This window comes from Onychomys torridus, chromosome 18 (genome assembly GCF_903995425.1).
Source record: "Onychomys torridus chromosome 18, mOncTor1.1, whole genome shotgun sequence".
In the NCBI taxonomy this organism is placed as follows: Eukaryota; Metazoa; Chordata; class Mammalia; order Rodentia; family Cricetidae; genus Onychomys; species Onychomys torridus.
The window spans coordinates 37755498-37816445 of NC_050460.1; the positions used below are offsets into that span (position 1 = coordinate 37755498).

At 42.7% G+C, this 60948-nt stretch overlaps 1 long non-coding RNA gene across 1 annotated transcript; it reads left to right on the forward strand.

Annotated features, from left to right (window-relative positions):
- Nucleotides 1-30043: 30043 nt before the first annotated feature.
- Nucleotides 30044-60359, forward strand: LOC118569342. The gene is made up of 3 exons (XR_004943067.1): nt 30044-30151; nt 57914-58074; nt 60060-60359. It is a non-coding gene; the product is annotated as an uncharacterized LOC118569342 (long non-coding RNA).
- Nucleotides 60360-60948: the final 589 nt, after the last annotated feature.

Below are 60948 nucleotides of genomic sequence, written 5' to 3' on the forward strand. Positions count from 1 at the left end.
AACCGCAGAAGCAGTGAAGGGTAAGGTTTTCCACTTTTGCTCTGACCTCATGGTTTTTAACTCTGCAATTGGTTCTGTGTTTCTTATTTAACAAGCAGGATACATCTACAAGGAGAGGGGAGGAGGGGAGACAAGGAACCTCCAAAAGTGCCATTGAGTTAGTCTTGGTTACCTACTGCTAGGCATGGGGTCTGGCCTTAAAAATGGTTTGTATACCCAGTAAGACTGTTGGAGAAAACTTTTTCCTTTGTGAATGGTCATCAATTGGAGATAGCTTCTGGGTTAGGGTTGGGGGCTTGTGTCCACTTTCCTGTTGTTTTTTATTGCTCTTTTGGGGGTCTGCCACCAAGCTCCCAAATAAGTCACACATGGAGGCTTATTCATAATTATAAATGCTTGGTCTTAGCTTGGCTTATTTCTTGCCAGCTTCCCTCAACTTAAATTATCCTGCCTACCTACCTTTTATCTTTGGTCCTTCCATGTTTTCTTACTTCTGTAAATCATACTTTTATTCCATGGCTGACTGTGTAGCTGGGTGGCTATCCCCTGAAGTCTTCCTCCTTCTCTCACTCCTCCTTTTCAATTCCCTCTTCCCAGATTTCTCCTTCTATTTATACTTGCTGCCTGCCAGCCCCACCTATCTTTTCTCCTGCTTCACTATTGGCCATTCAGCTTTTTATTAGACCATCGGGTGTGTTAGACAGGCACAGTTACACAGCTTCACAGAGTTAAACAAATGCAACATAAACAAAAGTAACACACCTTAAAACAACATTCTACTGCACTTCCCCTCTCAGCTCTAGGACTCCATCTGGCTTAGACCTGTGCATGGACTGTGCATACTGCCAGTCTCTGTGAGTTCATATGTGTGTTGATCCTGTTGTGTTTGGAAGGCTTTGTTTCCTTGGTGTCTTTTAACCGCATTGGCTCTTACAAGCTTTCCATCTCCTCTTCCACAAGCTCCTTGAACTCAGAGGGAGGAATTTTATGGAGACATCCAATTTAGGACTGACCTTTTCAAGATATCTCATTCTTTCCACTTTGTTCCATTGTGGGTCTCTGTATCTGTTCCCCGGTCACGGAAGGAGAAAGCTTCTCTGATGATGGCTAAGTGAGACAATGACTTACAAGTATAGTGGAGTATCATTAGGAATCATTTTCTGGCTACATTCTTTTAGCAGAACAGTACTATTTGGTTTTCCTCTAGATCCCTGAGCTGTTTAGTCTCAGGTTCTTGGCCACTCGAGCAGCATTGGGTGTGGGCTTCATCTCATGGAATGGGCCTTAAATCCAATCAAATATTGTTGGTTACTCCCACAGGCTTTGTACCACTACTGCACCAGCATATTTTGCAGGCAGGCCATTCTTGTAGATCAAAGAGTTTGTAGTTGGGTTGATTTTTACCTTTCTCCTCCAATAGTCTGCAGAGTACCTTCTAGTAGCATGAATACTAGTCAGTAGAGGTGACGGCTCTAGGTAGGTACCAGCTGGACATCTCCATGTTGAGTGACATGTATAGATGTTGTCTTTAGCAACAGGACCTTACCATTAGGTTTTGGAGAGCAACCAATAGCTTTGACAATAGCCTGGGTCATTTGGGGATGCCCATGGGACCCCTATGGCCAACAATCAATTAAATGTAATCCATTCCTCAAACTAGAGGTTTCATTTGGTAATGAGCGATGTTTGGTTGGGGCTTTGTCTCCATTACTCTTTGGTTATTCCATTTAGATTTCTTTCATATATGTATATGTTTTAAGAAGTTTCTAGTGTATTGAGTTTCCATACAACCCTTCAGATGGCCCTGAGTTTTAATTATCCCTCCTAATATTCCCTCTCTTACCTCCTCCATCCATAAGTATCTACTCTATTTCCCTTTCCTAGGGAGATGAACATTTTTATTTTTAATTTTTTGCAGGATAAGGGAATCAGAGGGAGAAGAGCTAGGATTTACTGGTTTTCACACATACACACACTCATACACGCCCCCCACACACAGACACACACACACACACACACACACACACACACACACACACACACACGGCGACAGCTTCTTATAATGAAGAGTATGCTATGATCTTCCTTTTAAAGAAAATATCCAATGCTGAAAGTACTGCATAGGGAGACTGGGTAACTTCCTCATGGTTCAGAGATCACTGCATCTAGATGGGTGCCCAGCATCACTGTGGTGGTATTGTGTTCCCCAAAATATTGTGCATCCTAATAAACTTATCTGGGGTCAGAGACAGAACAGCCACAATATTAAACATGAGGATAGGCAGTGGTAGCACATGCCTTTAATCCTAACATTCCAGAGGCAGAAACCCATCTGTTCAAGGATATAGCGAAGCATGGTGACTCACACCTTTAATCCCAGGAAGTGATATAAGAAAACAGAAAACCAGAAACTAGAAGCTTTTGGCTAGTTAAGCTCTTAGGCCTTTGAGCAACAGTTCAGCTGAGATCCATTCTGAATGAGGACTCAGAGGTTTCCAGTCTGAGGAAACAGGATCAGCTGAGGAATTGGCAAGGTGAGGTAGCTGTGGCTTGTTTTGCTTCTCTGATCTTCCAGTGTTCACCCCAATACCTGGCTTCAGTTTGTTTTTTTTTTTTATTACGACCATTTAAGATTCATGCTACACATCACTTCTCACTGAGCCAAGATCTATGCATCATAATCTCTTCTTTAGGGTGCTCTGTGCTCAGAGCTGGCATGGGACCCAGGACCACTTCCACACCCAGTGTGTCTTCATGACTCTCTTCATTGGGTTGGAGGCTCCTTCATGCTCCCAACATGGCTCTTCCATTTCTCTCTCCTCATCTCTTGGAACCTAGTGATCTGCTGAGTCATTTTAGGAGTTCATTTCTACTTACATGTTAATGTGTAGTATTGTAGTGCATGCATAGCAAGAATTCAAATGTTACAGAAAAACGCAAATGTAAATTTACCTTCTTGCTCCTGACACATCCCTTTACACAGACAAACACTGGTTAAGAGTTCTGTGTATGTATTTGTAGAAGAGAATGTCCTGTGCATGTTGTATTTAATGAGGACCTTCTGTCATAATGTCTCAAACTAAAGGAGTGATTGCTGGTATAAGCAAAAAATTGGAGGTTTAAAATTCATGATGAGGGCACGCCTGTAATCCCAACACTTGGGTGGCAGAGGCAGGTGGATCTCTGTGAGTTTGAGACCAGCCTGGGCTACAGAGCTAGTCCAGGACAGGCTCCAAAGCTACAGAGAAACCTTGTCTCAAAAAACCAAAAAAAAAAAAAAAAAAAAAAAAAAAAAAAAAAACAAAACCATGATGAAAAGCTTATTTGTATGTTTTAATTACTTAAAATACAACTAATGGCAATATCTAAGGCATATTAGAATTCTTTTTGAACCAACACTATAAAGTTTCTTTTTAAAAATACTTTTGCATTTACTTAATTAGTGTGTGTGTGTGTGTGTGTGTGTGTGTGTGTGTGTGTGTATGCCATTGTGTGGTGGTGGAGGTCAGAAGACAACTTGCAAGAATTACTTTTCTCCTTCCACTATGTGGGTTTTGGGGATCAAGGTCAGGTTGTATGGGTTGGAAGCAAGTTCCTTTACTTGCCATCTCGCTGACCCTAAAATATCTTCACCCATGTTACTTAACCACTGAACCATCTCTCCAGCTCATATCCATGTTACCTTAATCTCCATAATTGCCTTGTAGGTTTGCAGATAGGATCCATGGAGACCCAGGTGTAGAGAAATCGTTTACCATCCTAGCGCTCAGAATGAAGCCAGGAACTGAGGCGGGGCCTGGGACCTCACCCCTTGCAGCCACAGAGATAAGAAGAAAAGAACACTCCGTGGTCACCTTCATTTTGCTTTACCTTTACAATAGCGTTCTCTCCTAGGTTCCGGATGCCAAAGTGATCACCGTCGTGGCTTCAGTTACCCAACCGGTGAATGCATAGATTCACATAGAGACCTCCGCATCAGGAGAGGCCTTCAGCTGTCGTTGGTTGTAAGGTAAATAATGGACTCACCTGGATGCAAGAACCTCCAGAACTTGCTTAGCAGTCAGGAGGAGGAAGGAACAAGAGTTGTGATTGGATGTGGCCTTTCTACACTACCAATCCTCAATGGCGAAAGAAGGCAAGTAAGGGCGTGGCCACACCCATAGTATCTGGGAGGACAGCTGGATGGGATAACAGTTACCCTCACTTTTCCCCTGCCTTGCTTCCAAAAGGAATAGCACTTGGTGGCACAAAAGTCAGCTACCACAGCCGTCTCCTGTAGGTGTTTTGGACTTACCGGCTGTTGTGAAGCTAAGCAAATACAGATATTTTCTGGAATTTATAAGGAAACGGAAACCGGCTATTCCTAAGCAACATTTGCTGTATTTACAATTCAATCACTGTTCTGTTTGGGATGATAGCTAGAGAAATTGATTTACAACTGTGTAGCCGGGCCTTGTCATTTATTTTTATTAATTATAAGGAAGCAGGAATCCTAACACCCTTCTTATAATAGAATCTTCTGGATGTTATTACTTTTTTTTTTTTTTTTTTAAGATGGGTTTAAGGAAAAACAACAGCAAAGTGCAAGTTGCAGATAGAAATCCTGAGAAGGCTGCTAAGCAATGTACCTCCTATCACTCCTGAATGTGACCAGATATAAATAGCTGCACAGCATTTAAGAACTATTCACCATGGGGAAAAAAAGTAATTAATTGGTGTTATACACAAAGGACTTCTCCCTCTCTTTTATTTTATTTATTTATTTTTTTGGTAACCAGCACAGCTTTAATTACAAGCAATTGTCTCAAAATCAGCTGCTGGTAAGTTCTGCATTCTCCACAGTGATTATGCATCAATACACTAATCTATCACTTTCATTATTTTGGTCATTTGGGTGTGTAAATTTGTATTTAATTCAGACAACAAACTAGGCAATTCCTACCGTTACTTTCTAGCAAAGTATGCCTCCTTAAAGGCACAAGTTAGATGCATTAATTTGATTTCACTTAGGAAAATAGTAACGATGCATATTTTTTATTTAGCTTATTGGTGTGTTTCTTTTTTTTTTTTTCTTCCCATGACTCCTAGATAAATATAACAGCATCAGATGTACACACGCTGGGATCTGTTCTGAGTAAGAAATTTTACTATGTGTCTATGAACTCCATTGGCTATTCCCTTCCAACGGGTGGAAGTTTGCAGAACTTTGCTGTGGGAGACCCTTGGTGCACTAATAGTGCCCCATCCCACACCTCTTTCAAACTCCTGTGATATTTTCCTCTGCAGTTACACACTCCAGCTGTAGCCTGGATGACTGACTCGGCACACAGTTTACTCTCTTTTAAGCTTTCCTAGAACTGCACGGATTTCAAAAATCAAATCCCTGAGGTGTTGCTGAAGTTCCGTGTGCACGAGGGATGGATTTTATTGTAAAGGAGCATACTAACCTCCTTAATTCGAAACGCACTTACAAAGCACCCAGTGTGTGCCACACACACACACACAGCAAAACACACAAAAAAAGTTTCTCTAGGATGCTGGGTAAGAATGGGTTACCTCCATCGCATCTTTCTGGGTGACACTGTTACTTTTTTTTTTCTTCCCATCTCTTCTGCCTTCATGCAGAGATGATTATTTCCTGAATTTATGTCCTTGATTGTAAAACAAATGGTGATGCATCCTGCTTCTTCTCTAGCTTGTGTTTTGGTATGAAGGCCCTATTGCCAGGCCAGGAAATTTTACCTACAACAACTGAATTAAAAGTAGATACAATTATCAACAAATAAAATGGCCAGCTGATATATTTGTTAATCACATAATGTGATTGAATAACCTTCATAAGACACACACAACACACACATACAACTTTTTCAACTAAACTGGGGATTACATTATCTGAAGATAAGTTATGCAGCTTTCCATTTCCAAACCGAGTTAAAAATTGGGACACTGAAAAAATTTACATTTCAAACCACTCATTGGGAGTGAATGTGACCAGTGTACATGTATGTATGGAAACATAACAAATGCTAACAACAGCAACAAAGTACTGATTTTCTTCTCACTGTTTTAGGTTTCTTCTGTTGTTGTTTTTTAATTAAATGTGCACACCCAGAGTTGAACCAGCCTGGTGCTAGACTATTTTAGGCACTTTTGCCCATCTTCCCTTTCCAGTTAAAAGTTTTACTGATCTCATAATAAGTTGGCTTAAAAATCTGCCAGGAAATTGACATTTATTAAGGCTCCCGTATGATCATAGCTTCAGTGAGAATAAGACTCCCAACGAAACAGGAGGAAGAGACAGACAGGAAGAGGGGACAGATATACTCCCATCCTCCTAAACCCTCACCATTCACACAGTAACACATGTATGTGTGTTCACACACACACACCACAAGCTCTTGCTTCCCGTAAGAATATAAACATAACAAACACAGGGAAACAGGACGTTTAAAACCTAAGCGACTGTGTGAAAGTGGACAGACCAGATTTACTCTGGGGTTAATCAAGAGCATCTACAGACACAGCAAAATGAGGACTAGCATTGTGTGCTTAGCTAAAGTAGTACCAAGTTGGATTAAATTACTTTGTTTTGTTTCTTTGTTTTTGTTTTTTTAGACAGGGTTTCTCTGTATAGCCTTGGCTGGTCTGGAACTCACTCTGTAGACCAGGCTGGCCTTGAACTCACAGAGATCCATTGGCCTCTGCCCGCTGAGTGCTGGGATCAAAGGCTTCTGATACCACACTCGGCTTTGATTAAATAATTATTTCACAAGATTTTTTGTTCTGTTTTGTTTTCAAGGCAGTGCCTCAGCTATCCCAGACTGGCCTTGAACTCCCTCAGTAACTAATAATGACCTTGAACTTGTGACTTTGCTACCGAGTACTGGGCTCACAGCCAAGTATCGCTATGCTGGGGATAGGACCCAGGGCTTTGTGCATGCTTAGACAATAGTATCTCAAAGCAAGTGATGGCAGAGAAGTAGCTTTCAAACATGAAATCATGTGGATCATGAAGAAAAATGACTCCGTGGGTGTAAGTGGGGCATGCTGCCTCTGTTTCCAATTAGTGACATGAACAAGAAAAGCTGAGCCAACCACATTCCCAGCTGACACACTTGTGTGAGCAGGGTTTTGCTGTGTGTGTGTGTGTGTGGCACACACTGGGTGCTTTGTAAGTGCGTTTCGAATTAAGGAGGTTAGTATGCTCCTTTACAATAAAATCCATCCCTCGTGCACACGGAACTTCAGCAACACCTCAGGGAGTGGAAGGAATAAATGGGTGAGGATGCATCCTTTGTATCACCTGAGAAGACACAGAGGTGCCAGCTGCTCAGTGGCTCCCACATTCAGTCCTTCAGGAGCAAAAACACACCTCTGTGTGGGGTTGGATTCTATCCATGTAAAGAAGTCATTCTCCAGTGGCTACACAAGCTATAGGCAATGAGAGGTGCCTACCGTCACTAAAGAAATAATCAAGATTGGAAAAGCCAAAAGATAAATGGACATCGTTAGAGTTTTGCAAATCTAATAAAGAAGTGACAACTTAAAAATTTTCAGAGCGAAACCACAGACATCCATGTCATGGTTGTGTAAAATTTGGCACAGGAAGAGATATCTATGAAGCCGGAAAAATGTCATTGTGGGTGAAATTTACCTGCTGTTGCAAAGTAGGGTCTAGGGAGAGAGTAGTGAAGCAGACTCTTGTCATTTAGGCAAAGAAGAGACAGCAGAAGCAACTGTCAGACCAAAGCTTGATTACTTGAGGTGCCCTGCCCACTCAACTCCACGCCTTTTTGAGTACTGGATGGTGATGTCCTAGTGGAAATAGAGGGGATGGAAGGGGGGCACAGCAGGTGGAAGCTGTGATGTCATCCAAAGCCTCTTCACTCTTACAAAGAGGTTCTTCTTCCCTCATTCCACACCACACAAGGCTTCTAAGAGCAACACTTGCTAAGGGGTGTTGAGACCCAGCTTGGAGTCCCTGAGTACATCTGCACTGTTACCATGCAAGCAAGCTCCCCATGCAAGCTTGTCTGATCATTACGTTCACCTTTTAAGATTACCACCCAACAATACTCGATGCTCCATGGTTTATTGAGTGATTTGAAGATCACATCTCTCTCTGTCTCTCTGTCTCTCTCTTTCTGTCTCTGTCTCTGTCTGTCTCTCTGTCTCTCTCTCTCTCTCTCTCTCTCTCTCTCACACACACACACACACACACACACACACACACACACATACACACTATAAACCCACTTTCTAAGTAGTCAGTTATTTGTCCAGGAAGGAAAAAGGAAAAACAAAAAACAAAACAAAACAAAAAAAAAAAAAAAAAAAAAGAAAGAAAACCATGCTCATTTCTCTAGGATACCCAGGAAAAGCTTTCTTCAAACTAGGTGGCTGGGCACTTTGCACTTCGTGCAGAACAAGTCATGTTACGGAGGACATTATGGGAGGCAGTGCATGGGGAAGGGCAGATCAGTGACTACCTGTTGGGATGAGAGGAATCCCCATCCTCCACTCCCGCTGGTGGGTGACAGAGACTATGGACCGTCACTAGTCGAGGCTTCTGCACAGCTTGGCAAGATGCGCGGGCCCTTCCCTCTGCTGTTCTACTGGCTGAAATCACGATCTGTCCCGGTAACTCCTGGAGACAAGCAGCGCAAACCAAGATCAAATTTTTCTAAAAGTTTTCATTTTTCTTTCAACCTTCCCTTAAGAAAAAGAAAAAACAAAAACAAAACAAACTACTGACTTCAAAGATCTCCTTGGTCTGCCTTGATTGTTTATTGGGACAGAGAACCATGTGTGGTATTATTATTATTATTATTACTTTAATCTTCCGCCTCTATCTTCCCAATAGCATCTGGTCCATCTTTCAGTTCTTGTCTGGTGATAATGAAATCATTAAAAACCCACACCAGAACGCTTTTTGCTTATCTCTGTTCCTTTCGGAGCATCTGCGAATAAACGGAACACCATTCACTCAATTGGTGTGCTCCCTTTCTCGTTTTAAAAGCCCCGTTTGAAGTCAGTCACTGAATTCAAGAGTCTCAGAGTGAAGGAGGAGGCTGGGAACTTGGCTTCACCGTCCCCCACTCGGTCCCCACCTAAACAACAAGTCACACTCATAACAGCGCATTTTGTTGTTGTTGTTTCAACAAACTGAAGGCGGGGGCTTTTCTTTAGGCTCCAAGCTGAGTTTCCTGTGAGCAGAGTGTAAGCTGCTGTCTCTCACCCACCATTCACTGAGCTGCGCCTGAGATGTCTGAGAGCACTCAGCACAGATCAAGGGTACCTTTCTCCCTTCCTTTGGAAGCCACATCATCAGCCTTTTCCAGCCAAAACACAAGGCCGCGCTCAGCGAAAGAAGGAAGAGAAACGGGGGCAGCTCTTCCCGGAACCGCTCCCTCCCGGGAGGAAGGGGAAAGATTTTTCCAGAAGGGGGCTTGCTCCAAAGCATGAAAGCTCAGCCTTTAGCCCATTATTCAAAAAAAGTTTTCTAAGGCTTTTATAAGGCAACAATTTAAACCCCGCTGCACTTATCGATCAGCAGTTTGATTTTGCTTTGTTAGGAGGGATTTGTAATCTGCTTTTAAAATGCTGTTTTGTTCCTGGCCTTCCTTGATAGCAAGTTCTGCCTGAGGCTGCCTCTTAAAAAAAAAAAAAAAAAAAGGAAAAGAAAGGAAAAAAAAAACTGTCACTGGAGGTTTTGAGTCTATGTGAATGACTAATTCTAACCCAAGCCAATCCCTTTCTAACTTTCTGTACACAGAAGGAAGCATTAAGGGTTTACACAATTTCTCCATCAAATTCTGCTAAACTTGAAATCTATGATAAGGAATCATTTCTCTTTAAGAGAGAAAAAAAAGGATACTGCGTGCCTCTGTGTGTGTGTGTGTGTGTGTGTGTGTGTGTGTGTGTAAATGAATACATGTAAATGAATACATACACACATACACACACACACACACATTCGTGCATAAAATGAGCAAATTCTACTTACAAAGTCAGAGGGTTGGTCGGACCTCAACTTCCCCAGTGCCTTCCCTGGGTTTCCAAGTGTCCTGCTTCTGAGGTGATGGCTCTCCCGGAATCTGCCACTGCAGCTATCAACTAAGCATCCCCAAACTGTGGGCCCCACAATGCTGCCAACAGGTTTTAAGGACATTGTTTTTATTTATGGCCTTTGAGTGTCAGAGCTGTGCCTTTCCTGGCTTTAGGAACAATTAACCTTTTGTCTTCCTAAAGTTCAGCACCACAAAAGCTGAAGAACAAAAACTGTACTCCTCGCTGGCTGAGCTAACAACTCCTGCTGATGCTCCTTGAGCAGAAACCTAAGGCCCTCGCGAGATAACAGTTGATTTCCTTAATGAAACGCACCGGTGTTTCTTTTTCTAATGTAAGTAGAGGCCTACACATGTATGATCTTTATGAGTTTATTTAGCAAGAAACCAAATATGTGAGGGGAAACCCACTTTCTGAGCGGAGCTTTAATGGTCTGTCATGCGTGTTCCGCAGATCGTTACAAGGTCTTGCGAGGAATGGCTTCCCACCCCAGAAGAGGATAACATATCTTCATTGTTTATAAAAATGACAGCTCCTAATGGACCACATTAGCTTTAACACAAACTATTAAATCCCCTTCATTAAGGCTCTCTGGGTCCTGCTCCAGCATCTCCCAAGCCCTAGAAAGTAGGTGCAAAGTCCTAAAGAAAGCCGGGCACACACTGAGGCGATTAGAGATCACGCTTATTAGATAAGGCTCAGGAGGATGTTTTTCTTGGGCTGCTCACAAACATTTTGCAAGAGTCGTGTTCCAGGTTTGAGGTCCGATGTTTCTTCCTCCCAAACTATGAGCAGCTGTAGCACATGACCTACTTCTGTAGGGCCCTGTAATGATTTCCTTCCTTTTGGAGGCATCAGGAGCCCTCCTCCTGCCCTGTGAAAAAAAAGGGACAAATATTTTAATCCAAGCAAAATGCTGAAGCAGGTTTTGTTGGTTTCAGGGAAGAAACTCAATACAGCTCCAGCGTAGAGTGTAGGGCTCAAATTGGAACCATCTGGACCTCAGAAGGGCTTGGAGACCTTAGGGGAAGGCAGAGGCAGCCCTGCCTAGGGCAGCAGCTCATACACCTGCAGAATCAGCCAGCCTCTTGGCAAGTGGCTGGACTCACCCAGGATCTTGGTAGGGAAGCCTGAATGCTTCTGCAGCTGGGAACATCACTCTGGGAAGGGTGACTTCAGCCCAGCCAGTGGCCGATCTTCCCATGGAAAGGTAGGCCTTCTGAGGCTTCCAGGACACAGTTGACACCATCAGACAGAAACACATTTCTTAACTTCGTTTCTCCCTAGCAGTCAGCCAAGAAAGTCCTCAGGAAAGCACACATTGGTATATGTGTGGGCTTTTTTTTTTGTTTTTTTTTTTTTAATTATCCTTAAAGCTAAAGGGAAGAAAATGCATTTAAAAAGCAACGCATGAATGATTGAAATTTTTTTTGTGTGTGAAGATGGTTGTCATTCTTGTCGGCTAGTTATGTTCCCAGCTGAGTGAAGCTGCTTTTTCCTCTTTCCGTGGGTGCTGTGGTAAGCCAAGAGCCCCTCTCCTGGAAGGACACCTCAAAGAACATATTCCTAAATGAACACTCTCATTATCCAACAATGGATGGTGGCACACTTGCCTTAGGAAAATGTATAAAGATTCTAACTCCCAGAGCTATGCAATAGAAAAGCCACAGGAAAAAACAAATGCTGTTATGATGTGTTAGGACTGTACATATTCTTTTATTTTGCATTGGAAATCTCAAATGGGCGAGGGATAAGAGCGGGAGCCATTTTTACATAAGAGGGACCAGGACCTTTGCTCACTCAAGGATTGGGAACGTAATTCTTTAATTTGTAAAGCCAGGTCTGAATACATTTTTTTTTTTTTTAAGGAAATGAGACTGAAAACAGACTGAAATTGTGCATGTGGCCATCCCTGTCCCTTTAAGACATGAGTCTTCCAAATACTAGTTGATGCAGAAGATACTGTTTTCAATCTGGATTTTAAATTACTTACTATGGCGAGGAGCACAATGAGACCAGTGTGTCCAGCACAGAACCCTAGATATCATGAACAACTGAACAGTCAAGGACAGGAGCCCACAGTCACAGCCCTGAGGCAGAAGCAGATCCATAGAATAAGGTGTCGTTAGAGGAAAGTGTAAGAGGTGATTGAAACACTCCGGTTAAAGGCTTAAAGGTGTACACTTCCCTGGTTTCTTGTAATTGACCCCTGAGGCCCCTTGCATGTTAGGTAAGTGCTCCACCATGGATCCCCAGACTCAGCTTTTAGCTAATCTTTTAAAAGAAGCCATTAGACTTCATGTTTTTGTTCACGGTAAGTACATTTATTGGATTATTATAATGAGATGTATTAACTGTTGGAAATTACACGGTCAAGATGTAGATAATACATATGAGGTACAAAATTACATATTTTTAGAAGAAAGAATTGTCAGCTAGAATACTTTTTTTTTTTAATCCAGAAAGGAAAATAAACACTGAAAAGCAATGTTTGGCTAGCAAGGCTCAAAGAACATCTCGAGTGTTCTAAAGCATTCTAAGGTGTGTTTAGTGTAATTTCTCAAGGCCTCTGGTGAGGGGTGACATGGAAATGCTGTTTTATCGAGGGTGGGGGTGGGGTTACAGACTTCACCAATTGGCCCAGAGGGGTGTATATTGCTTTTCCCTCTCTCTCTCTCTCTCTCTCTCTCTCTCTCTCTCTCTCTCTCTCTCTCTCTCTCTCTCTCTCTCCCATGTTCCAAATTTATAAGCATGAATCTAAAATCTAAACCAAATCTTTGTTCTCTTTCCTTGTGAGGCTGTTTCACACCCTGGCCCACGCACCCAGCTGCACACAGATAGCTCTCCCTCCCTCCCTCCCTCCCTCCCTCCCTCTGCACCCAGTGTTCCCTACTACCATGCATCTCCAGGGTGAGACCCAATGGACCTCAGCTTGTCCTGTGAAGCATCCCTGGGAACAAGAGGGCAGGTGAAAATCAAAAGGCAAGCCAACCTGGGCTGACGTCTGAGAGTGTGTCCCTGCCACCAGAGGCTATTATGCCGTCACCTTGAAAACAGGTTTGGGTTTCGTCGTTGGAAACACCAGCCCGGCTCCATTTACACAGCTCTGTCAGTTCCCATCCATACGGTGTCCGGGACAAGCTAGTCCACCAGCTCCAGTGGAATGGGAATTTCTGATAAGTATAAATGCCTACACTCAGGGAATCAAGAAGGACTGTGGCATGTCTTTATTTTTAAAGACAAGATTTGCTCTAGTCCACTTAGCCACCCCCTGACCCCATAAAGATAACAACACTCACAAAGCAAAAGGTCAAACTTCCAATGGCTTAAAAAAACAAAACAAAACACTGTTCTCAACAAGAGAGAACAATAGAGAATATCTATATTTATAATACAATATATATAAGTATGTATTACACGTATTATACACACACACAGATATGAGGGAACGGCCCACCCTGTTCTCAGTAAAATAAACAGTTGGGAGTGGATAATTTCAGATTGATTTATGAACTGGGAAAGTATTTCTGATTTATTTAAGAAGGAAAAAAAGCTGTTTGGGCCAAAATGGTCAGGAGGTGATGGAGACTGGCTTCCCAGTCCTTTGCTTGCCAATTCTTCACTGCCTCAAAACTCACAGAAACACATGATTAAAAAAAAAAAAAAAAAAACTAGAATAAAAATCTCCAGTTGCCTTCAGCAAACCACAGCACAGGCTAGCGGAGTGGTGCCAGCTTGCAGTGTAAGTACAGTTACTTGGCGCCTGCTAAAAGTACTGCCCCCTTCCTGTTTAATAATTAATTCAACTTTAAAGCCCTCAAGGATCTGGACTCAGCACCCGATTCATAAAGCAGTATAGAAACAAAATGCTTCCAGAACTGGAGGGGGAATAGAGGAAGGAAGAATCTAACATTTCAAGAAACATCACCACATGGGGCCGCCAATCTGGGGAGGGGGGCTAGGGGTGGAGGTGGAAAGAACTAGGGTGGAGAAATATTTTTTAAAACACACAAAAGTGAGGTTATTCATGGCCACTGGCACCAGGAGCGGTACAGTGAGCTGGAAGCCATCCATCCAGGGAAGCAGGCCTGGTGCCCTCAGGCTCTTGGGGACCCAAAGGGTAATGGGCTCAGTCTTGAGAAAAGGAGAGCCCCAGCCTCACTCCTCATTAGTGGTCTCTGCTCATTAGTCAGAGCATCATGCTGGAAAGGGAATCAAAGGTAGATAGCTGTCTTTCCCTGGCCTCATCTTTCACCCTACTCTTGGCCTGAGATCCCCAATTCTTTCTCCAGGGCCATGGCCAGAGCAGCCTTGAGGGGAAGTAGGAACACACACACACACACACACACAGACAGAGAGAGAGAGAGAGAGAGAGAGAGAGAGAGAGAGAGAGAGAGAGAAGTGTACAACTGCACTGTGCATTATGGAGAGAACCAGGCAAGTTCCTGGAAGTAAATATCCAACAACAGAAGTTAGCATCCAACAGAGCAGCAGATAACTGCACCCAGAAACCAGGCAGCCAGTGGGGAGCCCTTGCATTATGCTTTGTGATTCTTATAAACCATTTACTTTCTCTCCGTTGAAGAGAAAGTAGTATACTGTGGATGCCAAAACCAGGTAGAGAAGCTATCCAATCTCATATCACACAAAAGTTACAAGGAAATAGACTTCCAGAAGAACTCCCACAAAGACCTACCTCCAAACACATAATCCGGTATCCAGCCCCACAGACCTCCTCTTACACCAGGAAATCTAAACATTGCCAGGCATTGCCCAGAGATTGTTCACAGGAACCAACTAATTAAATGAAATGAAGGCCTGGGTGACCAATGAACAGAGGAAAGCTGTTCAAACGCCAAATTGTATTTACTTTTTGCTTGTTATTCTTATAAAGAAGATAAGACAGAGCTCACACGCATCCTTGGAGATCAGAGCTGGGTATTTTGAAAAAAAAGACACTGACATAATGAAATGGTTGTGGGCCACCACTAATGAGCTGGATTGCTTTGCCTAACCCTTAAAATGGATGCATTTGGGGGTACTTTACAACTGTCAAAACTATATAAATTTTCTTCCTGTTTTGCTTTATATATTAATTAGTGGTAAAGCAGTCACAGGTTATATGTCCTCTTTATCCATTCTGCACTGAGGTGAGCCTCAGACTGTTGTTGGTGCCTTGGAAATGCAGCCATGCTCTTTTTAAAAAATTTCTTTTGATCCCTCCTAAATGGCCCCTTAAAACTCTGCCAAACTGAAGTTTAAAATCCATTTTCAGTATTACACAATTTCTCTATTTTTGAATTAGTGGCTGTGTGGCTGCTATTTTTGTCTTTTTAATTTCAAGCTAATGTCCTAAGTTTTCTTCTTCTTCTTCTTCTTCTTCTTCTTCTTCTTCTTCTTCTTCTTCTTCTTCTTCTTCTTCTTCTTCTTCTCTTCTTCCTCCTCCTGTTTCTCCTCCTCCTCCTCCTCCTCTTCTCTTTCTCTTCCTCCTTCTCCCCTCCTTCTCTCACAGTGGGTTTGATCACTGATGAACTTGGTCTCACAGAAGTTACCCAGCTTCCAAAGACCACGGTTTTTCTCACTCAAGAGAAGCAGATAGTTTTTCTGGGCATTACGTCCACGGCAGAGTAAGCTCCAGTTGAGAGCAGTGAAGGACCGCCCTTCCTTTGGCCATGACTCTCTTGAAGAATTACTTTGGAACAGGTAACCTACCCAAGGAGTCATGAATGCTTCTCAGCCTCCTTTCCCTTTAAAAATCTGTGAACTTTTAAGAGTAGCAATAGAATTCCTATGAATCCACTGTAGTTCCCATCCACACAGTGAGCTGCCTATGTTTTGAAGGAAGCCTAGTAGCAGATTTGTTTCAGAGTAATAAATTCCTTTGTGACTAGAAAAATTACCTATCAGTTTATCTTGAGAGAGAGAGACAGACAGACAGAAACAGAGAGACAGAAAGACAGAGACAGAAATACAGACAAAGAAACAGAAACAGAGAGTTTAGATATTTCTCTGAGGTCATGTGCTATGTGGCAAAGGCATTAGGCATTGAGCTGTGCCAGCTCCAGCCGGATCCTGTACACACAGGAAAGCTTGGCAAGTCACACTCACTGGTCCAAACCTCAGGCATCAGAGTCTGTGGGTCTGGATATGTAAGGAGGACTTACTTCCTGGCTTTCTCCAGGTGCATCTGCCACATGCAGCACGTGGGGGCATTTTAGGGAGCCCATTGTGGAGGAGGAGAAGGAAGACCCTCAGACACAGTCCACTCTAAATCGCCCAGGATACAGTAAATGCTGAACCAAACAGGAATCAAATGGGCTAGAAGTGCACACACCCCAGGCAGCTCAGTGAATTGTGGATGCATCACCAACCAGGCTAGTGCTCAATCACAGACCTCTCCCTGAAGGCTGACTGTCCTCTGCTCGCTTTTGGCTACATGGTCCATTTGGTACAGTCTAGAGAGACATGAAAATACTAGGTAACTTGAAAGGTAAGCATCTGGTTATACACATGTACCTGAAACAGAGAGAAGATGTGACCCCATGGTTAATAGAGGGAGCACCAAGTTTCATGCCATGGTATCTGGTTTATTTGCTCAAACAAGTGTACCCTGTTTAAAATCCACCCATCAAAACACAATGTTTGTTTCCAAAATTTTTGTTTTATGTAGTACACTATGGAGAAAGGACTCCATCTTTTTCCTGCCTTTCTAAACCCCTCCCTGCTGTTCTTTTCCAGGGATGGGGTGTGGGTGCAGGAGTCTTTACCCCAGTTACTCTTGTGAAAATGAGTATTTCAACCAGGATGGTTCCTCCAATACTAAATAAATGAATATCTGTAAACCTCTTGATAGGTAGGATTTGTGGCATTCACTTGAGTCAGCCATTATTACTAAGGCATGAACTGTATTTAACTCAAGAGCCTGCAACAGGTTTATTACATAACTAGTATTACCATTTTGCCTCTGGATTAACTTTTTTAGAACTACCACAATAGTCCCATGAATGCAGAGAGAATCGGGAATGAGATAAGGGTGTTCTCAAGCTTAGTTTCCCCTGAGGTCTTGATCTGGCCTTCCCATGCTGTCTTCTCCCACAACTTCCCAGGGCCTTTCTGTGAATGGTGATGTCTTGATCTCTTCTTATATGGAAACAGGTCATACTGGATGTGGTCCCACCCAGTGGGTCCTAGTTAAACCTAGCCAGTGACTTAGGCTACAGATCGTTTTAAAGGCTCTTCCCCAAATGCAGTCACATGGTGATGTACTCAAGGTTAAAAACTCAGCGTAGGGACTTCAGGTGGGCACAATTAAGACCACAAAGGCTTCCACATCAGGAAAAACATGGCTTCCTCTAGTATTTAGAGATAACAGATACTCAAAGCTGTACATCTGGGTATATAAATGAGTGATAAGAAAGCAGACACCATCTAGACCCTTTGTGTATCTTCCATGGCAAGTCACCATGTTCTCTGGCTGCTCCCCCCTCTCTCTCAGTGGAAAGCAGACTCTCCTAGGCTATAGCTAAGTTAACAAAAAGGAGTTTAATCCTAATATACTTGTGAGTTTAACTCAGGAAGCTTTGATAACAAGCTAGTTGAAATCTGCTTAAATTGGAGTCAGTGAGGAAATTGACAAACTACCTTAGTCCTTTGATGACTGGACCTAGCGCTGAAATCTGTAATCTACCTCTTGAATAAGAGAAATCGTACATTTCATACCCAGCCTCCAAAAGGGCTGATGAATGTGCCATGTGCCCTCTTCCCTGGGAATCTTCTCTTCGATACCTTGCACATGGCAACCTGGAAGCCTTCTTGTGGCATTGCTGTATCACCCCTGCAACTATGCAACAGGGGAATGGATGAACTAGTGTACTTCTATTTTAAGTTTTTTTAAGATTTCAGCCTTTAATCCCAGCACTAGGAAGGCAGAGGCAGGCAGGTCACTGTGAGTTCGAGGCCAGCCTGGTCTCCAAAGTGAGTTCCAGGAAAGGCAGAAAGCTACACAGAGAAACCCTGTCTTGGGGAAAAAAAAAAAAAAGATTTTATTTTAACACAATAATAAGTTTACATTCATGTGCCTTGCCAGTGTTTCTTTGTTAAGTTCTTGTAGACTCTCATTTTGGGATTTAATAAGTGTGTTAGCTAAAGGCACATCTTGAACAGCATATAATTTCATCAGATATTGGTCACCACATAGCTTGAGCATAAAGCTTTTAAAGAAAATTAAAGTGAAAAAAAATAAGATCTGGTATTGGTTATTAACTCTGCCTCAGGGTGACTTCTCTTCAGGGGCGATTAAATATCAGCTCTGGGCTGTTAAGTTTAGTGGCTTTACTTGTAGGTGGCACATTCTACTTCAAGGACAACCTCAGCTCACATGGCTGTGATGTTCCATGGTGGTGCTGAGGCAGCCTCTGCAAAACCAGTTTGGTTTGAAATGGGAGATGTGACCATATTTCTGCGCTCTGACCTTTCTTCCTTAAGGAAAAAAAAAAAAAAAAAAAACTTTTGCATTACCAGGTAAATGCCCTTTCCACGGAATTTCCATGGAACACTGGGGACATCCTGTGGTCAGTATGGCTAAAGGCAACCATTCTTAGCAAGGCTCTCAGGGAATAAAGAAGGCTCCCCCGTCCCACCCCACCCCACCCCTGCCACTTGAAAACCCCAGCTTCCTTTGTAAGACCAAAAAGAAAAAGAGAAAAGGAAATAATGACAGAAAGAAAGGAAGAAAGAGAAAAGTAAAATACCACTTTGTTGTGTCCACCATAGAAACATCACTTTTGTGATCAGTGCGATTATTTTCAGTGAATGTGAGCAGAATGAGCCAAGTGTTTTTGTTTTACTGAGATCAAATACAGCTTCATGGGCACCCAGGAGGGGGACCACAGTGTTGGGCGTCGCTCCAGCCCTACCTATCTTCCTACCATCTATTGTTGCAGGGTATCTGTACTTTGGCTCAACTTCTGGTCCTCACTGGGACCAGGCTTCTGTGAAAGAGCACCCAGCCTGGTTTTAACGGGAAAACAGTGGGTATTTTGGCAGTTTTTACACCACAGATAGTGCCCCAGTGGCACGAAATGGAAGCCATTTAGCTGTAAATGTGATATTGTACTTGACGGTTTCCCTTGGCAATGCTCTGAGCCGCCCACATTGAATAGAGGCAGAGAAATGGAACTTGGGGAGAAAGCCAGCCACCGGCGCAGCAGACCAAAGGGGCTCATAAACGCATTTGTCAGCCATTTACCATCCTAACTCTGCTCAGCACACAGGCTACCAAGAGCAAGCAGCCCTACTTACACGACGGAGAGCCAGGCAGCAGACTTGCTGCTGCTGTTCTTCTGTTTATTAAAAACGGATGGGAGCACTTGACAGAAAAATCAAACTTCTGGTCATGGCTCATTAATCCCTGTTGTATCTGTCAAGGGGATGTGCTCCGAGTTCCAATAAGCCTCTAGAAGTGAGTTCACTTCTAAGCTTGGGCATTTTCTCTAATTTTGAAAGAAGAAAGACATGCCAGTCACCTCCAAGGAGAGACAGACTTTGAACCCATTTTTTTTTCCTTTTTTAACCCACCTAGTGGGATTGAGTACAAGTAAGTTGGTTTAAGAGAAAAGTGACGTGGTTAATCATTTTATGGCTGATATTTGTCATAATGCTCTTTAGGGGAATGTGAAGCTGGAGAGCTGTGTTAGGGTCTGCTCCTGTAGCTTCTGCAGGATGTTTTGTACAGATCTCCATGTTAGTCCATGACTCTTGCAGACAGATCTTAGAGATGGCTTGGATGTGTCTGCAGTCAGTCAGTCAAGTGTAGACCTGTACCAAACATTCTTTATTGTTCTTAGCCAGTTATAGGGATAAGACCCCCTCAACCCAGATGTTTAGAGCAACACAGAAGACGAGACCAGCTTCTTCTAGGCCCTTTCCTTGGAACAGTTACTATCTATAAGGAAACAGAGGTCTTGAAATCTTTGCTTTGAACTTATGGTACATTAACATCAATATTAGGGACAGGGGGAAAGACAGGTTTTCCTGCTCCTTCCGGGGCTGAGAGGCTTCATGTTCTCGAGATTCCCAAAACAGCCCTTCCTTGCTTGTGACAGTATGTATGGCACTTAGCACATTTCCTTACAGGAGTGCATAAGAATTAAATGAAATAATGAATGTGTCCCGTCAGAAGCACACAAGAAGTTACTTTGGCCATTGCTGTTAGTATCATTCTTTACTACCATCCATCTCCCAGGAGAGAGGTGTCTTCTGGAAATTGGCATTCCCCCCACCCCACTGTGTTCCCAAGCTGCATGCCAGGAGAGCTCTGGGAAGGGAAGGCATTTCCAGAAGCTTCTGAACTCATCCTTCTGGACTCCATTCTGGTCCAGTTGCTGTGACTGATGCTGAGAAGTTTGAAAAGTTGGCTCTGCACTCAATAAGCATAAATCTAAGCCATGCTGGTGCTTACGGGAAACCCTCTGTGTAGGCTAGATCTCTGAAGTCAGGGGCTTCAAAGTTCAAATTGGTGAAATCCCCACAGGAAGCCTAAGGCTGAGAGCAACAACTCCAAGGGAAGCAGGGAATCGAACTGAGCACCTGCTACATATTTGGGCTCAGCCTCAGAGCTGCAGATTAGCTGGAGCCGTGCCTTCCAGCACTTCCAGTAGAGGCCAGCACTTCTGTGTGCGTTCCTGGTTCTTGTTTAGAAACACACATGGTGGATCGTTTTTCTTTTCTGTACCTCTAAGGAATTGAAACCACATCCCCTGAGTATGGAGCACAGCTCAGATAGAAGCCAGAAACACACGTGATCTTTTCTTCCTCTACGACCTAAACTCCAATAAATCCACCCCCAGGAAATGCTCACTGAGAACTGTGATGGTAAGAATAAACCTCGACACCAGATCTAGCAGGAGCTAGCTGGGAAGCCTGTCTTCTCCAATGGCGAATGTGCATGCTAGGTGTCGAAGAGTTTGGATGCCTAATGAACCCTAGGTAAAGCAACAGATTCTAAGAGAGTACAGTGGCCTGAATTTCTGTTGAGCGTATGCCTCACAGTTCACGTGCTGGAGGTTGAGTGGCTAGTATGGTAGAATCACAGTGATAAATCTTTGAAGTGGGGCTATAATGAGAGGCACTTAGGACACTCAGCACCACTGTTGGAAGGAGCAACACTCATCTGAGGAGGGAGCTAGCTCTCCAGAAAGCAGGCTGTTACACAACAAGGCCACAAGTGCACTTGGCTCTTTCCCTTTCTCTACTAGGTTCTGATGAATGCCAGGACATTCACCAGCAGCCAAATAGATAAAAGCACTGGACCTTAGACGTCTAGCTTTCAAAGGTGTTAAGGTAAGTAAATCTCCTTTCTCAACGAATTACCCAGTGCCATGGCACACTGCTATAATAACACAAATACACATTAAAAAGCCACCAAAACAAGACAGGGCTCTCTTGAGGACAGTCAGGGGAGCGTTCTGAAGTAAGAGATTTCTCTTAACTGCACCTTGGAGGACTGTTAATGTGATAGAAGAGCCTACCACAGCACATACTGAGTGGAGGGGTTAACAGAGCAGGGGCCGGGGTGGTCAGCACATTATGGCATATATATGGGAAGGAGTATTAGTCAACTCACAAAGAATCCTCTAGAAATCTCAGCTTGGGAAAGTCAAACCAAATGTTCCAAGGAATGCTTTGCATGGGCACTCTTGTCCTTCTAATCATGTCAAAACCAGTTTATTCTCCGTGAAGAGGTGCATCAAGATTTAGGAATCTAATTTACTCTGTGGCTTTATTTATTTATTTATTTATTTATTTATTTATTTATTTGTATTAGAACTCAACCCTGTTTATCCCTCCCTTTTGCACTGGGCCAGACCCTGTGAATCCAGGGACCATGGGCAGCAGCTCCGTAAAGGAGCATCACAGCTGTAAGCCGTATTTTCTATTTTTTATTAGCATTTCTTATTTGCCCACAGCCTGATTTCTTTTGGGCCTGACATAATTTGCATGATTGAGTTAATCCAAGTGTGAAATGCAGCAGAGACCTGATTCAATGGGTGGCCAGAAAGCAGCATGATTAGGACATGAAAGAGACGGAGCAAGGCTCTGCCCCACAATGCCAGGTGCAGACACACCACAGCGAGAGACCCAGATTGATCCGCAGGACTGGACAGTACTCCAAGAGTGAGCTGACTTTTCTCAGCACAGGAATGCATTTTTCAATGCCCTTCTCCAAATATTTCCCAGGGTAGGTTTGATAGTTGAGATGAGCAAAGCAATGGTATCCAGGTGGTACCAAAATTCTATAGCCCAAATCCTATGGTACCCTTTATAAAAGAGTATTTTCACACATTGTGTATCTAGGCCTACATTATCTATTTACACATATACTTTTTACCTGAAAACGCCTTTGGGCTCGTGGAAAAGCAGCACAGAACATTCCCATTGCACCGTCTTCCGCTTTCCCTAATGCTAACATCATCCATCACAAACGCACAAGTTCCGAGACTGAGACATTATAACGAACACAATACTATTGGATGAACTACTGAGCAGAGAAAGATTCTGAGCTACCCTAAATGAGATGACAAGGGCCAAGGGTGTTGGGTGATGAAAAGAGATGAGGAAGATGAACAGCCAGGAGGAGCTGGGTGAGACACCTGTAATCCCAGCATGAGGCGGGAGGATTGTTAATTTGACTCCAGTTTAGGCTGTGTAGAGACCTTGTCTTAAAAACAAAACAAATACCGCTGCATTAGCTATGAGGCAACAACAGCTAATTTTCACGTGCCCAAATGTTATAAAAAGCCTTAACCAAAATCTTATCATGAAGCTCTAGGCACCTCACACCCAGTACAGAAACAGGTACCTTCATTATGTGCTGACTGCCTTCCCATCCCCAAACTTCCCATTATTGGAGATGTCTCACTCTTCTAATCTATAGCCACAGCAGTTTGACACAAGGCACTTTCCTTCCCCTAACTGTTTGTTTGTTTATTTATTTATTTATGGAAACATTCTTCTCTCTGAGCCCAGTGGATCTTTGGTGGTCTGCTGCCTGACCCAGCCAATCACAGTGGAAACTCAGCTCAGGGTATGCCCTTTTCTGATTAGTAAATATAACAACTCAAGGCATCCAACTTAAGACTGATCTGACTGGGTGCTGAGGTGATAGATCAGTGGGTGCTTGCCACGTGTGTTTGCATCGTGACCTGAGTTCAGTCCTCAGAACCCGTGTACAATAGTTGGTCATGGTGGTGCTTGATTCTAATCCCGGCACTGGGATTAGACAGAGACAGGACAATCCCTAGCTTAGAATAATCAGTGACTTCTAGACCAATGACAGACCCTAACTCAAAAAAATGAAAAAGAAAGAAAGAAGGAAGGAAGGAAGGGAAGAAAGAAAGAAAGACAGGGAGGGAGAGAGGGAGGGAGGGAGGGAGGAAGCAAGGAAGAAAGAAAGAAAGAAAGAAAGAAAGAAAGAAAGAAAGAAAGAAAGAAAGAAAGAAAGAAAGAAAGAAAGAAAATAAGGTGTATGGCTCCTGAGCTAAAATTGAGGCTGACCCCTGGACTCTGCACAGATGCATACATATTTGTAAGTATGTCCACCCATGAACAACTGATTTGCTTCATCGATATAGACTTTATTCAGCTTACCTCAGCTTTCCTAATAATGTAACTGCATTCATTTTGAGAGAGAGTTCACTCTTACTCATTGTGATAATTATTTTCAAGCATAAAACATGTCATTTCAAAATTTTAATTTTTAAAAATTTATATGAGTATGCATGCATGCCCATGTATGTTTACTGAAAGGACAAAGCAGAAGCCATAACAGGCTGCTCAGTCTTCTCTCAGAGATCAGGCCTCAATTTCAGTTTCCTGAGACTTGAGCAAGCAGTTTCTAGGAGGGCCATGAGCAAAAGACATAGTTCTTGCAGTAGCTCCCTTTCTGCATGTCCTCTGACTGCTCAAGGTTCAGCCAGTTGTTTACTGTCTGGGACCCCTCACCAACTTAGAGCTACATTCATGGGTCAATGTGAATGTGCAAGGCCAGCCAGCCTCCATGGCAGCTCAAGGACAGAGCCTGGGACTTATCCAGGCTTGCCCAAAAATGATAACTGTAACCCCCAACCAGTAAATTCAAAGGTTACATACCCTCACCCAATTACATAACGCAAAGGTGTGTACCATCCTGCTTGCAGCTTTTCCCTTTAAAACCCCACAATCTGAGAGCTCAGGGCCATTCTCCTCCACTCACTGTGTTGAGTGTTAGACACAGACCAAGCCCAGGCTTGCTTGTTATCAATAAACCCCTATGTGTTTTGCATTGGATATCGGCTCTCTAGTGGTCTTGCTGGGGGGGGGGGTGTAGCTCGAGACACAGGCACAACAATACCACCAGTGTGCAGGTGCCCACAGAAGCCAGAAGAGGAAGTTGGAGTCATAGGCTTGCCTCCTGCTGTGAGTACTGGGAACCAAACTCAGGTCCTCTGGAAGAGCAGTATCCTAGTTTGCTTACTAATTTTTTTTTTTAAAACTGATAAAACACACATGACCAAAGGCAACTTGGAAAGGAAAGGGATTATTTTGCTTACATGGTCCACCATTGAGGGAATTCTGGGCAAACACACAAGGCAAGAACTGGTAGCGGGAACTGAGGCAGTGACCATGGAGGAAGATTGCTTACTGGCTTGCTCCTCAGGCTTATGGTCAGCTGACTTTCTTATCTCTCCCAGGAGTGGCACTGCTCACAGTGGGCTGGGCCCTCTCACACCAATTATTACTTAAGGAAATGCCCCCTGCAGACTTGTCTACATGCCAATCTGATGGGGGACATTTTCTCAATGGAGGTTCCTCCTCCTACATAACCCTGGCTTAAGTCAAGCTGACATAAAACCAACCAGAACAAGCAGCAAGGGCTCTTAACTGATGAGCCATTTCTCCAGCCCCCTCCCCCAGTGACATTTCCCACACAGCCAACTAAGCAGAGCCAGAGAACCCTGCGTTGGCACTGGACCCAGCCTGGGCTGCCCAGTAGTTTCTGGAACATCGAGAAGGCCACAACAACAGATTCATGGAGTACTGGTGAGTCTGTGGGCAGCCAGCTCGGTTAGGCTGTGAGTGAAGCTGCCCTCAGACATCTTCAGACTCCAAAGAAGTTCTTCATAGGCTGACATGAGGACCATCCACAGCATGAGGTCCTGCAAGTCCCCTTTATTGTAATACATACAGTCTGTTAGATCGTCATAATTAGCCCCAATAATAGCATTGTCTTGTTATGAATATCCAAGTTTAAAAAAAAAATCTATGTTGCTGTTATATAAAATCATGTCTTAAATTTCACATCTAACAATCTTTAATCCCAGCACTCAGGAGGCAGAGACAGGCAGATTGTATTGCTGTCTATAAGATATATCTCAGCTGTATCAAGAGATAAATGATAGCATGTTTTGTTTGCTCTGAAGTTAAAATATAGAAAAAATAATATTTTATTAATTAATTTTAAAGGTGATACAACACCTCATCCTTGGAAAGTGAATATATATATAAATTTGGAGGGCTGAAGAAATGGCTGATTTGCTAAAGTCCTTGTGACCACAGCATGGAGACCTGAGTTCTACCCCCAACACTCATCTAAATGCTAGGAATAGCACTGGACACAGATAATCCTAGGAACAGCACTGGACACAGATAATCCTAGGAACAGCACTGGACACAGATAATCCCAGGAATAGCTTTGTACAGGGATAATCCCAGGTCCAAGGAGGCAAACAGGAAGATTCCTGGGCTCCCTGACCAGCCGGTCTAGCTGAATCAGCAGATCTCAACAATAATAATGATGATGATGATGATAATAATAATAATAGTAATAAATAAGGGGGCAGAAAATGGGAGATGGATAGGATCATATTTCATTGTATTACACACATGAAATTCTTTTTGTTTGTTTGTTTTTTTGTTTTTCGAGACAAGGTTTCTCTGTAGTTTTGGATCCTGTCCTGGATCTTGCTCCGTAGACCAGGCTGGCCTCAAACTCACAGAGATCCGCCTGCCTCTGCCTCCTGAGTGCTGGGATTTAAGGTGTCCGCCACTGCCACCTGGCCTGAAATTCTTAAATGATTAAACGCTAAGGTGGGAAAGAGGGACTCAGGGGGCTCTCTCTACACTTCACTGCTGGGCTACTGGCTACTGCTAGATTCAGAGAGCAGAGAGTGATTTCCTCAGTTGTGTGACTACTGGTGACTCCAAGAGTCTCCAGTAGATAGCCTCAACCTAATGCTCACACAGACGGCCCTGTTAAACGAAATGGAACTCAAAACCAAACCAAAAGTCATGAATCTGGGAAAGGGGATTGATAGAGAGGAATGGAGAGACTGGCGAGGAGGAAGAGGCAAGGGGAGGGTGTGGGGGAAAGTTATCAGACTGCATCATATATCTGTTTGAAATTGTCAAAGACCAAATCTAATTAAAAAAAAATAAAAACGGAGTGGAGAGTAATTGAGGAGGACATTTAGTATCAACCTCTGGCCTCTATACACACATGCACACACATCCTCCTACACACAAGCATGAACATGTACACACACACACACACACACACACACACACACACATAAATTGGGTATGTTTTATCTCTTTGACACTGGACCACTAGAACATGGCTGTGTACAGTATGAGACACTCCACAGATCAAAGCAAGCCACTGGAGGGGAATGTGCAAACTCATCACTGTTGTAGCATTCTTGCTAACCAGTTTGCTCATTTCTAGTCAAGAGCCAAATGCAGTTTTTAACTGTGCAGTGTTTATCTAAGAATGGAAGTGTGTTAAGCCTATGGCATGGAGGAGACCCCACAACTGTGAGTGGACAGCAAATCCACCGACCCCTCAACAGTCTGTTTTCTTTTGTAGTAACTGAATACCACAGCTTGGGAGTTTATAAAGGAAAGGCTTTCATTTATTTCATTTGTAGTTCTGCATTGCAATAGTATGGTGCTGTCATCTGCTCCATACCTGGCAAGCACCTTCCTGTTGCATCCCTGTGTGGAGGAAGACATCTAATGGTGGAGAAGAGCAAGTGTGCTAGTTTGGGTTCCTCCCTTCTTACAAAGGCACAGCCATTGAATTAGGGTCCCGCTCTCCTGACCTCAGTTAACTTCAGTTATATCCCAAAGGATGCATCTTCCAACAGCATAGTTTGATTAAAATGCCACCCTTTCAATACTTTACAATGGGGAATGCATTTCAATGTGAGATTTAGTGGGGCCACTGAAGCCAGAGCAATGCCATGCGACCCAGAGTTACTCTCAAGTGCTAGGTGACTTAGCTGAGGAATCAGACTGTTTTAGACCTTTGGACACTGTGATACAATATGACCATCCACAAATTTCATGCTCCAAAACTATGAAATTGAGTTAGAGTGATGATGATGATGATGATGATGGTGATGATGATGGTGGTGGTGGTGGTGGTGGTGAGAAGGAGGATGAGGATGGCAATGATGACCTCACATTTTTTTACCTAAGTGTACAGTTTTGAGTGGGGCTACCCTCAGAGGTATCCTGAGATGCATGTGACCTTCATGATGCATATGGACAGGCCTGGCTGAAAGACATAAGTATCTCAAGAGTTTTTAAAATCTTTAAAAGTTTGAACAATATAGAGTTTCACACTCTAGGTTGGGGAACAGTTCATAAAGAGGAATCACAACATAATTCCCTGTAGCAGGTAAGGGAGCAGAGTTTGGCATTTTCTTTAGGAAAAAAAAAAAAAAACTTCAACCACATAAACGTCTTCTCAGAAGCCATAGGTTATTCAAGGAAAGTCCTCATGCCAGGGCTGAGGTACCTCCCTATAAACTGTTGACTAGGGAGACCCCTGAGGCTCCCCAAACAGTACAGGCTGTTGACTCTGCTCTTGACTGTCCATGGGAACTAGATGGTGAGGTGCTACTGCTAAGGTAGTGCACACTCTAGTTGTGGGAACTGGGCTAGAAGCTTCTTCCTTGCTGGCTGTCCCCATTGTGCCAGAGGATACCATGCAGGCAGCTAGGGAAATTTGTCAACAGCAATCTCATTCAGCTTTGGGCCTTATGTGCTACACTCCTGTGCCAGTAAAATAAAAATGTGCCTGTTGGTGAGATAGTGGCAAGTCTCCTGTTGGGTAACCAACCTATTTCTTTATGGATTTAAGGCCTGATTCCTGGAAGGACTTCATGTCTGACACCATAAACCTGGGGGAAAGCCCACAGCTCGAGAATTCCTGATCAGCTACCGCTGTTGCCTTGCCAAGTAGACAGTCATGTGCTTGTCAAATCGCCTTCTATAATAATTAATATAATATTTACATAATATAATAATCACATCAGTTCTACTCTCAGTGTGGCAATGGACAGTAGTTACTTCAGAGACTTACAACTGGGCCAACAGATGAGAATCAATGATGGCTACTAAATGCTCGACTCCAAATGGGGTATCTGAACCACCTACCTCCTCCAAGCTCAGGGAACTCATAGAAGAAAGGAAGAGAATGTAAAAGCTGGAAGAAGAGGAGGTGTGTCGGGAACACTGTCCTCTCGGGTCGACGTGGTAGTTGTGCTCTTGAACCCACAGTTATGATGACCTGCGCAAGACTGGGCCCATGGGCATCCTACGGGGAAGAGGATGATCTCTCAGCAGTTAGTGATTGCCAAAGGAGGGAGAGAAATTTGTAACATAGCCATTGGTAAGGTGCCTGGGCTCTTGTAAATAACCGCACACTCGTGTTCCCATAAGCAAGCCTGCTAGAATCTGCTGGGTCACAAAAAAGACAGAAGACATAAAGGTGGAAGGGGGGCTAGCTGGGAAGAATAAGGACAGTGGTGGGAACAGAAGAGGGACACGAGAGGTTGATAGGAGTGAATAAGATCAAAATACACTACGCACATGGAAGAAGATATCATAATGGACCCATTATTATATAATAATACATACTATATAATAAGACACACTACATAACAAAAACATTTAAAAATTACTATGTCGAAATCATAAAAGTTTTTTAAAAAAGTCATCTGCAGAGCTTATACCAGTTCTTATTTCCCCCTTCCAAAGATAGACACGAACAGCTGGACTTCTAGATCTTACTGTGAACAGATTCTTAAGTTTTTCTGGCATATGAATTTTAGCAACAGGGTCCCGAGTTCAGTTCCCAGCAACCACATGGTGGCTCACAACCATCTGTAATAGGATCTGATGCCCTCTTCTGGCACGCAGGTATCCATGCAGAGCACTTATCCTAAAATATAGATGATAAAAATTGTAAAGACGTTAGCAAGAGACATAAGTATTTCTTTAATAAGGATTAACCTTCAACTTGTAAGAAAGGGAGATGAAAGGGGAGACAGTGCATTTTAAGAGGAATTTTCTCTATTATGCACTGGCTAATTCTCAGTAGAAATGCGACTTGGCAAGGTTAGGTCTGATGGTCGAGGTCCATCTGGCATGAGCTGTGGATGGACCATGGGCTACAAGACAAGGCCCAGGCCAAGAGGCCCAGGCCATTTCAGGACAGAGGCAGGATCTGAACTTCATTCTGCCTGGACTCTTCTCTGCCCTCTTCACTCATCCATCACCTGTTTGCACCTAGATTTTAAGGCAGAACAGCCCTTGCCTTTTTAATTCAAAGAACTGAAGAGAATGTTGTCTTTCCAAGGATAAGCAAAGAAATTAAAGTCATTTTGCTTCTTATTACAAAATGCAAAATACATACAAAAGTCTAAAACAATGAGCCCCAATATTCATCGACTGACTTCAATAATTGATAATCAACAAAAGGCCAAACACATGAATCCTACTTAGTGGTCATCCACGCCCTAACTCACACTGGGTTTTAAAAAAAAATGTGTCAATTCATCCCAGCATAAAATTCACTCCAGTAAAAGCTGCAAGCATTCACTACCATATTGCCAACCATCTGTATTTTGTTGTGTGGCAGATCCCAGGACCCATCCTGCCTTTCTGCTCGCCAAACAACTTCCCACTTCCTCCTTCCCTCAGGACCTGGCAGACTCCACTTTGTTCTCTATTTCCATGAGTTTGGTGGCTTTAGGTAAGCTCCTGTGAGTGGGATTGTGAAGTAATTTGTCTTTTTGTGTGTGACTGGCTTGTTTTATTTAGCAAAATGTCTTTAAGGTTCTTCATGTAACTTGTGACAGATTTCCTCCTTTTCCAAAGCTGAGTAATATTTCATTTTACATGTAGCCAACACTTCCTCTATCCTTTCATCTGTCAATGGACTGTGTCCCTCTCTTGGACACTGAAAAATTCGGCAGTGAATATGGTTATATAAGTATCCCCCTGAGCCAGAAGCAGGATTTCAGGGTGTGTGCCTTAAATGATAATGGTCCCCATAAGCTCATATATTTGAATGTTTGGTCAGCAGTTGGTGGAACACTTTGGGAAGGATTAGGAGATGTGGTCTTGTTGGAGGAGGTGTGTCACTGAAGGTGGGCTTTGAAGTTTCAGACACCCATACATTCCCAGTTAGTGCTTGTGCTTCTCTCTTCTCTCTTCTCTCTTCTCTCTTCTCTCTCTCTCTCTCTCTCTCTCTCTCTCTCTCTCTCTCTCTCTCTCTCTCTTTCTCTCTCTCTTCCTATATTACAGAGAAAGATGTAATCTCAACAGCTGCTACTATAGCACCACACATGCCTGCCTGCTGCCCTGCTCCCTGTCATAATGGTCATGGATTCTAACCCTCTGGAACTGTATCAAGGCCCCAGAAAACTCTTCTATAAGTTGTCTTTGTCCACATCTTGTCACTATAATTGAAAAGCAACTAAGACACAAGGTCACATGGCAGTTCAGTGTTAATTTTTCTTGAAGAGTCATCACTCTGTTACTTAGAATAAGTGCAATATTAGATTCATAGAAACAGTGCATGACTGTTTCAGCTTCTCCCTTCTCTCTCTCTCTCTCTCTCTCTCTCTCTCTCTCTCTCTCTCTCTCTCTCTCTCTTCTCTCCCCCTTTCTTTTGGCAGTACTGTGGATTCTATCTACCCCTTATATATGCTAGATAAGTGCTCTACCATTTAGTTATCTTCCTAACTTCATAATGTCTTCCTTATTTTTTTTATTTTGAGATAGGGTCTCTGTATATGGCCCAGACTAGTCTTAAACTTGCTCTGTACCTGAGGGAGGTCTTAAACTTATAATCCTCCTGCCGTAGTCTTCCAAATATCTGGAATCACAAGTATGTGCCACTAGGCCCAGCTCTTCAGATCTTTTGCTTTTTTGAGACAGGGTTCCTCTATGTAATGGTTCTGATTGTCCTGGAACTTACTTTGTAGACCAGGCTGGCCTTGAACTTGCAGACATCCACCTGCTGGGATTAAAGGTGTGTGCCCCCAAAACCTAGATTCATTATGGTTTTGATTACTGTAAATAATGATGACATCATTTCATATGCTTATTGCCATTTGTATATCTTCTTTGAAGAAACTTTTATTTGGTTTTAAAAACAGATTTTGGTCTTACTGAGCCCTGGGCATTCTTTATTATGTCCTGGTCACCCTGCTTTGAGACATGGTTTGCAGACATATTCTCCCCTCCTGAAGGTTGTCCCTTAATTCTGCTGATTGTTTCCTGGTTTTATAGACATTTTCAAGTTTGGTTTAGTCCCACACAGTTGGTTTTCTTTACTGCTGTTGCTTGTGCTTTTGGTGTGTCAGACCCATGCAATCATTGCCAAATCCAACATCATGATGTCTCCCTCTAAGGGGTTGTAGAGGTTCAAGTCTTCTCTTTAGGTCTTTGATCCATTTTGAGCTCATCTGTGTGCATGACGTAAGGTGCGTACCTCCCTGTTCTCCCTTTGCATGTGATGTCCAGCTTCCCTAGAAGCATTTGCTGGAAGGACTGTCCTTCCCCACTGTGCAGTCTTGGTGACTTTGCCAGTGATTGGACTATATGTAGGCAGGGAATATTTATGGGATCTCTATGTCATTCCCACTGCTTCACGTGTCCGTCTTTATGCCAACGCTATGCCGTTTAGATGACTGTTACTTTGCAATACTTTGAAAAGTGTGAGGTCTCCATTTTTGCTTTCTGGAGATGACTTGGGCTCTCCTTCATTCCTTGCAGCTTTCCTTGCAGTGGCCTCCGGGGAGCATGGAGCTCTTTAAGAATGCTTAATTTTCAAGCATTTGTGATTTCTCTGGCTTTGCCTTTATTATTGATTTCTAGTTTTATCCCACAGCAGCTGGAAAAGATCGTTAGTATGATTGCAGTCTTCTGACACATGTATAGACCTGTTTTGTGGCCCACAGCAATGATCTAGCTTGGAGAATGGTCTATACACATGAGAAGAGTGTGTATTTCACTGTTGTAGTGTGCAATGCCCACGTACATCTGCTGGATTCCACTGGTGTCTGCTGTCTGTCAAGTCCTCTGTTTCCTTACTGACATTCTACCTGTTTGCCTTACCCACTCTTGAAAATGGCCCATGACCATGTTTTATATCATTCTGTTGTTCTCTCGGCTTCTGTGCAGTTCTGTCAATGTTTGTTTAATATTCTTCAGATGATCTGATGTTAGATGCAAATTTCGTGGTTATTGTCGTATCTTCCTAGAGAAATTACTGCTGTGGGATGTTCAAGTATGTCAAATGTGTTGCTCTGATTGGTTAAAATAAAACACTGGTTGGCCAGTAGCCAGGCAGGAAGATAGGTGGGACAAGCAGAGAAGAGAATTCTGGTAAGTGGAAGGCGAAGGCAGAGGGAGAAGCTGCCAGCCACCAGCCGCGATGACAAGGAAGATGTAAGGCACTGGTAAGCCACGAGCCACGTGTCAATTTATAGATTAATAGAAATGGATTAATTTAAGATAGAAGAAGTAGATAACAAGAAGCCTGCCATGGCCATACAGTTTGCAAGCAATATAAGTTTCTGTGTGTTTACTTGGTTGGGTCTGAGCGTCCATGGGCCTGGCGGGTGAGAGAGATTTGTCCTGACTGTGGGCCAGGCAGGAAAACTCTAGCTACAAATTACTACTTTTTTTTCCATTATATAACATCATTTTTCTCCTTGTGACAGTTTGTAACACAAATTTTTATATCGTATGAGGCCCCTCTTTGTCTTTTTGGTTACTATTTGTGTGGAAATAATGTATTTTTCATCCTTTTATTTCAGCTTATATGTGTCCTGAATTCTTTTTAAAAGGGTTGTTTTAGTTTTCTTTGTGTCTATATATGTGTGTCTACTTACATGTGAGTGCAAGTGCCTGAGAGAAATGTAGAAGAGAGTGGCTGATTTGCTGGAGCTGGAGTTGCAGGTGGGTGCTGGGAACCAAACTCAAGTCCTCCAGAACAACAACTAGGGTTCTTTACCTCTAAACCATCTCTCCAGCTGTGTCCTTAATTTTTAATTCTAAAGCAAATCTCTATAGCAAATGTAGTAACTGGATTTTTTATTTGCTTAGCCTCTCTAATGCTTTTTGATTGAAGAATTCAATTCATTTGCATTTAAAGAAACTTAATCAGAAATTACTATTTCCATTTTGTTCATTACTTTCTGTCTGCCACAATGATTTTGTCTTCTCTTTCCCTTTCTTACTGCTTTTCTTTGTGTTTTGTGGATCCTTTGTGGTTACATGCTTTTATTATTTCTTCATTTCCTTTTGTATATCTACCATAAAGATTTTTTTTTAATGGTTGCTATGGGGCTGTTAGAAAATATCTTGTAACAACCCATTTTAAGATGATAACTTTGGTTAAACACTCAGTTCTTTTACATTCTCCCAATACAGAATTTATATTAGTGAAATGACAAATTAAAATCACAGGTACTTGCATTCATTAGCATAGTTTTATAGTTTTTCATCTTTAGTTTTGGAAATTTTATCTTATCAAGTGATTTATGCACTACCATTACTATATTATAACATCTGGTGTTTGTCTTCATTATATTTACTTTTAGTAATGAAGTTTATTTTTAAAATATTTTTCATTGTTTATTTTTTTATGTGCATTTGTGTTTTGCATACATGTATGTGTGTGCATGGATGCCTGATTCCCTAGAACTGGAGTTGCAGACAGTTGTGTGCTGTGATGTGGGTGCTGGGGATTGAACTCAGGTCCTCTGGAAGAGCAGCCAGTGCTCTTAACTGCTGAGCCATCTCTCCAGATCCGAAGTTTATATTTTTTAAATGTTTTTGTGTTGCTGTTTAATGTCTTTTCATTTCAACTTGAAGAACTTTTAGCATTCTGATCAGACATTCTAGTGTTGATGAACATTTTCAGCTTCTGCTTATCTGGAAGCCTTTATATTTTCATTTTTGACGTGCAATTTGAGAGAATATACTATTTGTCGTTGGCAGCATTTTGAACATAAATATATTGTTCTTCTTCCTTCCAGCCCTTGTAGGTTTGAGCTAAGAAATCTGCTAATCTTGTAGATGCTCCCTTGCCCACACATTGTTTCTCTCATGTTACCAGTTCTCTGTCTCAGCTTTTTGGCTGTTGGATTATACAGAGTTTCAGTGTGAGATTCTTTGGGGTCTTCTTCTTTGAAGAAGTCCTTTGACTTTCTTGCTTTGGAATCCCACCCTTTTTTTTCTTAATTTCAGAATTGGGGTGGTCTCAGCTATCATTTCTTTAATTAGCTCTTTTCTCTCTTTCTAGAACTCATCGGATGCGTGTGTTTGTCTGAGTGTTGATATCCCTGTGTGCCTTAGGCTTCCGTCATCTTTTTTATCCACCTCTGTGATTTTCAGACATCTCGTTCAGTGATTTTGAATGGCCTGTCTTTGGTTTTTCTCATTTCACTTGATCACGGCTAATGTTCATTCCTGTGGTGAATTTTTCCATTCAGTTTTATGGTCTTCAGCTCCAGAATTTCTGTCAGTTGTTGTTTGCCTGAGATCTTAGTTCACAGAGCATCCTAATAACTATTATTTTTAATTGTCTCTGAAATTTGTATGTATTTGGAGTCATCTTCTAGAGGCTCAATGTGTTCCTTTGATAGGACATTACCCACTGATCCTTTCTAACATTCCATCAGAGCCTTATAATTGGAAAAATCAATCCCTGCTCGCTTCTGTAGTTTGGTTCCACATAGGAAAAATTTTCACCTGTCAGTCTGGCTAGAGACTTGATGCTGTTTGGAGTCTTTTCTGGACTATATGCTCTGTGAGTTCAAGCACGTGTATAATCCCCTAATGGAAGCATGCTGCCAGTTTCTCCTTAGGAGCTCCATCCTGATGCCTCTATCAATTAAGTCATTGGTCACCGTTGTTCTTAGAATCAACCCGATCCTGATGCTCTGTCAATTTCATCAGTGCTCAGCTGACTTCGTTGCCTAGACTCAAGCAAGACAAAGCCTCCACCTGCTGGGATTAAAGATACATGCCACTGCACACAGCCATGTACATATTTTTTGAGGCAGAGGTCTCATGCCACCTGTGCTGTCCTCAAGCTCGCTATATAGCAGAGGCTAGCCCAAGCTCTTGAAGGAGTAGGTTACCATGATCAGCATATAATTTCATTCATAATTATTTCAGAAAATATCCCTGGAAAATACTTAATCACTATTATACGCAACAAAATTAGAAAGCTTTCCATACGTTCCAGTTACCATTAAAAATTTCTATATGGGCTTGTAACTGTTTATTCAAATTGGTTCATGGGCCAGCAAGAGGTGCTTACCACCAAGCCTGACAAACCTGAGATCAATCCCTGGGAGCCACATGGAAGGAAAGAACCAGCTCCTACATGTTGTCCTCTGACCATGGGAGCATGTACACACACACACACACACACACACACACACACACACACACACACACCAAATAAATAAATAAAATAATTAATAATAAATAATAGAATACTTAAAATTTTTCTTTTTTTCAGATCAGAATTCAAACAAGTCTTTTAACTCTGTCAATATATTGATCCCTCCGCCACAACTTTTAAAATTCTTCTATTTTATCTATTGAGAAAACCAACTTGTTTGCTTCCTAGAACTTTCCACATTCATGATTTGCATCACACGGTCACAACATCTTTCATTTGGCTACTTGTTTGTTTCATTTGGTTTTGGAGACAGGGTCTCACTATGCAACCTAGAGTGTCTTGGACTCACTGTATAGCCCAGGCTCACTGCAGATTTGTAATCCTCTTGCCTTAGCCTTCCAAGTGCTGGGTTTACAGGGCTGTACCAACACACACACACACACACACACACACACACACACACACACACACACACACACGGTGTCATTCAATGTTCTCTTCTGTGCCCTGTATTCCCTGCACACTGACTGCTGAGTCTAGAGAGTTAATAAGATTTGAGTCTGTGTCAGGCTCTTCCTGTTTTGTTGCTTTAGAAGACATGTGACTACCTCTCTTATGTGATAGTGACTTTGACAAATAGGCTTCAGCATTATCAGACAGATTTACCCATTACAGTGTTCCATCAGCTGTGCTTTCACAGTCATTAATAATCATTGGCTAGATTGAGTCTTTCATGTAAAAGTTTAAAGTGAGATCTGGGTGATGGCTCAGCCAGTGACGTGCTGTCTGGCAAGCAGGAGAACCAGAGTTTAGACTTCCAGTACACATGTGAAAGGTTGAGCATAATGGCATGTGCCTGTGACCCTTGCCTTGAGGGATAGGGCAGAAAAGACGAACAGAAGTTGAGAGCTCACTGGCCAGTCAGCCTAGCCAAACTGATGACCGTCAGTTTCAATGAGAGGGCCTGTTTCAAAAAATAAAGATGGAGAAAGATTGAGAAGAGACATAATGTCAACCTTGGGTCTCCACATGTTCATATACATGTCCATACGCAGCTGCAAGCATATATACACATACCTCACATGTACATATCACACACACACACACACACACACACACACACACACACACACACTTTCTATTTCTACCATTCCTTGTAGATTCTCATCTGTATTTTATGTATGTTTGTATGTTTGTATGTATGTATGTATATGTGCAGGGATGTGTGGAGATTAGAAGACAACTTTAGGAACTCAGCTCTCTCTTTCTGTCATATGGGATGGGGGATTGAACTCAGGTCATCAGGTTCAGCAGCAAGTGCCTTTTACCCACTGAGCCATCTCACCTCACCAGGAGCATATTCCTTTTTCTTTTTTGAAAAAAAGTAATTTTATACAATATATTTTGATCATATTCTTTCCCTGCCCCCAACTCCTACCAGATCCTCCTCACTTCCCTATCTGTCCAACTTCTTGTTTGTTCTCTCTCTCTCTCTCTCTCTCTCTCTCTCTCTCTCTCTCTCTCTCTCCTTCCCTCCTTCTCTCCTGACTTCCCTCCTTTCTTCATATACATGTATCCAAAATATAAAGCACACAAAAAGTCATGGAATCTGTTCCATGCTGGCTATCTATTCCCATGCATGAGACTACCCTGTAGTGTGGCTCATATTCTCCATTGAAGAAAATTTAACTTTGTCTCATAGCAAGTATCAATTGCAAAGAGCCTGTTGACAAGGGGTGGGACTTGGTGCCTACTTCTCCTCAGTGCTGGGAATTTTATCTGGTTTGAACTTGTGCACATCTTGTACACACAGTCACAGTCTCTGAGTTCATATATGTATTAACCCTGTTGTGCCTAGAAGATGATGTTTCCTTGGAATCATCCACCTCTGGCTCTTATACTCTTTTTGCCTCTTCTATGAATCCCTGAACCCCAAGGGGAAGGGTTTGATAGAGACATCCCATTTAGGACTGATTGCTCCAAAGTCTCTCATTCTCTGCACATTGTATAGTTTTAGATCTCTCTGTTAATTACCATCTACTGAAAGAAGAAACTTCTCTGACAAGAATTGAGCAATACATTGACTTATGGGTATAACTATAGGTCACTAGAAGTCATTTTATGCTGTGTTCTTTTAGCAGAATAATAATAGCAGTACATTTTCCTCTAGGCCTGTGACCTGTCTGGTCTCAGGTTCTCATCCACTTCATTGGTATCAAGTATGGCTTTTATCTCATAGAGTGGTCCTTAAATCCACTTATTTAAAAAGTGGTTGGTTAACATTTGCACCACTAGTGTTACAGTATATCCTGCAGGCAGATACCTGTTATTGGTCACAGGGTTTATGGCTAAGTGGTATTTATGATTACTTTTCTCTTGCATGCATAGTACCTTTCAGTACCATGGATCCTGGTCGGTAAGGACAAAGCTTCTGGTTGGGCATCATTTCTCCAGGTTTGATGACATCAGTAAGCAATTTCTTCAGCATCAGGGACTTACTGTCAGGTTGTAGAGGGTGGCCAATGGCCTTGGCAATAGTCTGTTATAGTTGAAGGGGGATCAATGGGACCTCCTTGGCCAACAATGCAATCAAATGTAACTCATTCCTGACACTGGAAGTTAGACTTAGTGGCAGAAGATGTCTAGCTGGGGCATTGTCTCCTCTTTATAGGGTGAATTTATAGGTCCATTTAAATTCTTTTCATATACATATATATTGTAGGATGTTTCCACAGTAATAAGTTTCCATACAGCTTCTCAAAATGCCTTTGGTGTAAGTCATTCCTCCCAGTCTTCCCTCCTTTACCCTGCCAACCCCTTTCCCTTCTCATTTAATCCTAGTTTCCCATTTATCTCTTTATAACACTATATTCTAATTCTCCTTCCTTGGGAAGAGCCTCTCCTCCTGTTGTGGGATATTTGAGCAAACTATAAAGATGTGTCAATGCTTTATCCTGCCTGCCTAAGGTACCTGATAGGTTTAGTAAAGAGCTGAATGGCCAATAGCTGGCCATGAAAGAATAGGTGGGACTTCCAGGGAGAGAGAGGGAGTCAGCATGAATCTAGGAGTACGAAGAAGATGCCAGCAAGACTTGGAGGGAGTCAGGCATACAGAATGGAGGAGAGGTAAAAAGCCACCTGGCAGAACATAGATTCACAGAAGCAGGTTGATTTAAGTTATAAGAGCTGGTTGGGAACGAGCCTTAGTTAAAGGCTTATTATTAATTATATCATAATTAACATTAAGTCTCCATGTCATTCTTTGGAGGCTGGAGGTCCCAAAAGAAAGTCTGACAAGGAAGACTGACAACATCCTCCCCTTTGTCCCTTACTGGCTGCTTCGCCTCTGTGGTTATTCTGATCAGAAGTGCATCTCTGAAGAGCAAGGAATTGTTCTGTCCCCCATAACCTTGAAGATAAAAGGAAAATAAGACCCCTGCATTCCTTTCCTCAAAAAGACATTGGCCGGGTGCGAATCAAGCAGCTTCAGCCTATCATGACTAAGAAGTTCCTGGTGCAAGTTACAATGTTTCTTATTGGTAGCCAGTTTGAAAGGAGGCTTTGATTGAGAAGGGAATCATTCATAAGTAGTGGAAATGACAGGGATGACTGTGGTGGTACTGATGAAGGTAGGGTTATAACAAACAACCGGGGAAAAAGTAAATACAGAGGGGTGAACATAATCCAAGCGTTTGAACATTCATTTTGAGCCAGTACCTTTCATGCTCATGTTCCTTATAAAGCACTGTGCAAAATACCAATGACGTTTTGCAGCTGATTGTTGAAACAGATGATAGGAGATTTCTAATTAAAAGCCATCAGCTCACCACTGGGTGCAATGATACATATTTTTAATCTCAGCATTTGAGAGGCAGAGGCAGGTGGATCTCTATGAATTCCAGGCTATCCAGGGATACCTAGAGAGACCTTTTCTTTAAAAAAAAAAAAAAAAAAAAAAACGTAAGAAAAAGAAAGATCTATCAGCTCTGATTTCTGTCCTGGAAAAGGTACCCAGATCATTTCATGGTCCTTCTTGAACCTGAATTTCTCTTTCATATGAGGCTATTTCTAAATAATACAATGTATATGAGTGGAGAAACCACCAAATTCAGGGTGCATCTCCAGGAAGTGCCAGATGACTTCCCCAAATTGTGACTTCCCACACATGCTGTAAGACGCTGTCAGAAGCATTTAACACGTGCACTGTCTTTCACTTCTCGGGGACACTTTCTTTTCAGAATACAAAATAATGTGAGACGTTCTAAATGATGCATTTAGTATATCAATGCTAAGATAAATTAAGTCCCAGCAATATTCTCTATGCACACAACCTTACAGCTCACTTAAAATCCTCCTCCTTCTAAGATGGCAATGTGAAAGTGTGGATTTTGTGAAATGAAAGGGAAAGAAGACGAAAATCTCAGGTTGGGGATTTAGCTCAGTGGTAGAGCGCTCGCCTAGCAAGCGCAAGGCCGTGGGTTCGATCCTCAGCTCAAAAAAAAAAAAAAAAAGACAAAAGTCTCTAAAAGGATTCTGAAACCTCTAAAATGCTCCTAAGATTCCTCATCATTAAGCATTGGGTTAGGTGTGAGGGGTCTGGAAACCATATATTAACACGCTTCGCATCACTCAGCACAAGTAACACCACAGGCAGTTACCTGATAAGGAGAAAGGTTCATTTTGCCTCATGGTTCTGGAGGAATCATTCTAAAATCAGGCGATGCTGTTGTTTTGGGTCTCTGGCCAGAGCGACACATCACAGAAGGTGTACACAATGGAGCAAACCACTTGCCTAGCAAGCCAGAAGGTTTAAAGAGAGACTAGACCCCCCAAAACATAGCCTCAGTTACCCGAACACCACACATCAGGCTTCACTGCCTTCCAACAGTGCCACCTTGAGGACCTAGGTTTCAATACATGGGTCTTTAGAGATCTTGACAATATTCAACACTGCATATTACTTAGTCAAAAAATAAACAAAACCCACCAAAATCTATTTCCTTGTCAAGGGTTGGGAAATAGTACAGCCTAAGCTCGAGTCCAAATGAAAAGCTTCAAAGAGCCAAATCAGAAAAGCATAGTGGGTACAAATGTAAAAATAGAAAAGTAAGAATGGGAACCAGGACTTGGCTCCAGAGAGCACCAGTCTGGAGGCTTGATTGACATATGTGAAACATCAAAGCAGACGCCAGAGCCCCCTAAACAAATCAAACCAAGGCACACAACACCAGATAGCTCAAGAAAGAAGAAAGGTTTCCTTCTATTGTTGTAGGGAGATCAGGGCCAACAGGGTTACCTAGAGTGAAGAGCAGGGAGGAGCAGCCAAGAAGAGGTTTTCCTTTAAGCACATATGATGATCCTGGGTGTTTAAGGGAATGACCTCACCTTCCAAGACATAGGCACCTGAAGGACACTGCGAAGGGACTGAGCATAGAAACGAGTGAAGCATGTGCTTTATCAAGCTTCCCAAGTGTAGAATCTGCAGACTGCAAGGCTCTTCATTTGATGCTTAAGATGGAATCAAACCATTTGGAGCATGGAAATGCGAGCATGACAGTCTGATACGAGATGCTACCAGATCAAAAGAAGGGAAACAATCACATCAGACCAACATTTAGTAGCAGAAGACTCATAGGCAAGGTCAAGAACTACAGTGACCAATTGTAAGAAGCCGAATCCTTGGAATAGTATAATCTTCAGTGTAGTTCTAGGGGAAATCTAAGGTCAAGGTTGAGAGGTGTTCACAAGAAAGAAGAGTAGGATCAGCATCTGTCAACAAGTAAGTGCTGCTTGAAAGAGGAGCATCTTCAAGTATGGTGTCTGTCTCAGGCCCCTCTCTAGGGCAGTCCCCAAAGGCATGAGTCTTCAGAAGAACTGACAGCAATTTCGGCCTCTAAGTCACTATGCAATGCACATATGTGGGATTGTGAAAACAGGTCAATGTCATAAATTATCTGGTTAGGCCTCAGCTGGGAAAGCTTCCATCCAGTCCTTTAGGCCTTACTTCACCCTTCTCTGACTCCTGGGTAGCCAGAAAGGCTGACCTGTACACAGTTCTCTACTTAGGTCTGCTTGGAGATGTTGCAGGGCATCATGTAGGAGGTAACAAGTGCAGCATTGACTCTGCTAAGCCACCGTCTCAACGCAAGTCCACCTCCTACCTGCTACCTGATCCAGCAGATTCTCTCCTGCTTGCTTTATTCTCTCTCCCCACTCTTTCCACTTCTTTCTTCCCTCTCTCATTCTTTACCTCCTGCACAAGTGCGTACCTAGGCTCACATACTTCCATGTGTGCATGCGCGCGCGCGCACGCACGCACGCGCACACACACACACACACACACACACACACACACACACACACTGCTAACCATCTCCTTGCCTTTTAAATCTAGGTATTGTCAAATGCCTGCCATCAGCCAAAGGGCCTGAGACATCCTTTACTGTTTTTCTTTGTGCCTTACCGGAATACAGGATCCATGAATAAGCTCTGCTCGGTGATTAGCTCCGCAAGTACCATTCACAGGATTCTGAATGCTCTACGCCCCCAGCTCACCACTAACATAGAAGTTGCTTTCGTGTCTCCCTATGTGCAGGGTGGGTTCTTAAAGAGGAGCTGCTCAAACAGCCTCCTGGCTTGTGATGAAAACTGAAGGGCAGGATGATCCCCGGTGAGAGTCAGTGCTGGAAGTGATTGAAGGCTTAGCACAAAGCTGGGACCCCCTGCTTCCAGACCATGCTACAAGGATAACAAGAAAAATCAGCCAGAGACAGGCAGCAGGCTGTGTCTCACTAGGAAGCATTCCCACAAGCTCTCTTGGCCAGGCAGGTCCAGGCCTGCCCAGGCACCTCTCTCAATGGGTCAGCTATGGACAAAACATTGGTGCCCTGGGACTACATGATGTATAGAAACACTGCATGATGTACATAAGCAAAGCAACGTGATACATGACTTGCTGCTGATCTTACTGCTAGGCATAGCTCCTCTCCCTACTGTTGGGGGTGGCGGTGAATTACCTGCTGCTAGCACCACATATGGTCAGGCATCAATTCAGAGAAAAGGAACTGTTGGAGAAGCACTTTTCTCAAACCCGCCTTCCTCTTCATATTCTCCAGTCTGAATGTCTCAGCTTGTCCCAGTTTCCTGAGGTTTGGGGAGACTCTTTTGTGACTCTCCAGGGACTTCCACAAGAAGCTTCGAGTGATCAGAGAGGAGAAAAGTGACTCAGCAGTATGCACGTCTCCACAAGTCACTGCTGAGTTTCCTTTTCTGTCTTAGTTACTGTTCCATTGCTGTGAAGAGACACCATGACCAGGGCAACTCTTATAGGAGAAAGCATTGAATTGGGGCTGGCTGCAATTTCAGAGGTTTAGTCCATTATCATGGCGGGGAGTATGGAGACATGCAGACAGGTGCTGGAGCAGTAGCTGAGAGCTACATCTTGATCCATGGGCAGAGAAGGGAATGGTGGAGGGAGGAAGAGAAAGAGAGAAGGAGATACTGAGTCTGGAGTGGGCTTCTGAACCCATAGACCTCCTGCCTTGCATTACACTTCAGACATATCAGGTGAAAATGCTTTTGATGAGGGTTGAGAGATGTAGGAGCTTGCCAGTTTGACAGAATCTTGTGAATAAAAATTCCCGAAAAGAAACTGTATCTGAAAAAAGTTGATTGATTAAAACTTTAATGGCTGTGGAGAGGTTGGAACGCTACAGATCCAGAGCTAATTCCAGTTTATCTTGGGCTATCTTTAGCCCACTAAATGGTCATTCCTTGCCCCATTCTTTGGACTGTATTAACAAAACTCTAATTTTCCACCAACCAAATCATAAGATTCCACCAATCAGAAAACATCTAAGATCTATAGATAAGATCTCCCCACTGTGCTGTAACCCCACACTTACTGTTTGCATGTCTTGATAATGGTTTTCTTTGTTCTGTTGCTGTGGTGGTCTGAATGAAAATGGCCCCCATAGGCTCATGGGGAGTGGCACCATTAGGAGGTGTGGCTTTGCTGGAGGAAGTGTGTCACTAGGGAGCAGGCTTTGAGATCTCAAATGTTCAAGCCAGGCCTAGTATGACATTCACTTCCTCCTGCCTGCTGATCTGGATGCAGAACTCTAAGCTCTTTCTCCAACACTATGTCTGCCTGTACACTGTCATTCTTCTTACCATGATGATAATGGACTAAACCTCCTGATACTGTAAGCCAGTCTCAATTAAATGTTTTCCTTTATATGAGTTGCCGTGGTGATGATGCCTCTTCACAGCAATAGAAACTCCAACTATGACAGTTGCTACAAAAACATCATGGAATTGATTCCACATTGGAACATGGAATTTGGGGGCAATCTAAATCTGAGCTTCTAGGCTCTGGTCACTCACACTTGGTTCTAAAATAAACTGTCTTGTATTCCCCGAGATGAGAGCAATAAATTTTGTGTTGACAACCTCCATGGAAAAACACCTGAGTGTGTCTATGGGGGGAAAGTCCTACCATAAATGTCGGATACACCAACTGATGGGCTGAGGTCCCAGACTGAGTAAAAAAGGAGAAAGCAAGGAGAATACAGCATCCATATTTCTCAGCTTCCTGAGTGCACACATGATATGGCCAGCAACCTCAAGTTTGTGCCAACCCAGGCCTTCCCTGCCATGATGGATTATGCTCTCAAACTGTGAGCCAAACCAAATCCTTTCTTTCTCAAGCTGTATCTTGTCAAAGTAATAAGGAAGGTAACTAATACAGAAAACAGTACATACTGATGTGTAAGGGCTGAAAATGGAATCAACTGACTGTGGTTCTCAGGCCTTTGGAGGGTAGGGAAAAGTTTGGAGCTCCAGGCTAGCAAAGCCCCAGAGCACTATAAGAAGGGCTCAGGGGCCCTCTGCACCGGGTCTTGAGAATTACCAGAATATTGAGACAAATGCAACAGTAGAGTCCTCATTGAAAAGGTTTCAGAGGAGAGGAAGGACTCTGTCAGCAACTTTGTTAGAGGTCCTTCATGGCAAAGAACCTGCCTGCATTCTGCCTGTGTTCTGAGAAGCTAAGTGAAGCTGAAAAAAAAAAAAAAGTAGTGGACTAATTTGTTTGGTGGAGGAAATCTCAAAACAGGATCATGTTCAGGTTGCCATGACTATAGCTCATCATGGTTTTCATCCAGTGTGAGAGAGAAACAGTGACACAGAAATAGGTGAAAACATATGTCCGTCTTGAGAGGGAAATAGTGTGAGCTGGTTTCTAAACACACAAAAGGTGGGCTTGAAAGCAGCTGTCATAGTTAAAAGACTAGCATCATTAAAGAGAAACCTAGTGCTTTGCATTGGGACAGTGTAGGGAAAGATTCAGAAGAGATTTTAGACTTTTGAACATCCTTAGACTACAGGGGTGTCTAGAGATAGTCTGAGTACATTTTGTTTTATGTGGCTTTGGATTCAGGAGTTGAATGTTATAACTTAAGTGGTGTATTTGGATGTCAAATTGCCCAGGTCAGAGTTATTAGGGTGGTCAATTTAATGGAATTTAGAATCCCTGTAGAAACATACCTTTGGGCATGTCTATAAAAGTGTTTCCAGGACGATTTAACTGAAGAGAGAGGATTCAATCCAAATGTGGATGACAGAATCCCATGGACTGGGGTCCCGGGCTCAATAAAAAGGAGGAAATGGGTGGAACATTAGCATTCATCTCTCTGTTCCTGACTCTACATATTGTGAACAGCCACCTCATGATCCTGCCATCATGCTTGCTCTACCATTATGGACTCAGTGTATGCCTTTGAATCATAAATCAAAATATATCCCTTTAATTTGCTTCTTTTAAATATTTGATGATAGCAATGAAGAATCAATTAATACAGAGCTGGAGATATGACCTACCACTGGATGAGGCCATACCCGACCCCCATAGTTCTCTCATCTCAGAAGGAAAATGAGAGGACTGAGCAGATGCCATAACAGGCTGCTCAGTCTTCTCTCAGAAACCAGGCCTCAATTTCAGTTTCCTGAGGATGAACAAGCAATTTCTGAGAGAGCCACAAAGAGCAATTAATCACTAAGCCCCCCCACACCCAGTACTCACAACAGAGACAAGGGAGATAAGAAGTACCAAGCCTGTACCATTGAGCCAGCTCCCACAGTCAGCACATAGACAAGCCAGCCTCCATAACAACTCAAGACAAAGCCTGGGACTTGTCCAAGCCTGCTAACAAATGAAAAAGCTGTAGACTTAACCAGCCCCTGCCAGCCCTAGCCTTTAGGACATACTAATATGATTGCCACTTACTTAAGCCAATCATATCTAAAGTGACCTAACTGCCCTAAAACCCCCCCTTGGCTGTGCTTAAAAGGAGCCTGCGAGCTACTCTCTGGGTCATGCCATTTTGTCTTTGTGTGGGATGGCTGGCCCCAGCATGCTGGAAGCTTTCTCAAGATAATAAACACTCTTGCTGATTGCATATGTAGATGGTGGTCTTTTGTGGGACTTCTCCAGGACCCTAAGAGAAAAGAACACAAAAGTAAAACATGGGCATGTTGGAAATAAAATGGTGAATATTAATATAGTTACTGTCCTGTGTCATTTACTGATAGGGGTAAGCACTAAAGTATAAAGTGTCAAGCAATTGTATGGTTGTGAAAACATCATAGACTTTACTTGCACAACTCTAAATGGTATCTTACCATACAGACAGTCACGGCACACACCTAGGCTATAAGGAATGTACATATAAACTATCCGGGAGTTTCTAGGGCCCCGATGCACAAAAGGTTAAATCAAGCACAAGAGAAATTTCGCAGTTCAGAGAGGAAGTAAACAGGAGACATGTCAGGCTGTTCCTGATGTAAATGGCATCATGTTTTATAGTCAATTTATCCTTACCAGAACTAGAAGGAGTGTACCGTGAAAGAATGATAAAAAAAAAAAAAAACACAGTATGATAAATACATAAACCAGTCACACAGGCATTTATCATGATCAAGTATTATGTGTTGTAAATAATTGTATGTGCTGTACCTTTCTACTGATGGATTGCTGGAGGTGTGTTCATACCATCATCATTACAAGCTTGTGAGTAATTCACTATGATCAAGTTATGACATTATGGTGGTTATGACATAACTAGGCAAGAAAAATCTTTCAGATCTATTATACCTTCACAGGCCCACCATCATCATCATCATCACATTCATCACACATGCATTCCTGCTGATTGTTGATTGAAGCACCATGCACATGCTCCCTCAGTGAGACTTAACAAAAATCTTTCTATAGATCTATTTCAATTTAAAAAACAACAACCAATTTTCAATTTTCAAGTTGATCCCAGTCAACTTTGAAGTGGTGGGGGCATGCATTTGGGAAATTCTCATTAAATAAAATATTTTTACTTGACATTCTTCTTACTCAATTTATGCTCATCACAATCCATTGATTGCATGTATGTGTGATGTCAGCCATAGAGGCTCAGTTTTTACAGGGTACATATATGTGTTGTACAAAGTGCATGCCAGGCAGAAGGGATGTGAGGATGAATCAAGTAGCTTATCTAGCCTATGGGAAGTTAAGAGTTCTGGAAAACATGTAAACAACTAGTTTAAAAAGTCTAGTGCCTGCAATGGTAGGAATACATATAAGGGAGTGGTGGGTTTATTTCACATGTGAAATATCAATATAAATAACTTCTAGCCAATGAGACTGTGATTTTCATGAATGCAGTTCCTGAATTTTTGGGACTTCTCCCATAAAGATATGTCTGTGTCCTTTGGCCTTGAACCTGGGTTCTGTGGCTGCAGGATTGATAGACTATAGCAGAAGTGATGTCATGCACTTTCCAAGTCCAAGCCGCCTTAAGGAGCTGGCAACCTCCACTTCTCATCTTTGAGGTCACTGGCTCTTAGAAACCAACACTATTCCTAGAGGAATCCCAGAGTATTCCACTTTGGTCAAACATGTAGTGGAGCTGAGCTCCACAAAGACAGAACCGTTGGTAGCTATCCTCCTGCCTCAGCCTCTCATTCCAGTTTCTGCCATGGTCTGATTGGATGCCACCAAGTTCTGCCAGTCTCTCTGGAGTCTCACGAAAATGTACTCAGCAATTGTCTAGGACAGGATTAAGGTGTAGGTTCAACTGGAACAAGGAGGTAGCTGACCTCACCCCTTCTTCATACAGTCCAAGCTCCTGTCCATGCACCCCCCACCTTTGACTTCTTTATAACATGGGCTGTCAGAGTACTGGGTTCCTCCCATGTCAGCTCACTTTCCCCAGAGTGACTCTCCAAAAGAGCAAGACAGGAGCAGAAAAGCTTCTCATGTCCTAGGCTTAACAGACTTGCAACTGTCTGGCCAGGTTTGATGAGGAACCACTCAAGGGCTCAGTGAAAGAGCATCTATCAGGACCAGATGGTAGCTTGGTTATTGTCTTGTAGACAACAGGACATCACTGAGGCTTTTCAATAGGAGAGGGATTTGATTTGAGTCTTGGTTAAAAATGTTAGTCTAGGATTATGTATGGACCAGATCAGAAATGAAAGACCCCTTTGTTTTTTTGTTTTGTTTTTTTTTGTTTTTGTTTTTTGTTTTTTGGTTTTTTGGTTTGTTTGTTTGTTTGTTTTTGGCGGATGACATTGAGGGTACCTGTGAAGGCTTAAGGAGATCTCAGATGCCAAGAATTTGCTTCAGGACCAAAAAGCCCTGTGGTCCCAAAGCGGAAAGTCCCCATCCATACAAACAGTGGGCTGTTAGTTCTTCAAAGACAAACTCAAATAGGTTAGGAAAAAGATGAGACCCAGACTCTTACCATGAACAGACTGTGTAAACAGAAGAGCTGAGTACTGTTTTTAAATTATTCTCCACATTACAAAACTACTTCCTAATATTCTAGGAGGGAAAGAAATAGGTAACTTCTGGCAACACGGTGGGATGAGAAACGGACGCAGTAAATCCAGCACTCAGCATCCTGGTTCTCTTGTCCTATGACGTCATAGACATGGTAATGGGGATCATGGAGACCTTAACTAGAAAAGAAAACAAACGAAGAGCTGGTTTGCATCCTGTCTGCACTTCCTCTTCCACAGTAACCTGGTTGACTTTGCCTTTGAGAAAGGCTTAGGGCTACAGGAACAGGCTCTGAAGGCAGGGAATGCTGCTAGTGTTGTATATCAGTCAGTCAGCCCTGGGCTGCCTCCGAACAAACATTCCCAGTCAATTCTCAAGATAGCTATCACCAAAACACCAAATTACCCAGCCTCTAGTGTAGCAAGCAGGGGCAGAAATGATAACTTTTTGACCTATATCTGAAGTAGGTCCTGTGGGGGTTTTGGGTTTTTTTTGTTGTTGTTGTTGTTGGTGGTGGTGGTGGTGGTGGTGGTGGTGGTTTTTGTTTTCCACCAACTCCTTTTCAGTATTTTATTTTTAGAATGTGTTCCAGTTTGTTTTCTATTGCTGTGAATAAAACTCCAACCAAAAGCAACTTGGGGGGAAAGGAGTTTACTTGATTTATATATCCTAAGTTTCAGTCCACCAGGGGAAGTCAGGGCAGAACTCAGGGCAGACTCTTCTTGGCTTGCTCAGCCTGCTTTCATATACAACCCAGGAACACCTGGCCAGGAGTGATACCCCTAGTCAGTGGTGTTCTCCCACATCAATCATTTATCAAGAAAATGCCCTCCAGACTTGCCTACCGGCCAATCTGAGGGAAGCATTTTCTCAGTTGAGGTTCCCTTTCCCTGTCTGATTCTAGTTTGTGTCCAGTTACCAAAAAACCAAACCAGGACAGGGTGTTTGCAAAAGAGGCCGAGGAGAACTTCCCAGCTAAGGATGGCTCTCAAACCTGTGGCCACGTGTCTACTAAGAGATCGGAAGAGGTACCCTGAGGCTGCGGCTGTCCAAATCTAGAACTCTCATCTCTCTTTTGGAAGGGAGGGCATATTTATCATCTCCTCTTAGGGGAAAAAAATCCCCTTATCCTTCTATTAAGAATTCCTTGTGGCGTTCAGTCGGAAAAACTGACAAGGCCTACTTTTATGAGACCCACCTCTCTGGTTTCTGTCATTCTTCTCCCTTTTGGACCTTTGCAGCTTATTAACTACAAGACCTGGGGCTGCGGGGCTTCAGTAGCACAGCCATGGAGGCCTCGGTGACCTTTAACACCTCACTCAGTCCACAGCCTGGAGGAACCAGCCCTGCTCCAGGCAGCCTCAGGGGTTCCAGAAAGGCTGAAAACTCAAAGCTTCCAGGTGTCAGTCACACGTAGTGACTTTGTCACCCAGTGTCCACCAAGGGACCGAAAACACTCAAGCTATTTAAGCAGAGATGATTTCATGATAAAGAGTAGTGTGGACAAGAACTCCTTGCCAGGAAGCTGTCTGCATAGGTTGAATTGACTGATTAAAACTTCAGTGCTAGGGAGAAGTTGGAATGTTGCAATTCCAGAGTCTAATTACAGTTTATCGGAGGGTGATCTTTAGCCTACTAAATAGCCATTCCTTGTCCCAATCTCTGTATCTGAGCAAACATCCTGCTGTTAGCTAGAACTGACAATCTGACAAAAGATAAAAAACCTTTTGGAGTCTATTAACTTAAAAAAGAAGAGAAAAGAAAAGAAAAGAAAAAGACCTAGCTCTCCACCAACTGCTCTATCCATGTTGTCAGCTAGCATCCAAGGCTACAGTAGAGTCCCCCATCTAGCTCCATCCCTAGGACAGACACAGTGAAGGGCAGAACTAACTCCTAAGTTTTCCTCACTTGTTCACATGCACCGTGGCACAAATCCCCCCTCATCTATCAATCAATTGTTTTTAATTAAATAAAGAAAACTGTTACCTCAGCAAGCTAAAAACTGTCCGAGGTAACATCAGAAGTAAAAACAGAAACCCCCCTTTTTCAGTCAATTTACATCTCTCTATGGAGAGATGCAGTGATGCTCTAGTCTCAATTCTAACTGGGGCTCGAACTCACCTCTCCCATATCTCTGCTGATATATTTTTTAAGTGCCTTGATTTATAACTTTCTTTGTTCTATTACCATGAAACTGCTTTCACATTGGAGAGACCTAAATCTATGTTCCCGAGCCATGGTCACTAATAGCTAACTAACTAGAGTTGGCAAAGTCATGTACTCTTCTAATCCCAGCAATCAAGATACAGGCAGAAGGATCTCAAGTGCAAGGCCAGCTTGGACTACACAGTGATTTCAAAGCTAGTTGGAGTTTTGTAATTGAGCCTGTCTCCAAAATAAGACAAGACCCCAAGGAATGCAGATGTAGCTCATCCTTTGAGTGCTATGCAATGCTACAGCTGCTCTCCAATACAGAGGCAAAATCTGAGGTGTGTGTGGGGGGGAGTAAGGGACAGGGCTAGAAGAGGCTCAGTGAGTAAAGTGCCTGGATCCCCATGACCCATGTTAAAGCTGGCTATGGTGGTTCATGTCTGTAATCTTAGTGTTAGAGTTCTGGGTGGAGATTGGCAGTTCCTCGGGTCTCGTTGCCCAGCCAGTCTGGCCAAATTGGTGAACTCCAGGTTCGGTGAGAGCCTGTGTTCAAAAAATTAGGTAGAGGGTAGAGCAGATAGCTCCATGGGTAAAGGCGGTCAGTGGCTGTTCAAGCTGAGGACGTGAGTTTGAACCCCACAAACACAACTAGAAACTGGGTGCTGCACAGTGAGTATCTGTATGGAGAGAGGGGAAGTAGAGACAAGATCATCGCTGTGTAAAAAAATTAATGAAGAGACCCTGTCTCAAACAAGATAGGAGAGGACTGACACACACACACACACACACACACACACACACACACACACACACACACACTGAAGAGCTGAAAAAGCAGAAAGAGAACATTAAAATATTAAAGGGTAGCATCTGCTGAACGCAGTTCTCTGTCCTAGCACTACACTCAAGGTTACATAGCTCCTGAGGAGTGGTGCCTACAGAGAGGTCCTGGCATCTCCAACAGGAGAGGATGAAGCTGGCTGTTTGTGTGTTGGAAAATCTGGGCACTAAATTCAGTTGTCATTATGGCAAGAAGCTGCTGCTGCCCGAGGGAAGTGGTCAGTGGTCTTCAGGAACAGGAATCAAAGGAAGTAGCAAGTTCCTGTTCATCCCCAAAGGACTCTATCCTTCTTCCCCACCCCTAAAGGACCCACAGGCAATACCTATCAGGGAAGCAGCCTGCAGATAGGCTTTGTACCCCCAGGTCTGACATCCTCAAACCATACAAAGGTAAGACAAAGTTAACAATGACTTAATAAGTGATGTATTTATTAAGATTTTTGAAAGTAAATTTGACACCATGAACCCCCAAACAAAAAAGGCAATCATAGCACCAAAGACATTCACCCAGGAAAAGCGTTTTGAATATAACCACTTGCTTTATTGTATATTAAGACATTGTCTTGGTACTAGAAAGGGGGAAAGTGCTAGATTATTATTATTGAAAACCCGGAATTCAAGGAATGCAAATCTGTCTTCATGTTCATTTAACAAAGTGACATTTAAATTACTAAGAAGAATGGAATAAACTCTGTGTTACTTGCACTTTCCCAATATTCTGAGATGAAATTGTCCTGGGATCAGCAACTGATTAAGCTGATTATATACCTCATACGTGTAGGATGTGGTTTTCAACCAGCCACAATCAAAATACAATTTACTTCTGTTAGTGTAATAATGTAGATGCTATGAAAGGCATCTCTCGGTAAGTGTTTTTCATTTACATTTCTCCGACTATTAGCGACGTATTTTTACAGCCCCACTCTGTCTTCACCCTGCTTTTAACTCCACATTCTAACCATGGAATTGTTGGGATCTCTTGGAGTTGATACTAGAAGGGAATCCAGACGCATTGTGAGAAGGGAAGAGGCTCTTGGAAACCGTGTACAAGTGCTACCAGGAAAATGGCAGTGAACAGGATCTTTCTCAAAAAGGCATTGGTCAGATAGAAAGTACGGCAACAGAGCCCCACCAGCAATGTCAAGTAGAAATGAAGCTACCGGCTGATACCAAGGCATTGTTTGTATACCTGCTCTCAAAGGAAATGAACAAGGGGAGGGAGAGGCGGGGAGGTCACCCCACCATAGCTCATTCAAAAGGAAGGATGCGTTGCTGGTCACCATTTAGATAGCTGGACTGATGCTTGTCTCTCCTCTCTTCCCCATGCCCTATTGACCGCTTAGGTCCCTGGCCATATAGTGCAGGACACTACCAAACAGTGGGCGCTTGTTTGATTTGCTCCCAGTTTATCAAGCAGGGATAAACGTGGAGCCCAAAGCTTTCCCTTCATTCCCCTTGCATCACGTTACTCCACAATGTCAACATTCTTGCCTGGACTTCTGCAATCTTGTTGCACCTGGCCATAGGAGAGCCCCCCAAAGAAATAGAACTACTAGGACACACACACACACACACACACACACACACACACACACACAAGAGTGAGAGGAGATTATGAGGGATTAGTTCATGCAAGTATGGAGTCAGAGAAGGGTCTGACTTCAGCTGGAGAGCAAGGGAGCTGCCTACAAAACACCAATCCAAACCTAAGGTCTGACAATGAGGGTAGCCAACGGTACCAGTCCTGGTCTAAGTGCAAAGGCCTGAGGTCCAGCAGCTCCAGGGCCCAAGGGAGGGAGTTGATGTCCTTGCTCAAGACACGACAACAAATTCATTTTTCTTCTGTCTTTTCATCACTTCAACCCACAGCTGAGTGAATGATGCCCACCCACACTGGTGATAACAGACCTTCTTCACTGGATATATTGATGCAAAGCTAATCTCAACTGGAAACACCATCACACACAGGCATGATGAGTTCCAGGTGATCTGGACATTCCTTATCCTAGTCAAGCTGACACATAGATTAACTACTGTACTAGTCTTTCCAATCTGTTTCCCATATAGTGCCCAGAGTGGGCATTCAGAAACTCAGACTAGAACATAGCCTTCGCTCTGAAAAAGCTCTCCAAAGTTTCCATTTCACTTAGGATAAAGTCAGAATGTTTGAACAGAGCACTGAAAGATCCTGCATGGTCTCATCCACGTTTGGGTGACAGCTTCCTTCCCTGACACTCTCCTTGTTAACTCTGTGCCAGCTGGATACCTGCCACTCTCTCCTGTCCCGTACCTTTGAAATCTCTCTTCCATGTCTTGTATACCAAACTCCTATTCATTCTTTATCTCTGAAGTCAAGAGTCACTCCTTCAGAAAGCTACCTCCATCACACCCTACCCTCTCCTCCAACCTAGACACATGAATTTAGCCACCATGTTGTCTGTCCAATCTTATTCTCGGTCCCTTATAGTCTCAGCTCCCCATCCCAATCCACAATTTGAGGGCATTTATTTAGTTGATGGCCTTCTATTCCCCACCAGAAAGGCAGCCCAAGCAGGGTAGGGGGTCTTGATTTCTTTTCTTTTCACTTTTTTGAAGTTGGTTGATACATTCCTGGTGCCTCATATAGTCCTGACACATAAGGGATATCTAATGAACATCTGCTAAATAAGTTAGCGGTATGAAAACATATTGTCAGTCATAACTGCCCTCAAGAGCCACAGTCAGGACTGGAGATGTAGTTCAGTGGTTGAGTGCAAGTTTAGTGTGCATGAGCCCTCAAGTTGCAACTCCGGCACTCCACACAAGAAAAGGCAACAGCAAGCCCTGATATGGAGAAGTTTTATTAGTCAACATTATGCCCAAGACTCAACTTGTTCCTGTCCTTAAGACCATGCTCATTCTTACACATCCTTGAAACTCTTTCTTTCCCTCACTGGCTGTCAGCTGCCAATATTGAAAATCATGAATTTGTCCTCTGCCTCAGATAAGCTCTGCACCTCAGCAGGTCCTGAACTGTGTAACATGCCTGCACCTCTGCATTTGAAAGTTTATTGAGGCCATCTGATATAGGAAGCCCTCAGTGATTTACTCCATCCTTCAACATCACTGAGCGATGCTGTCTTTTGGTCTGCTTCTCTCAACGCTAGTCTGTACACATGAATGGAAAACTGTTTATTTAATGTGATTTTCTTTTGTTAAGGTTACTTTCAAAACCTCCTGGAGTCATGTAAAAAAAAAAAACTTCCTTCCTATGACATGTGTGTTCTGTAGGTGATGTTGGTCGCAGGACACAGATTTCATTCCAGAATTGAAGAGAGTTTAGCCCCTTTGAGGTTGAGGCTGGCTTCTGTCAATCAATGTACCAGGCACCTGACCACACACATGCTGTGCTGCACATTGCCCCATGGAGCATGCAGCACAGTGGGTGATGATAACAGGAAAAGGCTTCCATTCCCATAGACATGATGAACATGGAAATTCTCATTTGCAGCAAAGAATTCGTCTCCTTGTTAGATTCTCTAAAATATGCCAAAATGTTTTTAAATTCAGAGCTCTACACTTTATGTCATGAATATTTCATTCCTTATCTTCAGATATTCTAGTTAGCATAGATGCTGGGGAGAATATTTCATACCAGATAAGGAAAGATTACATTTGCATGCACACTCACTGTCTTAGTCTGTTTGGGGCTTCTATTACAAGATAACATAAACTAGGTGATTTTTAAACAACACGGATGTGTTATTTCTCAGCATTCTGGAATCTGCAACTCCAGGACCCAGACAGATTTGCTGCCTGACAATGCCCATTTCCTAGTTCATAGGTGATGAACTCTCTCTTCATCCTCATGCACTGGAAGGGGCAAGGGTATGCTCTGGGGACTCCTTCAAAAGGGCATAATTCTACTCACAAGGATTCTGCTCTTGTGATTAATCACCTCCCATAGGCCTAAAACCAGCACACAGGAGGTTTGGATATCAACATATGAGTTTTAGGGGAACATAAACCTTCAGCCATAAGGGAGAAGTACCAAATACACCCAAGACCCTGTTATTATGCCAACACAATGCTTTATCCAGCTCTGTAAACAGGCAGAGGAAGTGGGGTCTATATGTAGAAATGCATGGAGAGGTTTCATAAACATAATGGCTGAGGCAGAATTAACATTTAATTATTAACTAAAAGCAAGCAAAAATCACTTGCACAAGCATTTTCTTCAGACTGACCACTATCAGATGTTAACATCTCCAATGGAATGCAACCCTGCACCATGGTGTGAACAAGCTCTTCTGTGACAAATCTGCCCTTATGAATGCTGGGGTGGGTGCTCCCTTCTAATTGCAAGCAGTTGCAATGACAAAATTCATCAGACCTAGAAACAGAGGCAGAGTATGTGTAATTAAGCTACTGTCCAATGGAATAGTCTGACCCAATGGCACTGCAAAAGCCCAGGAGTTTGCGCTCTGGCCAACAATAAGGTGTTTGGCTTAGTTTTGTTTTTTTGTTTTTGTTTTGTTGTTGTTGTTGTTGTTGTTTGTTTTTGTTTTAAAGTTTAAATATCCTAGATAAATACAATCTAAATGAAACTATCAGACTTAGAACTTCTGAGTTATATAGGTCTTTTCCTTCAGTGTTTTGTGTTTTATGGAATAGAGATATGTTCACTGCTTTGAGCCCTGGATAAGAGACAGGTGTAGAGGCAGCTGCCCCAAGCCATTGTGTTATCAGTCACGTTAGACACAGGGCCCATCACTTCTCACAAAAATTTCAGTGACTATTAGACCTGCATTTTCCCAATTCTATGCCATTCAGGGCGAAAGGAGACATTTCAGAATTGAGCCCGGGAGAGGCCTCCATGGTGTGTAGAGGCTGGTTAATTCCACGTTCTATAATTTAAAAGAATTTTTAAGAGATTTTATTAGAGAGGTTCTTGATTTAAAGTGGTGCTTCAGGAAGTAATCAACTGTTTTACTGTCATATTGAGATAATAGCTACTTCTCAGCCTGTATAAACTCAGATAATATCCATATTCTGAGCTACACTCGGGAGCATGGTGCATTTGAGAACAAACTGCCTGGAAAGAGGCCTTTACAGCTAAAAGCCCACAAGACCCATGGATCAGGCGAGAGCACACACTGATCACGGAAATGAGATAAGTGGCAGATTATATCTGTACCGGTTTATTTCTGATTACGTGGTAAACGAGGAAGAGAATGGGAGAGTGAGCACAAGAAAGCCAGAGAGAAAAGGAGTGAGAATACAGGGATGGAAAACTACCCCGGCGACGTCAATACAAAACGTACTCGCATTACATGGGAACCTCCAGCTAATTCAGCTGACTTACTCAGTTTAAGACATCACTTAAAATACTTTTGTCATTATGCTTTCTTTACTGATGATTTAGCTTTCTAACCATTTATAAGATATGTCAAAATATTGAGATCTAGAGCTTTGGCTTTTAGGATAATTACTCATTAATTTGAGCCAGCTTTTTAGAATGGAGCCAGATCTCCTTAGAGAAAAATATAGGGCCAGGACAAACATTGTGATGTCACTGTCACCACCATCACCACCACCACCTTCACCACCACCGTTACCATCAGTACCATTGCCACTATCAACCCCATCATCACCACTGTTATGACCACTACCATTGTCAGTGATATCACCACCATAACCACAAGCATGACCAACATCACCACCATCATCACTCACTATCACCAAGTTAACAACACCATCACTACTAATACCACACCACAGACACCAAAACCACCACCATTGTGCCACCACCATTGCTATCACATTTATGCAACTACCATTGCTCTCTCCACCACACCACCACTAGTCTTCTGGTCAAAATTAAATATTTCTTTTGCATTGTCTAAAAATGTGGTCTACGTTTCCTTGCTTAGGGTAGGACATGAAGGTTTTCTAAAGTAAAAAGAACTGTATAATCTTGCAGCAATACCTTCAGTGCATTAAATGTTTGAGAGTATGCAAACATAGAGGTGGCTTTGTGTGAGCAAAGACAACACATGCTGGCGTTCCTTCCCCACAGTCTTTAGTTACTGAGTTCACTTTGTCAGTCCCAACAGTCACCTCTCCATTCACTTGTTAAATACGTAATAGCACTTCACATCAAAATCAGGAATGTCGTCCTTGGGTTTTGAAATAACTCAACCTTTTTGATCCACTCACTTTATAAATTATGATGATGTTCTTATGAAAAGGGGATAATTTTTCTCCTTCATGTTTTGTAGACTGAAAACATAAGAATGCTGGGAGTTCCTTGAAATTTCATCGTCAAGTCTTAGTGAAAGTGGAAGCCAATCCAGCCACACTGGCTTTCCTAATGAGTCATGTGACCCACTGACTCCAATGGCATTGTGGGAATTCCATTCTGTACTCAAGCTACACAAAGGTAAGAAGTTTGTGCTTCAAGGGACCTTTAAAAAATTTAGATATGGGGAGAGAGGGAGATCTGTGGTTGATATGTAAAATGAATAAAAAATTCCTTAATAAAAAAATTAAGATAAGTTTCTTTCTGAATTTCAAAACATTCTTAATGCAGGGAATTATAAAATTAAAAAAAAAGTTTTAGCTCATTTTTCATTCAGCAAGGAATAAAAGCAGAAGGTTGACAAATTGATATAATCAAGTCATTGACTCAAAATTAAGATCTAGCCTGCCTTTCAAGTCCTCCAGGCACACAGCTTGGCCCCTTTAATTACCCTTCAACATCTAGGTGAGCAAGGGTTTAATGTAAATAACCAGCTTCCTTTCCAATGAAAATAATGTTTACTTTACATTTCATGGAACGGCAGCATAATATGTTGGTTATATTTACAGCAATAATCATTTCAGAGATTCTGACATTTTTTTACCATTGGCAAGGTATTCAAGGGCACAGTTGCACACTTAACTCTCATTTGCATCAGGAAAGGCTATCAGCTCAGGCACAGGAAATGTAGGCTTTTATTCACAGATCCATTCATTCACGCATTAACTGGATGCCTACTATGTGTTCTCTGCACTAGAGATGTGGCCATGAGAAAAATATCCTGTGTGCTCACATGTTTCATATCCTACACTAGCTGAGGACAGACAAAAAATAAAAACAGCCAGTCTATGATAAATAAGGGAAAATATTTTACATAAAAAATAAAATAGAAGTTCCCTGAATCTGTGTGTGTGTGTGTGTGTGTGTGTGTGTGTGTGTGTATAACAATAACAACTACAAAAAAAATAAATCATAGGGTTGAGAATGGGGGACATGTGAGAGGTTGAAGGAAATGATGCAACTATATTTTAATTAGAAATAAATAATAAAGTAGAAACAGAAAGGCTGGGAAGCCTTCCAATTTTTTGTCTTTGTTTTTGTTTTTGTTTTTGTTTTGTTTTTTCGAGACAGGGTTTCTCTGTGTAGTTTTGGTGCCTGTCCTGGATCTTGCTCTGTAGACCAGGCTGGCCTCGAACTTACACTCACAGAGATCTGCACCACCACCGCCCGGCGCCTTCCATTTTCTTGATGGTTCAGGAAAGCATCAGTGGGAAGCAGACATTTGAACATAGTTTTAAATGTTTCATTGGTACATTTCAATTGTATATAATATGCTTTATTATGACATTTTCATACACATACATAATACATTTTCATCATATTCCTCTCTCTTATCCTCCTCCCATCCTCACCACTTCCCCTCATCTTCTGATCTAGCATCCATTTTCATGGCTTTTTTTTTTTTTTAATCTGACACAGTAAGTTGTATTAGGTCTGGTGAGGGTTTGTTTATAGGAGCATGAGCATCTTGCCAGTGGCTATGTGCTGTAGAAGAAAATGCCTTCCCTCTCCCAACCTTAAGAAACAAAGGAGCCTATGAACTCCTGCTTCTTCCACAACCCAATTTTGTGTGGATCTATGTATGCATAGAGTGTAACAACTATGTCGTGCCCGGGAGTCTATGTTCCATACTGCCCCTCTCCCTCCCCCTCACACAATTGCTCAGCTCTTCTATTCTTTCCACTGGTCCTGCAATGTTCCTCAAGCTTCAGAAGGAGGTGATAGAGATGTTCCACTTATGGTAGGCAATCAACAGTCACTTACTTTCAGTGCTCTGGCCAGCTATGAGTCTCTGCAGTCACCGCAGACCACTGCAAAAGAGAAGTTCCCCTGACCAATGTTGACAGAAGCACTGATTATGGGCATAGACATAGTCATTTAGAAGGCTAGTTCATGGGCTTCAGTATATTCTTGGGGGAGATAATGGGGCCCCATAACTATCTGACTAGATGTGAAAAACCTGGGGATCCAGCAAGATAGAGGAGCAAAGACAAAGCCCAACGTGTGCATATGTCAGGTATATTCATAAACAGCATAGGAATAAACAATGGAATGTTCTGGGACAGGCTCACAAAGAGGACAGAACAGGAGAGATGTTAGAAGAGGACCATTGTTGTGTGACAAGACTTCTCCCGAGGAGATACAACACACACAGTCTACTCACCCCAGATATGGAGCCCATATCCCGGCAAAAGTATGGATACCACCAAAGTCCAACTTGATGAACCGTGAGTGTTATTGGGGTTACTTACAGGAGCAAAAATGACTCAAGGACAGCTGGATTACCAAAGCCCACCCCAGCATTAATGACAGTTCACAAAAGCTGGAAACATGGAGCACAATGAGTAGCCCATAGGCAACTCAACAGGTAGAGAGTTTCCTTTCCAGGTGCCTCAACCATTGGTCAGGCAACTTGGTTAAGCATCTGCTTCCTCTAGGCAGAGTGTCTTGTGTCAGAGCCTTCTTTGCAGCTTGGCTTTATTTATTCTTGAGAAGACAAGGCCTCATGAATCTGATCAGTTTTAGGGACTTTCTGAAGCTAAGCTATATGAGTTGTTTATCTTCTTGCTTAAGGAACTTCTCTATAGGATGGAATGTTTCAATATTGGATGAAGCTGTTACACAATAGTCATGCAATCTGACACGGCCTTTTTGTAAACTTGGCTTTTTTCTCTCTCTCTGAGCAAGAGGGAGGTCATTGGCAGATCTTGAGTAGTGGAATGGAACATTCCACGAACATTTTAAGACCGATGAGAAATGAATGGCTTAAATCAAGCCAGTGCACAGTGTAGGCTGGGACAAGGCAGCTCTACTTTCCAGATAGACTCACTAGGATTTCCTGATGGGTTGGAACAGGGGTCAGACTAGAGGGAGTTAAAGATGGCTGTGGGCTTACATCTGTGTGCTGGAAGGCAGAGCTACCAGTACTGGCAGGACAGAGTAGGGATCATCAGT